Source organism: Rhamphochromis longiceps, linkage group LG7 (genome assembly GCF_057381845.1).
Source record: "Rhamphochromis longiceps isolate RC_006_pf linkage group LG7, R_longiceps_female_GT1.1, whole genome shotgun sequence".
Lineage (NCBI taxonomy): Eukaryota > Metazoa > Chordata > Actinopteri > Cichliformes > Cichlidae > Rhamphochromis > Rhamphochromis longiceps.
The window spans coordinates 17,978,365-18,049,394 of NC_140563.1; the positions used below are offsets into that span (position 1 = coordinate 17,978,365).

Consider the following 71,030-nt stretch of genomic DNA (forward strand, 5'->3'; position numbering starts at 1 on the left):
TCCTCACCTAGTTTCTGTCCAGTTATCGTTTTCCTGGCTGGCAGTGCATTTGGGATGATTGTCGCGCTGAAAAATCAACCAGTTGCTTTGCAAATGGAAATGCATGTTATGTTTCTGCATTTATTATTTCATTAATTTTGCCAAAATCCCCAACAAGCACCACAGGCTGAAATTAATGGTTGTCAAACTGTGTTTTTTCAGTAAATCAGCTAAAATAATCTGAACAGATTCTGTGGTTTAGCATCAGTCTGCTAACTTTCTATTTTGTCTGTGGCAATTAAAAAGCCACGTAAACCAAGGGGTTTACGTGGCTTTCTTCAATGCTTGAATGATTTATTGGTCAATGTTTAGTGGAATACAAAATACATTGCCTTAAATTGCATTGCATCTGAAAAAGATCAGATATGAGGTCTGAACTGAAAATGAGTGAAAAAGCAGCCAATGTCCTAACGTGAGCCTCGTCTTTTCCACAGTCATGTACTTACACCTGAATTAGCTTGTCATATTACAAAAACGAAAAGTTTTCACTGCGATACTTTACACAGTGTGTACTGTGCACTTTTAAATCAACAATAGGCTCTTTCAAATTAAAAATCGCACACCATTAATCTTTGTCACACTGAAAATGTTATGGCATTTTCAATTGAATTCCACCGCAAGCACAGATACTACAAAGACTTTGTCCTCTCTCTAGGTTCTTCTTTTCTCCTTCCTCTTACCCCAAACAGTAACAGCAGTTGGCCACCCTCCCCGAGCCTGGTCCTGCGACAGGCTTCTTCCTGATAAAAGAGAGTGTTTTTTCCCCTCACCATGGTCACCAAGAGCTTGCTCAGTGGGGGCCACTGGATCATTAGGTTTCTATGAGTAATGTGTTTATGAGCACTGTAGTGTTTTGGTTATATATGCCTAAATAAAATGGGGGCACCATTAGGGTGTTATTTATAAAACATTTATTTAGCATACAACTGAGATGCATTTAAAATATTTACTCCAGTTTTGCAGTAAAATGTTCAAACATCTGTTACAATCATTGCTTTCTTAAATCAGCTGTGCGGTTTTTTTTAACATACACATTCATGCCAGCTGGTTTAATTAAAAACAACAGTCCCATATATTGTACCGTAATAAGACAATGTGTCGTTACTTGTAAAGTTAATGAAAAGAAAGATATGCTATGACAATATACAATACACGACGTATTGAAAACTACCATATCAAAGTACATGAAATGACAGACCCCTGTTAAAAACTTAAGACAGACATCAAAATTTCTTCCAGATGCACATATCCAACAAAAATAAATACTGATGAAAATGTTTAAAATATTCTCAATGAGTGCTTTCCTCAGAAGAACATTCTCATCTACAGTAGCGGAAAATAGTACCTGAAAATGACAGCATCCCTTTTCTGTGAAATAAACTGGAGTAGAAATGAATATAAAAATCTAATAAAATACTCTTGATAAGTCTTTTTTTATTCATAAAAATCAGTACAGAAATGAAAAGTGATTGTAGCTTCTAAAATAAAACAAAAATACAAACTGATTGTCTGACATACAGAAAACATTTTTTTCTTTTTGGCCATGAAGTCCAAAAATCTCTGCAGGGCAAAGTGGCATCAGTGCACTGTCCACTACAGTTATACCACATTTAACACCCATTGTGTTCATTTGATGGATATGCACCAACACTGGCTTTAGAATAAAATGACAAAATAAAATAAATACAATCTCAAAACAGGTTACCCTTCTGCATTCCCAGTGTCTTGATAGACTGTTTGTAAACAAATGATGACTCGTTGTTAACCCGAGTCTGTTTTTGATCCAGCTCACTGTCAACAAAGGAAGAGCTAGTCTCACCTAAGAGATGTTAGGCACCGTTTCTTTGATGTTACACCTGCTGACCCCCATCATCACCTTCTTCTCTGTGTGGCGTCTTGTTGAACAGACATGATGCTCTGTTTTAACCTCTTTGTAAGCAAGTGACTTGCTCTGCCGCAGTAGGTGTGGGTGGTTGTCTGCAGCGACGTCTCCAGCGGTCGAAGCAGCGAGGTCTCCAAGTTGTCGCCGAATTGGTACTAGGATCAAAAGTAAACATGTTCAGCTTTCCTACTCCTCATTTCAGACATGAAACAATAAAAACTGCCTTTTAATTGCATTCTTTCCATGCCCACGTCGTTTTCGGCTGCTGCACCAACTTAAAATGCAGCTCTTCTCGTTCTCCTGCCTTTATGCCTTTAAAATAAATAAATAAAAGCAGCACAAGTGTTTGTTTTTAATACCTGTTGTTTCCTGTGACAGCTTAAAGAAAAGAAAAAGCACAATGACAACTACATTCATCTCACATGAATTAAGTGCCACATTTATCACCGTCACTTCCAGACAAAATAACATTCTGTTTTTGATTCGTATCTGTCACTTCAGAGTGTGTTCGAGTGATGAATATCTATTACCCCAACTATTCGCAAATGGGCTTAATAAGACGTGACAGCGTCGGGGAAAACTACAGCTGCTGCATTCCAGATATGCTTCATTATTGTACGCTTTTGTATCGCCAAGTAAACAGCAAAGGGGGGGAGAAAAAAAATTTAAAAAGAAACTTTCAGCCTCCTCTGTGAATGAATATTGGCAGCCAAGGCTTTTGTCACGTACGGTATGCAAATAAGAATGTGTGCCTTTCACTTTTATATTGAGGTGCACCAATCTTTTACTGCTCGAGTAAATAAGGGAAATCACTATTTTACAATGTCTTATTTGACTCGAGTTTGGCAAAGTATTACATTACTCAAAGCGCACTTTCTTTATTATCTTTCATATAGTGCAGAAGGCAATAAAATACCATTAACAGCCTCCTATTGATTTTTATGTGGATGTGGCGGGTGCGTTGTCCACACAGCCATCATGATGTCTCAAACTAGCATCAGCACTAAAAATTTTACAACTCTTCTGTGGGCTTGGCTGGGTAATGGTAGTGCCCTTTATTGCAAGCTCCTCTGCTGGCTGAGAGAGAGCCTGCCTTGGGAACTAGGCTGACTAAGGAGGTCTCGGTTGGATCGAAATTAGAGTTTGTTCGAGAATTGCCTGCGCCGAGCTTTGGGATGATAGCCTCAAAAGACTGGAGTGGGAACAAAGTGGGAGGAGACTGTGGAGCTGAAGCAACTGAACGCTCTGATAAAAAAAAAAGAAAAGAAAACTTGAGCAGAACAGCTAAAGATAAAAACAAAAGGAGAATCATTTTTAAAAGATCTTCAGATCTCTCTTCCAATACAGCCACTGTGAAACACGGCCCTTTATCTTAGAAACATCTTCTCAACTTTTTGCTTACTAACGAGAATCCGCAGCACTCCTCTGCCTCCTAAAACCTTGTGGATATGGTATGTGCTGTATGTGTTTCTGTGCTGTCTGAGAGACTGATGGAAGCATGAGGACCGAGTGCCCCCATAATGAAGCCTGCTCGTTTTCTTAATGGCTGAGAACATTGCCCGCACTGATAGCGGCCTGGCTCGGCCCTGTGGCGGTAATGGATGGAGACCAGCTAATGAAGCTTCCCTTGCTCCCCCCAATAGCTGCCTGCATGTTGACCGGTAAGCTGAAATCAAAATGAGCAGATCGCAGGGGAGCTGCCAGCAAAACAGTGAAAGAGCTCTCAGGCTCTTCTGCTTGCTCACTTATGATACAAGTGCTGCATTTTAGCCTTTCAAGGCCTATAAGCTTAAACACATTTCAAGTTTCCAGGTGCTTTTTTGTTCAGTCTTTATTTCCAGGTGGTGTCCTGTGTCCAGACTTAAAGATGCTATGTTGACACTTTTTACAGGTGTTAAATCAAAATCAGACCTAGCCAGTTGTTTCAAACGGGTAAAAATCACACCTATGTTATTTACATCAAAACGCCCAAAAAATACCAAAAAAACCAAAAACAGACTAATCCTACGAACATTATTAGGCATAACATTATGACCACCTGCCTAATATTTTGCTGCCAGAAAGAGGCCAGACCTATCGAGACACGGAGTCCACTTGACCCCTGAAGGTGTGCTGTGGTATCTAACACCAAGATGTTAGCAACACATCCTTTAAAAGGTGGGTCCTGTATGGATCAGACTTGTTTGTCCAGTACATCCCACAGATGCTCGAATAGATTGAGTTCTGGAGGCCAAGTCAACCCCTAAAGTCATTACGCACCTCAAACTATTCCTGAACCACTTTTGTATTGTGGCAGGGCACATTATCCTGCTGAAAGAAGACACAGCCACCAGGAAATGCCATTTCCATGACGAGCTTACAATGTCTGCTGTATTGCTTAAGTACATGTCAAAGTGACAGTCACTTGGATGGCAGAACCCAAGGTTTCCCAGCAGAACATTGCACAGAGCATCACACTGCCTCTGCTGGCTTGAAAGAAACTGTGTCATTCACTTCACCTGTCAGTGCTCACAGTGTTAAAGCCTGATTGGTGTACACTGTTTGTGTCATCAGTGCCGAACAAAAAAAAAAAAGAAAAAAAAAAAAAATCACACTCTGTGACATGAGTCTTCCATTACATAAAAAACCCCAAACACAGCATAGCCAGAGGAGCTGTAAATCTTCACAACCCTGAAGAAATGATCTAGATGGTTAAAATACATGTTTGTGACCTGTATTTAAAGATATACAGTCAGTCTTAACAAAGTGAAAAATATTGACAGACAATTGGTTTCAGTCCTTTCACCCAATTTGTGGACAAAGTGACAAAAAGCCTTTTTCTGGAAAGCAGCCACATTCAATAGTAGTTAAATAAATTCAGATTTGCGTAGATTTGTCAGGCATTTGTGTTCACAGTGGTATAAAATCTAAGTGAAATGACCTCTTTGTCTAAACTGCATGTGAAAATGTTTGAATAAATGCCTTAAATGTTGAGAAGCAACAACTTTGGCTTGAATTTTTAACCTTGCAGTTAATAGGATACCAAGCAACCGTTTCACTGACTAAAACTGGATGGAGCCGACATGCCTGGTTTGGAAGACCAAAGACAGGATGATGAAAATGTTTAACAGGCTATTGATTAAGCACTCGTGGATGGAAGCATCTATAAGAGAAAAGCACTGACCTGCAGTGCTTATTGATAATGTAATAACTGGCAAATGTTTCTCCAAAATAATCTGGTCTTCCTACAAAACTGCCCTCAAAAAGCAATTTCTCACAAGAATAAACATGTCCCATGATATATTAAATATCTTCTAACTTTTTCCAGTCAGTTATTTCAAGAATGTGTTGTAAACCTTTGGAAGAATAAATGTTTTAATACCTTCAGATATGTGGCTAATTTTCATATTTGATTTTTTAAAATATTTCTTACATTTGAAAACTTCTAAATTAACATGCAAATAAAAATGATTTCATGATCTGTTTATTTTCTATGAATTAAAACTGTGTCTGTTCTTTGAATGATTGCGGTTTAAAGATTCCAAGAAATAAACAGACACTTGTAACGTGTTTCTAAATGATTAAACTTCTGATAAAAACCCCATTAGGTTTACAAGAAACCACTGATCGATCACAATCCACACAACGTTAACGCCCCAAGCCAAAGATGGAAGAGTCGGCAGCATCACTGAACGGGCAAATTTCACTGGCTGACTGCCAGGTCCCACCCCCAGGCGTGTGCGGCTGTCCCGAGCAGGGGGTTTACCCTCGCAGCCGAGAGGTTTCCTTGATGAAGACTCGGGGCAAAATATTTGCTGTTTATTTGGAGTCTGTGCTTCGGAAACCGTTCAATAAATTACATTTCTTGACATAGTTTTGAGGGATATTTGCAAACTGTGAACCACTGAAACACTGACAATAAGTGCAGCTGTTCTTTGTAGCAACATTTCTTAGCTACTTTAGTGTACAGCTTGGATTCTCAATCTGCGTCTTTGGCTGACTTTCTTGCATGCTGTGTCTCATATACTTCACTGAACAGAGTTTTCCGTAAGAAGGAAGGACACTTGAATATTTGTTCCCCTTGTAAGGTAAGGTAGACTTCTGTGAAGATGCCCGTACCTTCTGAATTGCTTCATAGACAGCTCGAAATGCTGGCTGTTTGTCGTCATGATAAACTCCTCTGTTACCATGGAGAATAAAGACACCTTCTTGTTCAGCCTGTTGACAGTTGCTGCCATAGATACAGTGGTCTGGACGGTAGTTCCACTGGCAGGGAAACATATACAGGCTTTCTGTAACACAGTAAGATGAGTGGGTTGACAATGATTCAAAAGAAAACCATTGAAATCCCTGAAATTTGTACTTGACAGTAAACATCCAAAAGAAGAAGCTTCTTTAATTAATCTTTGTCTGCTGGTCTGACTTAACTATCATGACACACAATAACGCCATGTATGTGGTTGCACTAACCTGGGTTATGGTGGAATATGATATTAAGAAGGTCCTGGTCACCCCAGGTGATGTTGAGCTTATACTTCTGGAGAAGGGGCATCAACATTTCCTCCCACTTTAGTGTAACTGTTGTCATGTCATTCTGGAACGACAAAACGCAGAAGGGATGTGTGTCATTTTGATTCTAGAAACCATAAACATGCCATTTTAGCCAATCAATCATTTGGGGAACACTTCCCATCCACGCAAAGGAAAGGGACTGTCTGTCAGCGAGCTCTCTAGGAAGCTTTAGCATTGAATTACAAGAGTGACCTCAGCTGGTCAATTTTAGTGGTGCAGAACAGCTACTTCTAAGGATTTAAGAACATTAGACAGCTCTAGAGGTTTCAGTCAAAATGCAAAACTAACACGGAATTGAGAAAAACATGCCTAATGCAGTCCTTGTTTTAAAAACAGTACTTATTTAGATATTGTATATTAAAGGCCATTTTATTAATCCTTTATTTATCCAGGTAAAAAATCTCATTCAGATTAAAAATCTCATTTCCAAGAGAGAGCTGGCATCATGGCAACAAAAGTCACATACCACATAGGTATATAACATTTAAAACAAATACAAATAAATGTATATCATGACCAAACCCTTTTTAATAGCTGATACACTTTCACATATATCATGACACAATGCGGTATAACCATTAGGCTGGTTAATAAGCAACAGATTTATCTTTACCTTGAAAAATTTTTCCCTGAGGCGTGTCATGTTCATGAGCATGACCCCTGAGTTGATGCCTGTCTTGCCGTAGTAAGGGTGGCGGGCAAAACGATTGTACCAGCCGATACGTGGTTCCTCATGTTCTGGAGCCATGGCAGCTAATTGCCTTGAATTGAACTGAGAAAGCAGAGCCCACATGTCTTCTACTGGCTGCAGAAAAATAATGTCTGTATCTACATAAAGCAAGGAGTCTACCTCCTTCAGAATCAGCTGCAAAAGACATATAGAAAAAAAAAGATTAGTATATTCTGAAAAAGCATTACTGTATTAAGCTATCTGAATGTAAAAAGATACCTACTGGCAGAAAAAGCCTCTGAGAGGCACAGGGTTTGAAGAGTTTCTTCCATTCTCTTGCATTCTCCTTGGGAAAAGTGATAGGGTAGATGCTGGAATTAAACCTTGCCCGAACTCTCCGAGGCCACGATTCCAGCTGAAAAAATAAAAAAAAACCAAACAAAAAACAGAAAAGCACTAATGTTTAATTGCATCTCTTTTTGAGCTCTTTCATTCATTATGCATCTTTGTCTTTAGAACAAAAAGCACCAAAAACTGGGTAAAGACTTTACTTTCTTCCTTACTTAGTCATAACTGGACACTTAATGCTGTTTCTCCTCTGAAAACAATGAATTGTAGAAGACTAGCTCCTTGATACAGTTTGCAAATGTGTGTTTTTAAGCAGCGGCCCCCAACCCCCGGGCCACGGACTGGTACGAGTCTGTGAGTTGTTTGGTACTGGGCTGCGAGAGTTGAGGCTCGGGTGTGAAATTTATGGTTTTCCGCGTTTTTATCATTATGTTTTTTTTATCATTAGCTCTGTTTCCCTGGGTCTTTTCCCATGTGTTATGAATAAATTTTTTTTGGTACTGGTTTTATTTTGTTGTATTTATCCACGACACCTTAAAGGCCACTCAGTGAAAAAATAGTTGGACATAAACAAGTCTGTGGCGCAAAAACGGTTGGGGACTGCTGTTTTAAAGCAGATATCTTGAAAACAGGAACAGAAAGTGACAAAAGTTACCTGCCATGGAAACCTGGTATTTCCACCGGAAAACAAGACCAACCTCAGGTTTCTTTATAGCATTGTAGCTAAGCTGCCAAAAAGCCATAGATCTGTTGAGCCTTGTATTGTTATAGCTCACTAAGGTGACTCTGAATTAATCCTCAGGTATGTTTCTACAGGCCAAGGCTGCTAGGATACCTTTCAAGATACATTTAGTAACGCTAATCCTTTTTGTTTGTTTGTTTTTTACTTGCTGGTTTCCAAGTGTTTTCTCAAACACAATTAAAGATTTCTCTGTACTGTAAAGGGGCCTGAGATGACCATTGTTGTGAAGTTGCACAGCATGAATAAAAAAAACTCCAAAGGAACAGTTGGGCTATGAGTTGAGATGGGTTGAGAAACATAGCAAATGAAACCACATATGCTTACAGTGTTTCTGAAACTCTTGTGAAGTTCATCCTCAGCAAAGATGTAAAAGTGCAGAGGCTTTTTGCTGAAGAGAACAGCAGACTTCAACATGGTGATTGTTTCCTCTAGCCTGGGGCCACAGGCCACAACAGCCAGGTGACTCCTCTCATCCCTGCTTTCTGCCTTCACTGCAGAGTTTGACCGCTCACTAAGAGTCAAGAGAGAGGTGGAAGAAGAAAAAAATTTAGGTGTTTATTTTTACATTAGAATGGATACACTGGCAAGTGCAAAAGAAAAAGTGAGTCTCGGCTGACTGGTACTCAGCCCTGTAGGATTGGAACTGTCATTAGATTTAACAGAGGGACTCAGAAGAGAACAGTCATTCATACTTTTTGCTGCCTTCAAGTGCTTCTTGTGAATTACTGCTTTCACGTTTGGACATAATGAATGTAGCCTGTCATATTCAATCATTTCCATGTATGCACAGAAATGTTTACTGTATGGAAAGCCCATTAACACAAATACAATAAGCAAAATGTTATATTTTATTCAGACCTCAAATTTGAACTGGTTGTTTCCAGCCTTGATTAAATTATACCACAAAAAACCTTTTATTATACATAAAATGAAAGATTTAATGCTTTAATGCTGTGCTAGTAGCAGGAATGCAAAAACTCAAAAACAGTCACACAGAACACTGTGGATGCAGCAGTTATCAAGCATGTACTCTGAACTGTGGATCTACGAAGTAGGTGAAAAGTGTAAAGCTGGAGGCAGTTGATTATTGCAACATGTATCATTCATAGTTTCACAAAATCAGGCATACCTAAAAGATGATTCCAATAAGCAGTTCACTCCACAAACATCAGCAGGCAGTCTCCAATATGGATTCCAGTAAGAAACTGACTGTGACTTACACCTGACAGAATAGAAACATCATCTTTTGGATCCTCAGAATCAAATCTCTCTCTCGGATATCAGTAGTGTTTTGCGATTTTCATTAAGATTTGTTTAACATGTGGCGGTTCTTTAAATCCAGCCTAAAGCTAACCTTAAGCTTATCGGTTATCTAGCAAGCTAACAGGTGGTAGCTAATGGTTGTTTTCAGATTATGTGGTGAAAAACAGCACAACTAAAACACTGAACATTTTTAACTTATCCAAAACACGCCAAATTACTATTTGTTTGGTAGCTGGCTAACGTAAACTAGGTTTTACAATACATGTATCGGCTCGTACACGCTAGCTGAAGCAAGTAAACTAACGTTAAACTGCAGCGATATGCTAAAGGTGCAAATGAAGCTGTAACAAACAGGTAAAGCTAACTTCTACTAATTTTTGTAGTTTAAGTGTAAAATTGGTTGACACAGCTAGCTAAGCTACCTGTCAAGCCCTTCTTCGCGGTCTCGGAGGCCTTCCAGGCCTGGCCTTTTCCTGAGAAGGTGCCCGGTGTCATGACTTTTCCTGCCGGGTATTCCGTGTTCTTTTACTGTCCACCCGTCTCTGTCCTCTAAGGTGGAGGCTAGCTGATTGAACACATACAAAAAGGAAAAGAAGACGAAGATCATGCACAGGAGAAATGTGTGAAGATAGCATCGCATCTTGCGCTTCAGATTTTATAGGTTAAAGAAACATTTTCATGTTAAGCTTAGCTAGCTATCACACGACATATCACCAGCTAGCTACTTTATCGCATTATTAAGTCAGAAAGTAAGCAGACAGGCACAGTTGGTGTTTACAGTTTCAGCCCCACCCACTTCTGTTACACGTGTTTTGTCTTATCAGCCATGTACCCACACTGCGCCACAGTTTACAGTAGTAAGTGGCACATGCAGGGCAGAGGTGGAGTCATTCACAATTACAGCACACATTGTAGAAAAAAAACCAAAAACCCATAACGATTCTACAATCAGTATCATTCCTTCTTGAACGAAATTCAGGGAACGCTCAAAGCGCCAACTGAATACACGAATAATGAAGTTTTAAACTTAAAAGCTTAGACAAAATAGTCTCCTTTATGAAGTGGTGGTACATATTTAAATCTCCTGTAGTTACTGGTGTATAAGCAGTATTTTTAATGCATTAATGCGCCATATTTTATATCCGTGTCAAATGTGCAATACTTCTCTGAAAAGCAGGGAGGCGTGTGTGTGCGTGCGGGTGTGAATAAACAGGTGGAAAGATGAAAGCATCTCAAAATTGCATTTGTGTTCATTAACTGCAGAAATTTATTTAAGTTCTTTTTGATCATTAAAAACAAAAATAGCCAAATATCTACAACTTACTTTATTCAACATCATTTTACAATATAAACCAGTCTATAGATTAGATCATGCTCAACTCTACCAAGTGAAGGAGAAGCATACCGAGAATAGCTCATCAATATTTGTACTAAAAAGTTACACAGTAAACATTTATTGCATTCAACGGGATTAAAAACAATGACAGCCGGATAAGGCCAGAAAAACCAACAGTGTTATGATTTATGATAATGGTAAAATTATAATGCTTTTTTTTTTTTTAAAAAAAACAACAACAAAAAAAACCCAGAAACATTCTCATCAACAAAGGTTGACATTAAGTGCAAAACACAACAATTTTCAGAGGATGAGCTACAATTGTGAGATGAAGACACATTTCTTCCACAATACATCATTTAATCTGTGCTGTAACGACAAACTGAAAGCGATGCTTGTGTGACACTGAGGTGTTAAACGCAAGTTGCCACAGCACGTGGCGCAGTTCCTCTGACGTCCAGGATTTAATGCTACAGTTCCTTTTCTCAGTTCATCATGATAGATTTTGCTGCAACAGGTCTTTGAACCAAGCAGACACCTTACATATTGACTCCTGAATTGTTTTACTATTGGAAGGCACTGGGGAAAAAAAGTGAATGCTATCATAGTGGCATATATAGTATTATTAAAATAATGTGCATTTTGAAGTTTAATCTCTGACTGAGGTTGTTGAGAGTGCAGGAGAATGGGTTGTGCTGACCAGGGCTGTGGATGTTAGTGAGTCTCTCCGTTAACTGACGAGCTTTCCCCACGGGGCGAAGAGCATCTGGAGACACCTCGTTCAGTATTATCAGAACTTGAGCCGCTCAGATTGTGTTGGTCTCCTGAGGCAGTGGTTACTGGAGTGGATGTGGGTTTGGCTTTCTCCTTAAAGTCTGTGATTATTACAGTCAAGTCTCCAACTGTGACCTCCAGATGCTGGGCGCTGCTCCTGTCTATGTTTTTTAACCTTGGCCTGTTGAAGCAACCCAAAACAAATGGGGTCTAAGTACAGCTTAAAGGGTAAAAAAACATTTCAGTAGCAAAAGAAAAGGAAAAGCAAAAAAGAAAATAAATCAAGGATTACTAAATAGAGTGACCCATTCATTGATTTCTTTGGAAAACAAATTCTTTACCTCATCTTTTTATAGCCCTTCTTTTTCAGTGTAGGTTCTTTATCACTTTTGTCTTTCTCTGATTTTTCTTTCTTCTCCTTTTTGGGATGTGTTGGTGGGGGAAACTGCTGATTTACTTGCTGTGCAACCAGCTGAGAAACAGGCCGGGGTTTTCTAAAAAAACAAAACAAAACAACAAAAAAAAACAAAACTTGGAGTTATATCAATTATTAATCTCTGCCTCTCTTCCACAGTGTCACTAATGCCCTGTCTTCCTCCCCTGACCCCCCAACCTGTCGACGGAGATGTCTGCCCCTCTCTGAGCCTTGTTCTGTCTGAGATTTCTTCCTATTAAAACTGAGTTTTTCCTTTCCTACTGTTGCCAAGTGCTTGCTCCTGGAGGATTACCTAATTGTTGGGATTTTCTCTGTATTATTGTAGGGTCTTTACCTTGTAATATTCTTATGCTTTGAGGTGACTGTTGTTGTGATTTGGTACAACATAAATAAAATTAAACTGAATATTTAGATCACTCAACCAGTAAGTCGGGTGAGTGAGAGGTTTAGACTGCTTGACTGTGTGTATTAGGTAATTAAAACAAATTTGTGTTAAACTCTTGTCATCAGTGTGTTAAAATGGGCTCCACAAGTTGATGTTATCCAAGCAAGTAGAATCATTCAAAGGTTTAATCTTAAACTGCTGAAGCTTAACTGGAGCATTGGAACAAAAAGATAGAATATTACATAAACGACAGTGATTGAATTCACAGATTCATATACATTTCTGATAAACTCTGCAATGTATTTTACAGAGCAACAACTGTAGACCCTCCTTCTCCACCAAGAACCTTTCAGTCTACATCAGCTGGGAAAACGTGTAAAGAGTTTTGCTCTCATGGTACAGCCACGTTTTAGTTTTACTATAATGACACAGACAGCCGCACGCTTGCACCCTATCAGGTGGACTTCTAAGAAGTATAATAGAAATGACGACTTGTCTGTTCACGCCCACAACAGAATTTAATCTCTGAAAATTTAGCGACTTTTTGCTGTTCTCTCACTACTTCTTCAAATTGCCATGGCTTCATTTGGCAGTGAAAAAGGCACTTGTTACAATTCTAATACACTGTGGAATTTGTTTTGTGACAATTCTCAATCTAATTTTGCCATGATGTCTTTAGACTTCTATGTAACCTTCAGTAATGGATTGACCTGACTCTTGGTCCAAGCAAATACATTTACAGTCTCACCTTTGCAATTAATTTTCTTCCTCTGTAGTCTTTCCCACAAGGAACAAACCCTATGCTTTATGTTTACACCTGCAGACACATGGCCAGTGTAGAAACTGGAAAGTACTATGAAGCAAGTTCAACATACCCATGGTATCCATCCGTTACCTAATTTCAGTTATCCTAACAATGGTGATCAAGATAAGTGGTCACAGGAAACTGATTATCAACTTGCTAAATTTAGTCCAAGGTTTCCTGATTTAGGTATAAGCGTGCTTACATGAAAGAGGTGGCATTGTGATCTGGCAGTCACACTTCAACTGAGCGGTTGATGTACAAAAGGAAGAGTAGACTATAATTTTAGAAAAAAATCAGCGATGTGAGATAAAAAAATAACTGTAGACTACCAGACACAATAGGTAAGATTTCAAATGCTTTGGTCAAAAAGACTGGAACAAAAAGGACTAATAAAATTTAGCCTATTTAAAGCTACCCAACCCCCCCCAATAAATTGAAATCCTGCTTCCTCATACGGGCCTATGACATTGACATATTATACTATATGTCATATAGTATATGACATAGTCTGACAATGTGTTAAATATTGATCTGATTGGAGAGTGGTTGGCTTTATTCTGATTTAAGTATTTTGGAAGGTTATGTAAGGCTGTAGAGCTGTACCATAATGAGAGATAATTAAAATTTGGTGTGTCCTCTGTACTATGAATGAGGTGGACACAATATTACAACTACAAATTAAAGTATAATTCAATTGAATGTAATAAAACAAAACAAAGGGAAATACTAAGGTCGTAAGCCCAGCCACCAATAAAAACGCCTAAATAAAGTTGTCACGCGTCAACATCACAAATGTAAAAAAGAAAAAAATTGGGGAAAAAAGGAAAGAATGAAAAGCGACTACGTGAATGAGGTTTCGCACAGCTGTGGGTAATTAAAGCAGTTATGGGGTAGGTCCAGTTTTTCTTACCGAGTTGACGTGCCTTTTCTGACATCACACATCATGCACTTGAACGCCTCAGCGCTGTTCCTGAATGTGCACACGCTGCAGTCCCAGTAACCATCGTCGGAGGAGGGCTTCGATTGCCGCTTTGGCCTTCAGACAGAAACAAAACAAAAACAGAGGGACAGTGGCAGTTTTACAGCGGGAATGGTGATTTCACCAACTACGTGTGCGACTAAGGTTACCGCTGGTGGAAATTAACCCTTCGAGGAAGTAGTTTCTGCTCAGAAGGCAGTCAGTGAAGCAAAGCGAGTCTTCACTTGACACAGGCAGTTGCCCCGTATTAAACCAGCAGCCAGCCGCCATGAACACTTCAGTAAAACGGCTTCATCCATTCACGGTGCTTTGCCTTCACGAATTGTCCGTTTAAGTCTAAATTCAAACACACTAGTGAAAGTTTTACCTCGTGGGACTCTTCTTGTCTCCCATTTTTTGAGAATCGCGGTCTTACAGGACTTGAAAAGGATCGATGTTACAGGTGAAAAGACGCATTTAGCTGCTGCTCAGCTGTCGGAGAAACTCCTGTCGAAGGGCGGTCACGTGCTGCGGGTTTACCCAATCACTTTAAATGTAATCACAAGCGCTATAAATGTGATTAAAAGTCTTATTACTGCAGTAAACCGCATGGAAATGCATAAATGCTATGGTATATTCAATATAGTACGAGACAGGATTTTAAGTAAGAATAGAATCTTTTAGAGTAGGACTAAAAAAATATTTAGGCGTAATTCACTTTAATGTTAATATTTTATGAGATAAAACTCAACCAAAAAGCCTGTCGATCTGTTTTGCTATACCCCCCCCCCCCCCACAAACTACAAAATACACACGGCGGGGAAATGTGTACTTTACCACAGCTCAGGTACAGATAGCAGAAGAATAAAAAGAGTAAACCAAGAATGTAAAGTCAAGAAATACAAAATAAATAAGATAATACAATATACAATGCAATACAATATATACAACGGTAGCTGAGGTTCTATGTACACGCATACACAGTATGTATTATGGATACAGGGTTGTGGAAATATGCAAGTAATACATTTCAACTATTCTACTACTATGTAAGTAATAGATATCTATAAGTATAGACATGTACTTGAGCACATACGTACAAATACACATACATCACATTATTTATTATTGGTTGATTTTTTTCTAGAAGTAAATGATCTCTTAAAATCACTCACACACACACAAACCCTAGTAAAATATGATCTCCATCGTCTATGATGATTTATGTTGGCAAAATAAGTGTGCATTTTCGTAAATGGCTGTTTTACTTATCTATTTAGTGTATTTGTGAATGTTTATGTTACTGTACTCTGTGATTTTGTTTCATTTTTCACACGTCCAGTCTGCAAAGTCAATGCACACAACTAATAAAAAAAACATTTTAAAAAAAAGGCAAAATGAAAGCAGCTGCATCGAAGTCAAGTAATACATCTCGTATTTTGTTTCCTGCAGCAACACAATAATAAACATTATTTCAGATGTACATCTCAGTAGTTTCTTCAAAACTCAACACTTAAAAAAGTGATTATAATAACAACTGAGGGGAGACCTCCATTGTCCCCTCTTTCAGAGTTAAAAAAACAACAACCCAAAAGTTGTTTTCTTGAGAACATTAGAACTTATCCACATTTACACTTACAACCCTTTTCAAAAAACAATGAAACGAAAATGAAATGAAAATGAAGAGTTAATTGAAAGTAGGGTCCTGAAGGTTATATTTGCAACAACAAATATAAGAGTTTGGTAAGGATGAGATTTTGGAGGTTACTGTAAGAAGAGGAGCTGTTTTAAACTCAAGGAAGGGTAGTATCATTTTAAGTAAACACTCTTTAGTCACAAGTTTGGTTTAGTCTTATTTTAGTCAAAAATATAGCTTAAATTATTTTTCTTATTAAACATTGCAGAGAGTTTAAGAATAAAACAAATCAATGACCATTAAAGACGGTTATCATGTAGGACTAGGCTTATTATACTGTATATAACGTAAATTGTATTCTGATTTGTATACTCCGGCGCGCTAGGTGGCGCTATGAGATGGCATGAACGTTGTTATTAAATTTGTTCAAAATAGAAAACAAGAATCAGTGCAGGGTGGTGCTTTGCAGTGTTGCTGGGGTTGTTTTGGTTTTACTTTTGAATAGTTTGGACTTTCGTATAATTTGTATCTATTTATGGGAGCCTTTTTGCGATAGGAGGATTCTATAATGTGGACGTCGCGGTGAGAGACATAGAAATCACTACTTGGTGAGTTTCTGAAGACCTCGCCTCATGTGTTAGCTTAGCTAGTTAGCATTGGTAATAACATAGATAAAACAGCTATGTCCTTGATTTAGAGCAGCATAATACAAAAAACTGGCAGAGTCACGTATTTAGTATTTAACAGAAATGGCCTTATGATGTGGTCTCGCATGGTTTGCTTTCCCCAAATACTTTTTTCTTTCTTACAGGTTCATCATTCGCAACTGAAACATCTTGAAAATACCAGACGGAGAACCAAAAACATTCTTTTGGTAGTAAGTAAATATACTAACTTTTCGGTGCGTTACTGGTACATTATAATACAGATCTGAGCTCATAAGGGAACGTTTTTGGCTCTTCTACTGTGTTCAGTGCCCTGAGCAAGTTCATTTGAGACTGCGATATATTGTTATGCGTTTCTCAATCTCTTAAGTTTCCAAGGATGGATTCATTTGTCTCTGTCTGTGTAGACCCTCATCCGTTTTCTTAAACTCTTATCAAACCCTTGACCAATTCACTGGTGGGTGGAGCCTGTCCCAGCTGACAGAGGATGAGAGGCAGGGGAGACTCTGAACAGGTCACCAGGCATAATAGGAGTAACACAGATTTACAGATAACAAAACACTCTAAGATCCACATTTACTAATCTCCAACTAACTCAACAGATGACTTGACTGTGGCAGGATACCGGTGTAAAGGGGGAGCAGGCAAACTCCACACACAAAAGGCTCGAGCTGAGCTTGGGGTTTTATCCCAGAGTACTTACAGTGCCACCCTGTGTTAACTTACATGCCTTTGTTATTTCCTCTAGTTTGATGAGATGGGATTTTGCCAAACATCAAGTAGTGATTTAAAGCCATCAGAACTCTGGATTTAAGCACTCTAGTCTTTAAAAAAAAAAGACAAGAGAGAAGACAAGAGAGACACTTGTGCATGGCAGCTGCAGGCTTCAGCACAAATTCTCATTATGTGATAAGTCATCCCTTTGGCCATCAAAACCATAAAATCTAATCCATAAGCAATGAACATTTGCATGAATCAGTATAGACTTTAAAGCCTATTTTCACCAATGTTTTGATTAGCAGAAGACTCGCTCTGCCTCCTGAGCTATAACTACCCTAAATGTTTACATGTGTGGTTTTCAGACATATATTGTAGAGTAGAGCAGGGCGATATGGCCAAAAATATTTATCACGATATATATTTGAAAATTTGCGATAACGATATAACCGACGATATAATTGATGCGAGACAAAATACAACTCCACAACATTACTAGCGCAAAAAGACAACCTTCCATTTATTTTCACTTAAACAAGAAGCTGGTTTTTATGTACATTAAAGCTTTATAAAAATGTAACAGTGCAAATGCAAATTCCTTGCTGAAAGTTTAACCAAAAGGCATTTCCAGTAGAAATGGGCTGACATATCCTGAGCATAACCATGTATAATATCCACTGAAGTTAAAAAGAGGTGCTTTGCAACATTAAACTGCAGTGTGCAGTACGCATTTTTCGGACCATAAGGTGCACGGGATTATAAGGCACATTAAGCGAAACAAAGCAGTCAGATAAATCAAACTTTATTAAACTCATTCTTCTTGCTTCCTCCACTTCTGTACCATTGATTCATTAATGTTGAATTCTCTGGCAGCTGCTCTATTCCCATGTTGTTGCAGTCTATTAATGACTAACCTTCTATTGTGGATGGATTATCTCAGTTGTTCTCCTGACTGAAGTTTGGTCCGTTTACAGCATCCTGCCATGCGATTGCATTTGTCTCTAACCATGAAGAACCTTCACGTTAACTTTTATAAGTGGAAAAGTGTTAGTGTTCGTCCTCCAGCTTCACTGTTTATGTTATGCTAACATAGCTGTGTCGCTAGCGATCACGTAGCACATCATTATATACCAGCTAGCCCAACTTCAGTAACCCTACAAACGTCACTGCTGTTTAGTTTCCTGTCTTCATTTATGTTGGAAGTGATAGCAGAGCTGTACGTTTGAATTTTTTCAGAAATCTCTCAGTCAGAACATGCTATATCATGCTTAGGTAACTAGCGAAACTAGCGAGCTAACTTCCGCTAGCTTCCTGCTAACGTCTAACTCCGTTAAATGTAATAACTTTAGTTTTCATGGATGCCTGGAAGTTAAACTTCATAGTTACACCTGGTAAAGCAGCAATGCTGATCGTTTTATTAAAGATGAAAGAATTTAGACAGTTTTTAACTCTAAGTGATGCTGCAGTGTTGTTTGACCTGAAGCATACAGAGTTTAGGACCCAGATTACTCCCAGATTTAAGAGCATCTTAGTCCGACAAATATGACAATAACAACGGCCGCTTGCATGTTCTGCAAAAAAATGTGCTTTGTCGTGTATCTGACGGACAAACACCAAACCAGTTCCACATCACGGAAGTTGCACCATTTTTACAAACCAATTCTGGTTCATCTGTTTCACTCAACAATCGGCCATGTGCGTATGAAAACAAAGGCACTGCGCATGCGCGTTTTACTCCCATTCTATCGCGATATTTCATTTTCCTATCGTTGCCTAACATTATACCGGTATTACCGTGAACGGTATAATATGGCCCAGCCCTATTGTAGAGTCTGCTTGAAATGATGTCTGTGCCAAGAACATCACTTTTGAGAACTCACAAAACACCATGAAGTGAAGTTTTTGTTCTAGTCTAGTTTTTCTAGCTAGAATAGTTTGAGAGATCATCAGGCATCCATTTCAGTTTTCTTTTTTTTTCTATCAAAAGTCTTTTTATTAGACAAAGGTTTGAATGCAAAGCATACAATAATGCAAAATGCAGAGAAAAAAACAAAACAAAAAACAACAACAAACAGACTCATAAAAAAAAAAAATTAAGGGGGGGGGGAATGCACTAGCATCCTCTGCTGCGCCAGCATTAGCACAACTCTCGGCAGTAAGGTTTTTCTCAGTTTGTCTCCTTCCCTTGGACATCCTTCCAATGTCACACACATAAATGACCCGAAAAGTTCGTGTCTAACAGCAAAACGGGGCTCAGAAAGTAAAATTTAAAATTTTAGTTTTCTATATCCTGTTCATATCACACTACCTGATAAGGGTTGTCTACAGGCTGGGTTCCCTGAGTTTAAGAGGAGTGGTGAAAGAATCGTGTGTGTAATCATCAAACCTTTTTTCCCCTGCCTTACATAAAGAGTAGAATATCTCTGATCAGAATCAGAATCAGAAAGGGTTTTATTGCCAAATGTTGAGCGGGTTTACAACATTAGGAAATTGCTGCGGTGCTTCAGTGCAAACATACTGTTATAAATACTGTTATAAATTAAGCTTAAATAGACATGAAAATAAAAATGAGAATAAGAATTAAAAGTGCTAAGTAGATAGATAGATATATACATGATATATACATGAGTGCAGGTGGTGATCAGTGCCAAACATGGAATGATGCAGTGAACACAGCGTAGGGTCATGTGTTAGTGGTGGGAACAGTCATACGGTTACTGTTCATGTGTCACAGCAGAGGGGAAGAAACTGTTCTTGTGGCGAGAGGTTCTGGTGCGAATGGACCGGAGCCTCCTGCCTGAGGGGAGCAGGTCAAACAGACTGTGTCCAGGGTGAGAAGGGTCAGCTGAGATCCGAGCTGCACGCCCCAGTGTCCTGGAGGTGTACAGGTCCTGCAGAGATGGGAGTCTGCAGCCAATCACCTTCTCAGCAGAGCGCACAACACGCTGCAGTCTCTGTTTGTCCCTGATAGTGGCTCCAGCGTACCACACGGTGATGGAGGAGGTGAGGATGGACTCGATGATTGCAGTGTAGAACTGCATCATCGTCCGTGTTGGCAGGTTGAATTTCTTCAGCTGCCTCAGGAAGTACATCCTCTGCTGGGCTTTCTTAATGACGGAGGTGATGGTGGGCTCCCACTTCAGGTCCTGGGTGATGGTGGTACCCAGGAAGTGGAATGAGTCCACAGAGGTGATGGGGGTGTCAGTCAGGATGATGGGGGGGGGGGTGGGGGGGGTGGAGCTGTGTGCTTCCTGAAGTCCACAATAATCTCCACTGTCTTCTGGGCATTCAGCACCAGGTTGTTGTGGCTGCACCAGGACACCAGACGTTCAACCTCCCTCCTGTAGGCAGACTCATCCCCGTCCGAGATGAGTCCAATAACGGTGGTGTCATCTGCAAACTTGATTAGCTTGACAGACTGGTGGGTGGAGGTGCAGCAGTTAGTATACAGGGAGAAGAGCAGGGGAGAAAGAACACAACCCTGAGGGGAGCTGGTGCTGATGGTCCGGGAGTCCGAGACATTCTTTCCCAGCCTCACATGCTGTTTCCTGTCCGTCAGGAAGTCAGTGATCCACCGGCAGATGGGATCAGGCACATTCATCTGGGAAAGCTTGCCTCGGAGATGGTCTGGAAGGATGGTATTGAAGGCAGAGCTGAAGTCCACAAACAGGATCCTGGCGTAGGTTCCTGGGGAGTCCAGATGCTGCAGGATGAAGTGTAGGGCCATGTTGATGGCGTCGTCTACAGACCTGTTGGCTCTGTATGCAAACTGCAGGGGGTCCAGGAGGGGGGCCGTGAGGGCCGTGATGACGAGAGATCATTGATGTATTAAGATCATTCTTTAAAACGTTGTCTTTATTTTGGCTGACTGTAGATATATAGTGTCTATATTGATAAACAGCTATTTAATCCCCTTTTTTAAAATGTTTTTTTTTGTTGTTGTTTTTTTGCAGTGGCATATCGACATGGCCGAAAATCATTTATTAGAGAAGCATATGAAGAACACTTCTTACCAGTGGATGGAAGAGAGGTGAGAGAATGTGCTTTTCATGACTAATTCATTTGTATTTAGTGAAAAGAATTTTATTAGTAGGAATCTCTGGTGTTATGATGTTATCATTACTATAGTCTTGTAGACAGAGTATGTATGTGTTGATGAGTATTTGACCACTTTTTAGGAGGTCAGTGTTCTTTCCAAGTCTTTTGACACTCAGAAATTTTAGACATGTTTCTCTTATTCTATTTGATGCTGCATTAAGGATAGTATGCTCTGAAATATCAAATGTGTTGTGCTGTTATTTCAGGTGACAGTTCAGCGGGTTGTAAATATTGTCGAAAAGAGGTCCCACATGCCACGGCCGGGAGTGGAATTAGACAGAAGATTTAATGATGATCCATGGTATGGAAGTCCTCGTGATTACCATGATGGAAGAGGCTATTCTGAGGACGGCAGTTATCCAGCGAACAATCAACGAGGCTTTGATGAAAATCTCAACTTGGGCAATTTCCGTAGAAATTCCTCTCCCCACCAAAGTGTACGATAAACTTGATTTGCAAGTGTGGTTCAGAAACCTGAATCTGTGTTGTGTTAAATCTGCATTTGTGGCCTTTCGCCATTAAAGTTACTGAAATTGTGATTTTTTTTCTTTTTTTCAGGAGGCACCGTATTCTCAGCAGTGTTATAGCAAAGATGATTTGAGGCATCAGTTAAGCTCAAGGTAGTATGTTCATTCTTTTTGTTTTTTTTAAGGTATTCAATTTGTCAACAATTTTTGCTTTTTATATTTCGTCTTCATTACTTTGTGTCAGATCTCAACTCTGATGAATTCTTTGTGTAATCCATTCTATTGACCACTAGATGGTGGCAGAGTTCTGTCTTTTAAAAAGTAAGCTCAATCAAAAGTTTGAACACACCTTCTCATTTCATGGTTTTTCTTTATTTACATGACTGTTTACTTTGGAGATTCTAACTGAAGGGATCAAAACTATGAATGAACACATATGGAATTATGCAGTAAACAAAAAGTTTGAAAAACATCAAAAAAGTTTCTTGAAAATAGCCACCCTTTGCGTTGATTTCTGCTTTGCACACCCTTGGCATTCTCTCGATGAGCTTCATGAGGCAGTCATCTGAAATGGTTTTCGAAGAGTCTTGAAGGAGTTCCCAGAGACGCTGAGCACTTGTTGGCCCTTTTGCCTTCACTTTGCGGTCCATCTCATCCCAAACCATCTTGATGGGGTTTAGGTCAGGTGACTGTGAAGGCCAGCACATCTGGTGCAATACTCCATCACTTTCCTACTTGGTCAAACAGCCCTACACAGCTTGGAGGTGTGTTTGGGGTCATTGTCCTGTTGAAAAATAAATGATGGCCCAACTAAACGTAAACCGGATGGGATGGCATATTACTGCAGGATCCTGTAGTAGCCGTGCTGGTTCAGTGTACCTTCAGTTTTGAATAAATCCCCATCAGTGTCGTCAGCAAAGTACCCCCACACCATCACACCTCCTCTTCCATATTTCATGGTGGAAACCATGCATGTAGAGACCATCCCTTCACCTTTTCTGCGTCACACAAAGACACAGTGGGTAGAGCTAAAGATTTCAAATTTGGACTTATAAGATTAAAGCACAGATTTCCCCTGGTCTAATGTCCTTTCTTTGTGTTTCTTGGCCCAAACAAATCTCTCCTGCTTATTGCTTTTCCTTAAAAGTGGTTTCTTAGCAGCTACATCAGCAGACACTCTTTTCTCGTTGGCCACTTCGACATACCACCAGTTTATAGGCCCAAGCCTCACTTTCAAGGAGTCATACCAGGCTACAGAAGGGGACAAAGGCCACTAGTGTCTACTCACTAAGTCAGACAACCCCACCCTGAGAGGAAAAACAGCTGGACACTCTGTCCACAGTTAAACACCCACCCACCCACACAAACACACACCCATATACACATACATGTCTCTGACACTCTGAGCAGCAGGTCTTATTTAATTTCTGGCCTTATTTTCCTAAAGTTCCTAATATTCCTAAATGAATATTAGATAATTTCAGGTTGTCATTTAATCTTGAATATGTATGATGCAGTAATTCTGTTAGGTGCATATTATTTAAAGCTTGTGAAGGAATGCCTGGCATTAAAAAAGCATTTTGCCAGCTTAAATTGTAAGCTCATATATCACATTTTTAAATTTGCCCCTTCTGTTTTTTTCATGCTGACACTGCTGGATTGCCACGTTAGATTTATCATAATTTGTAAAATGCTGACAGTGACATTGTAGATGAACTTTAAAATGAGGCATTTTGGTAAAATTGTAAAAACCCAGAATGCACAGAGTGGTCATACAGTATGTAGTACAACCTGCCTTCTGTGTAATTCTAAACTAAATCTATAGTTTTTGTTTAATGAAAAAATACTTTAAAATCAAGTGAATATTTTCACAGTTAATTACCAGATTCCCCACTTATATCAGTCTCACCCACTGCACAACAACTAAAGAAGGAATTCTGTACTGTTTAACTGTAAAATTACGAAGACGCCCATTTAATTTGACTTGCTTGTGTAATTACTGAGCCTTTATGTGAACTTTGGATCTGTCAGGTGTTTCTGTGAGTAGAAAAGGAGGGTATTTTAAACAAAGATTGCAATGACTAAAAATTTCAGTATTGATCCTATTTGTGTCACAATGCATAGCCAAGAGTTCTGTCAGTTCCTCAGCAGCACTGGTGTAATATTGCTCCACAATCAGAACTGTGTAAATGAAGTGTTTAGTTTAGAGAAAGTTTATGCTTCTGGTTGTTCTGCCAAGGTACAGCTCATTTTTTTTGAGTCATTTCATCATTACCAGTCAGCTTGGCCATTACCAACGAGGCCAAGCTGACAAATGTAAAATTACTCTTACAATCCCAGCACAAGATATAAACTCTAGGTACTCTTTGCTCCGTAAGACCGAGCAGGACTCATGCAGACGGGGAATAAAGACACAGCTCAGGCACTAATTAGTCGCTCTCTAAATTAAAAGTTGCCTGCGTGGATAAATATACAAATTACTATTATTACTTACTGGAAATTATACATTTAACTCTTGACTATAAGAATGAAGAGCACTCATGTGCAGACATGAACCTTTGAATGTATGTCATTTGTCTGTGAACGCATGTCTGATAAACGCTTTACTCTCTTTTGTTGTTTTCTGACTTCTAAATAAGATACACAAGCTTTTTTCTACCTTTAATGTTTGTTTTGGACGGCATAAAATGACAGTGTTTGGCAAATGGCATGCTAAGTCTGCTACTTCAAACAGGCCATGAGTCGTAAAAGTTTGAGCCCTTGTTAGACCTGCTTTTTGTTTGAGATGAGGATTGGGTTCAAGCAGAGGTCGTGACAGCCAGGTGCCTTTAAATTGTTCTGGAGGTTATTTGAACACAAGCTTTGAGTTTGGAGAATTGTGAAGTCGATGTGTAAGGAACTATGGTGATTTAATTATGCTGGGGCTATCAAATGTTGCAAAAATGCTCCGAAATTGTATTTAATGGTAAATAAAGAACAGATTTAGTGTCAGTGCGTTCTTACCGTAGCTACAGGCTGCATGAAATTGAGGACAGATCATAGTGAGGGAAGACCATAATCAGTCCATTTTCCAGCCAACAGTTGCTTTTGCCAAAGTGGAAGATTGCCTTAGTTCCAGAAATTTATCAGTACCCCACGGAGTCTTTCAAGTCTTTTTCATTAGTTTTCCTGCTTCCATCACCAATCTGACGGAGTCACTGATGCATAACCTGCACATTTGTTTTTAATACCAGCAATCGTAACTAAAACAGCATTTTGAACTCAACTTTCATAGATTACGTTAAATGTGCTTCTAACTAAACTGCTTCATTTGCTAGTGCTTAAATCTGCCTTTTTTCCTGTTGTGTTCTGTCTTAGAAAGAGTGGTCGAGGACACCCTTTTCGCAACAGAGGTCGGGGAGGCCCTACTCAAAGGTCAGTGCGCGACAGAAAAGCCAAGTCAGTGCCCTCACGTGCATTTCTGGGTGTTGACATCCTCTTAACTGTTTGCAAACAAAGCTTGAATTTGGAATATGAATTACGATCCAGTCTTGATGCATGTTCAGTTATTCAGATAAGGAAACCACAGAAAGTCGATTCTGTTCATCTGGATGTAACATTGTCAGTGGGAAAAACATTTTGTCACTCTTCCAAGTGGCTTCTTTTTTGTTATCCAAGTGCTACTTCCAGATGAACACAATCTGGGATATCTTTGTGGGATACATTACAATCAGTTATATAAAGAGAAATCCAGTTTGCCTTTTGTGTAATCCTTTTCTATGCATACAGTAAGCAGTTTGTTTGGTCACCAGTATTTATGGCATTAGTTTGCTCTCCATAGAAAGGACCATGATGAGTACAGGAACCCTCAGCCTACAGTTATTGTGCGAGATCGCTCTCCTGGAAGAAGGGAAGGCCAGCCGCCTCTTCGTTCCGGATCAAACATCAAAAACTTCTCACCTGATGGGGACAAAAGCTACACATATCAGCAGGGACAGCAAAAGCGTAAGTGTAAAATCCTCTGAGGATGCCAAATAGCTCATTTTAATGATTTTGATAATGCCCGCATACCGATTCACAGCGGGATTAGCTAAAAGATGCCAAAGGAAGTGTGTGTAGAGAGAACTGGGGCCCGTTCTTCGTACGTCGCTTACTACATCCAAGATCAAATGACACATCCAAGATCAAATCATCGCGCTAACCGTGAGCTCGCTAATCCGGTTCCCCGAACACACCTGCTGTTGACGATTAGTACAGCTGGACGCAGTAATGTGACATCACTGGGTGTCGTAAAAGGGGCCACGCATCGATAGTAGAAACATTGATCGGCAACCCTCTGATTGGTCGGCGAAAATGTCGACGGACCGCGCTCGGCTCGGTATTTTTCGGCAGCAGAGCAAGAACTCTTGAGTGAGGGATTTCAGGAGTTTCAGAGTTTAATCAGAACGCAAGGGAACACTGCAAAGGCTGCAAAAGCAAGGAGCGAGGGCTGGCAGAAAGTTGCTGACAAATTAAACTCGTAAGTAATTTAATAATAACAATAATAATGGAGTGGATTGATATAGCGCTTTTCAAGGCACCCAAAGCGCATGACAATGCCACTATTCAGTCACTCTCACATTCACACACTGGTGGAGGCAGCTACAGTTGTAGCCACAGCTGCCCTGGGGCAGACTGACAGAAGCCAGGCTGCCATATCGCGCCATCGGCCCCTCTGGCCAACACCAGTAGGCGGTAGGGTAGATTTATTATATTACACTATATTATCCAATATTATATTACATTATATTATAATATGTTATATTTTATCCTCTTTCACATTAGAGCCACGACAGGACCCACTAGAACATGGGAATAAGTAAAAGTGAAATATAAGAATATTCTACAGACTGGTAATATTTATCACTTATATTGCTTTTAGTCTCTTGGAAAGAGACCCTGGAATAATCTGTTTGTTTATAACAGCAACCAAGAAAAGGGCAGAGGAAAAAAAGACAGGTGGTGGTCCTGCACCCCCTCGTCAACAAGTTGGTTAAGTGAATAATACCCTCACGGGAAAATCGATATCTCTCTATGAGCACACTGTCGCGCTGAGCTAAAGGATCCTGTCTATCCCGCAATATACGCTGAATTCTGAGGACTCTCCTTATCAATCTTGCACCTTCCGCAATGGGTGGCTCGCGTATACGGACAGGACATGGCTGCGACAGGCTTCCCAAATCCACCTTCGCTTTTATAGCCGTGGTCTCTCATCTTGATTACACGAAGTAATTTACAATTACTACTCTGAAATATGAATTAAATCTGTAATAATCACATACATGTAATAGAATGTTAATAGTACATTTCCCTTTTTTAGGAAATGACCTGTGTGAAATCAATAAATGGATCAGGTGCTGCATTGTCTTTAGTTACATTGATGTTATTTATTTATGGTGAAACAGTGGTGGAATATCGCTGTTGCTTTCGTATGATGACGCGGACATACCTGCGTGGCCGCGATCTAATCCTGTTTACATAAAGTAAACCTGCTCCCGAGCAGGTTTACGCTTACGGCTCTGTTGCTATGACAGCAAGTCCCGGATGAGCTTCGGGGAACCGACTGATCCAGGATCACGCGAAATCGTCAACAATCTAATCCGGCTAACCTACTTAGCGAGGTACGAAGAACGGGCCCCTGGTCACCAAGGGTCAGTCTATGAAAACAATACCTTGATATTCACATGGATGATCACCGGTTGTTCAACGTCACATTTGCATTTGAACTCTTTCTCATAGTCCACTTTATGTGTATAGTCCAACATCAATTCTTCTCCTCAACCTATAAGTTGAACTTGCTCGTGTGACCCGGTGTGGCAGCAGATAGTAGGACATCTAATAACAAAGCACATTCTTTGATTTTGCATGAGAAAAACCTAAAAGCCCATTGATAGGTTGAGAGTTGTGAAGTTGCCTTACCTAATACAGCACTTTTTGTGCAACTGTTATATCCTTTGAAGTGAAACTAGAAATCACTCCCAATTTTACAAAGATAATTAAAATGTCTAAACAAATTAAGCCGCTTCAGGTGAAACATCTGTTTTTCAGAGGTGGTGTGTAATGTGTGGGGTCAGGGTGTGCTGAAAAATGTTAGGGTGGTAATTAGGCTAACACCAAACACACTTTCAGAGGCTGGGAAAAGGGTACCCTTAGCTTGGGGTGGTTTGGCTTTGGCTCTACCCTGACCTCTTTTTTTAGTCAGAATGTATTAAATACACTAGCTTAAAACTGTCTTCAGAATCACACTGGGTGTGTCATTTTACTCAGTTTCACTTTTGTGACTTTTATAGGCTTCAGAAATATCATTTTCAGTGCTGAGCCAGTGAAATTTATGAATGTTTTAAAGAGATCTGACACAAGCAGAGTTATTAATTTAAAGCAAGAAGTGTGGACAATAATTTCTCCACTTCTTTGATTTCTGAGAGGCTTAAATGTATTTATGTGTTAAAAGCTGAGCTTCATGTTCTACAGCCCTTTGAAAATGTAATAAAACAGTGAGAAAACAGATGCACCTCCCTGCTCCACTACCATCTGGGATGTTAATTAGAGCAGCACAGCAAAGTACTCAAAAAGTGTGTTTGATTATAGGGCACACTGGGCTTTGTCATGAACACAAAAGGTTTAGTTCAAGTACATTTTTACAGTCAATTGTTGTCAGGTACATATAACAAATTTTCTCACATTCTGAAATAAGCAATACAAGTACACTTACTTTATGTAGCATTTGGCTGTGAGTCTAAAACTGAGAACTATTCTGCATTAAACTACTTCCATTACATGAATGTTTGTGCTGTGTTTTTATATGAGCAGTTATAACATTAAACTGCATATGGATTATGGCAGACTGGCGCTCATGTAAGAGTGTGTAATAGCCCACAATAGCTTTAGGCTGTTATAACTAGCTCTGCACTTAACATGGTTCATTATTATTATAAGTGCTTGACTTTCACACTGTAGTTTTTCTGTTTGCTCTGAGCAACATTATCGCAGTATCTAACCTTTTTGCGGCGAAAGTTGGTGCCATCTGGAGACTCCATAGTCCCACAGCAAAACACCAATTAGCTTTCATCTCAGATCAATTAAATCAAAATGAGAAGTATCCTTCATTAAAATAAACAGCTAGCTTCTATTTGTTTTTTTGTTTGTTTTTTTTCTAGACACACTGGAGCCAAAGACGGCAATATTTCAGTTTAGGCACAGCTGAACTCCATGACCACTATTGTGTAGGAGGCTCCAACAAGGGAGTATTAAAAAAACTGTGACTTATACTTTTCAGCTGCTTCATAAGGCTGTGGTAAATTGTTCACTGTGATAAGTGAGGTACTGTCTCATGTCTCACTGTAAAAACAAATTTTCCTCCAGGATATCTTTTAAAAATATTTTGTGGTGTTTTACCATTATTGGGCATTATAGTAGGGAGAGTTTGGTGTCTTTAGAAAAAGAAGACTAAACAACAACAAAAACCAGATTTTAAATCATGTATTTATGGGTACTAACGTGTATTTTTTGGGTCCCTCTGTGTAACATTAGTCAGATGTATGATAGTTATCTCAGGATGCTTATCTGCTTATTTTCTTACTCTAATTTTACTTTTCTCTGCAGATAAACCCAATCTGGTGACAAGCCACACTCCCAGCAGCTCTGTGGAAGGGTCCCCTCACAGTTCAGCCTCTTCAAAGGTAAAAGAAACATTTTTGAGAAGATTCAAATAGTTGTGCTCTTAAACTGAATGCACTGACAAATGTGGTAACAGCTGGAAAAAGTGCAGGTAACGCAAGCTATGAGAAGATGTTACAGAATATCACTTGTACTATTGCATTGCAAATACAGAAGAGGAAAATATTTGCATTCGGGGCTGTAATCCTTCACTATTTATATCCATTACGATCTACATATTCTTTTGGTTTATCTTGGACATTGAGCCAAATAAAAGTTCTGTGAATGCGTTAATGAAACCTATCAATCTTAAGGATGCATTACTCAGATAAGGAGGATAAAGAATATATAAATGATGATTTTAGTAATAGATTTCAATTCAGTTAACAGAAAACTCAAAAAGTGTGCATCTGGATTATTATGGGTGAAACATATTGTGCAAAAATCTGGCAGCTCCATCAGCATGTTACTGTAAAAATAATAAGCAAAATTTGCTCTTTGGTTCACGGACATTAAGGTTGGGTTTCCTTTAGGTTATCTCTGTAATCAGAGCGATATACCCTGTCTGGTAACCTCATTTCTGTTTACTGTTGACATGTGGCATGCATAATTAGACACACACGAAAACAAGAACTCAACACCTGTAAGAGAGCAAAGTTGTCTCCATTTGAAAGACTTTGAAATCAGAGCCAGTTTCTAAACGCGGTGCCCTCGGCTCTAACCCCTTAACCTTTGGCCCGCCAGGAAAAAACTTCAGCATCTGCAGCGGAGTCGGAAGAGGCGGCGGCTGCCAGCATGGAGCCAAAGCTGACACCAGAGCAGGACATCAAGGCTCGCCGGTTGGAGGCCATTAAGGCGAAGGCTCTGGAAATTGAGACGGTAGTAATTTCCTCCATGAAACTGTCTACCTTCTGTGAATTCACTTTACTTTATATGTTGCTTTGGATAATGTAACTAAGGGTAACCACAACTACCTATATGGCTCTTTGCTCAGGCTGACCCTTCATTATTCATTCATCATATCACTGGGTCTTTAATACGACATCAACTAAAATCTTTTTGACCTTAAAAGGGTGAGATTATATTTCTGAGATTTTACAGGAAATAGAGAAATTAGCTTAATTGCGTATTGTTTCAGGGTACTGAACCGCCTGTTGGCCAGTGAAACCTTCAGACTCGCCTCACTGTAACTCGTTTCTCTCACTTTTTTTAAGGCCAACTCATGACTGACTTATACACCACTCAGATCAGCCAGTTACAGAGGACATAGGCACAGGTTCAGGAAAGAAACTAAGCTGATGTCTTAAGTTATTAAATACCAAACGTATTGAACCACTTTTTTTAGCTGGGACATGCTAATAGGTTCACCTCAATGTGTGGTGGCCTGTTGCTGTACATGTTTGAGTGACTTTATGGTTGACTTCATGTATCACTGTAAGTCATGGAGCAATAAGTACAAGCTATGCCTCGGCTTGTTGTAGCTTATATGTGAGAATCATATTTTTCTTGTAGAAAAAGAGGATGAGTAAGCAGAAAAATGCTTAGCACCTCAGTTTGCGATGCCTCTCGCGGCCTGCTATTTGGAGTTGCACTTTTTCCATCCCCTTCATCACTTTACACTACAGTACTACTTATCTATTCCAGTTAAAGCAGTGCAGGAATTGCCCTGCAGGATGCAGGCGGCCCACACACAGTGTGGTACATCTCTTGGCATTAGCACACACATGCTTACCCTGCCATTTAAAGACGTGGTGAGAGGCAGCAACCTCAACTGCGCCTTTACTGTAACATCTGCCACAGGCGCAGTCAAAACCACATAGTGCTCGGTCACTCTGAAGGAATGCCGAAATGAGCCGATCAGGTAGCAAGCAGAGACGGGCCACTGAGTCAATACACTGGTTAAAAAAATGTGTTCTTTTTATAAAAATGTTTGTCGTTTCAAAATGAGCTTTTTTTCCTACAAGTTTTAATCATTTGTGGACATCCCTGCATGAGGCTCATTCAGTCACAGACAGATTTAATGCAGTGACTCATTGCATCCCATAACATACTGTCTGAAGCCATCATAGGGAGGCGATGGCCTGGGAGGTAGAGTGGGTAATGTGCTTCTCAGAAGGTTGGTGGTTCGAACCCTGGATTCTCCAACCTGCATGTCGAAGTATCCTTGAGCAAAATACTGGACACCAAGTTGCATCCATCAGAGTCTGAGTGTGTGAACATTAAGTTAAAAGTGCATAACTCCTTCTCTTTTTTTTCTGTTGCAACGGATGGGCAGAGGATCAGTTTATTATTCTTTAAAGTGACCACAGAACAAGTCTGAACATGTAAAATAACAACAACAGAGTAGAAACTTAGAAAACATCCATATTTCAATATCACACCAAAGCTAAGTGCCTGGGAGTGATTTTCCCTAGAAGTACATTCATCATCTCAATCAGCCCAAATGAAACCTATCCATTTCAACTATTAGCCCCTCCATTGAGAGGTCCGGTTTGCAGCTTGAGTGATTAAAATGGCTCTTTTAATATCCCCTAATGTGTACCAGCCCTCAAGTCATTACCCTACTTCCCTTATTATGCAGGACCCCTGCCTGCATCAGTGCTCATTTGAACAGAGCCTCACTAAACATCCATGTGAGAGCCGTATGTATAATTTCACTCAAAGCCTTTACTTCCCAGCCCCCACACACTATTCCACTGCACACTCCTGTCTGTATGTTCACAATCTGGACCTCCACAAACATCCGATTTGGGCAGAAGCCTGCTTTTTAAGGCTCCTCCTTAAGGCCCCTAGTGTTGCCATTTCTCCTGGGGCTCCGGTCCGTCCTGTGTGGGCCCGTAGTATCAGGCTTAAAAATCAGCCCATAGCGCCCACTCCAGAGAAGGAACTTAGGCAGAACCTCACCGCAACCTTTACTCACAACATTAAGAGCATGCTGAGGTCAGAAACACACTTCCTATTAGTTCATGCGAAATAGAAACATTTCTTATAGAAATAATAGTCTCCCCACAGTTGTTCAGTATGTTGTACATATACATCGGTTGTTAATCCTTCAGAAAAATGAAGCAAATGAAGCATTCTCAAGTCTGTTTTGATTCTTTCAAGCATGAAAACAGTGTCTGTGGGATATAATGAAGTGAAAATGTAATTACTGCCACGAAAGGCTGTAACTTGGGAAGAGCTCAGACATGGCTTTGTTTTGAAAGATGGCAAACAAAATCAATCCGAAGGCGATTAAAGGGGTGGGATTGGTGCGTTGGGCATTATACCACATGTTTGTGTCTCACTTAGCCCATGTTTCCTTTCACATTTGGACCAGGCTTTTTTTCTAAATGATTTTTACTTTGTGCAAATGTTCAAGGAGGACAGATCTTTTCTTAGGAGATAAATTTGTTAGTAGAAAATAGTTGCAACTGTTAGAAGGACAAATGGTTTTGTAGGTCGACAGAGAAAAGGGGCCCACGCGTTGCTGTATGAAGCTGACCCTCAGCTTAGTGGCCACACGTGTCGTGAGTCGCTCACTTCCTTGTGGTCGGGTTGAAGTCTATCATTATGTGGGGTTGCAAATTTCACATGACATGATCTGCAGACATTAAGACATCCGCCGCAGTCCAAACATCTCCCACAGTCTGGGATATTTCTGTCAGATTCATTCTAAACAGCCTTCCCTTTGTGTGTATGTGTACAATGCATATTGAAATACAGTGATAATAACCTATATTGCATCAACATTCATTCATAATAGTTATTTACTCACCTAATATTTGATTAATTTTTCCTTTAACCTTGTTTCAAATGGTCTAAAGCGAAGAAGGTGTGTTAAAGATGCGAGAATGAACAAATAAGCGAGAATTAGGCATCTGAACATGCTGTGGCTGGTTCAGCTGTGAAGTGAGAGAGGAATGATATAAAAAGGATAACTAAAGAGGCTGTAGGCAGTTTTTTTTTAACTTAATTGTAATTATCAAGAACAGCATACAATGAAGACCGTTCATTTTCACTCTCCAAGTTTTGTGTGTAATTTTCACATAACGTTTTAACCAGACCCAGCGCCTGGGATTTTTTCCCCTCTCTAACAGGTTCGCTCAGTAGCCTCTTTTGCTTGAAAACACAGTAAATGGCTCCCATGTGGTGATCTGTTTCCATCCATATTGTTCAGGAGTGAATGTTATTCTTGTTTCTTTGACCTTTTCCGCGTGTTTAAAGCCCCACCTGGCTCAACTCCCTCTCAGATTTTGACTGTGGTAAATTTATATTTTTTAAATATTCTAGATTTACAATAATGACAGTTAAACGATTTAGCAAATTACATATTGGAGACACATAACTTTCTCAGCGGGTAAGGTTAGGTTATGGCAGTAAATTTCTAAATGCTTCAGACTGATGGATACACAATTTTGAGTTAGCCTGACATTACATGATATGTATCTAGGCAAAGAAACAGCAGCTGTGGTTTTTAATTTCCCCAGCACTGACTGAACCCTGGAATATAGTGTTTAACCGGTTAACCTCACTTTCTGTTTAAGCACGGACACTGATTTAAGTTGACAGGCAGCATTTTTTCTTTTCAAAGTTAGCAAAGCTGATGGTGTGTGTTTTATTGTATTTTAACAGACTGATAATAGTAGATGAGATACAGTTGGCTAATTTTAGTTCAGCAACTAATGCCTGCACACCCCACAGTCCTAAAATGGCTTTGTGGTCTGAACATGACACAGATAAGTAGTACTTCTAACATAAGGATGCTGAGACTGTTTAATTAAGTCATTACTTTAAAGAGGTCACGTCTCCAGACATGTGCAAAACTGAGCAAGGACTGTCTTCTGTTTGATCAAGTTGTTATCAATAGTTGAGATAACCAAAAAAAATTGAAAACTAGCTGGAAATGATATAATTTTTTTTTTTTTTTTTTTGCACTGGCTGTATTTTGATATATATTTGCTGCTTGATCACCTGCAGAGTGGCTGTTTCAAGTTCTCCAGTGACCGTGATTGTAGATGTGATTGCGGCTGAACTCTGGAAGACTCTGATGTCCCATAGTCCTCCTTAACAGGCTGGTGTAGCCCTAAACCTCTGTGCAGAGTCAGTGAAGGGCCTTGCATTTTGCCATTTTCCCTCAGGTGATAAAGATGTTGTCAGCGTGCACCTGGGACTCCAATAAAGAACTTAATAGCTTTTGGGTTGGCAGTAAAATCTCTATGGGACATGAGAGCTTGTTGCAATGTGGTGTGAAAGAATGCTGCTGCTTAGTTCTCATTGATTTCATTGTGTAACTACACATCCAAACGACATCCTTTGCTTTTCTTGTAATTTGAAAAAAAAAAAAGATCCGTTGCTTTTAAAGCCAAAAGACTCAAGATTTTATTTTGAAGAGGCAACGAGAAAAAAAAGAATCAAAGACTATAATATTCTTTTTTTTACTACTCACCACAGCAAAAAACTGTCTCAATCTCATTCTATTGCTAGCATCCTCTTCTGTCACATCAACCCTTCCACATGTCCTCCTTCATTACATCTATAAACCTTCCTCTTTTCCTCCTTCTTGGCAACTCCATATTCAACATCCTTTGCACAATATATCCACTATGCCTCCTCCTCACTTGCTCAAACCAGACTTGTGCCTCTATTTTGTCTCCAAGCTGCTCGACCTGAGCTGTCCCTCTGATATTTCTAATCCTGTCCATCCTGGTCTCTCTCAGTATAAACCTGAGCATCTTCAACTCTACCACCTCAGCTCAGCTTCCTTCTTAGTGCCACTGTTTCAGATCAGAACAGGATTCACTTCTGCCTTTTAGACTTTCTTTTCATTCTTGCAGCTATCCTTCTCACAAATCAGCCCTTTAAGATAAGGGCACAGTTATAACATTCAAATAGAACAATTTATTATGTCTTTATAATGTGGCTTTGATTTTGTTTTGTTTTTTATTCGTTGTGTTATGATATTGCATACATAATGACATTCTTGATGTGATTGTTTTGTTTACAGCATTACAGACAGGACTGTGAGACGTTTCGCACGGTGGTGAATATGCTGGTGGAAAAAGAGCCCAGCTTGGATAAAATGCTGCAAGCGCCACTAGACAAAAACCTGCTGGAGATCAAACAGCGTTGCCTAGATGCTCTTAGGAACTTTGTGAAGGAGCTGGATGAAGTAATAGAGCAGCCGGACACCAAAGCGTAAGCCGCACATCACTAAAACAAAGAGGAGATAGAATAGAGTTTCAACACTTTCCATTTGAAAAAAGTGGAAAAATGTTCCATGTGCAAAGTTTATCTAAAGTGTTTAACTATTTTATATTTTTACAGTGTTCTTCAAAGAACAGTACTGGCAATTTATTTACACAAAACACTCATGTACAGTATTATGTGCAAACAGGATCATTGTGATAGAAAGGGGTATGTTTAAAACTAGACTGAATGACTGAAATGCCTATTGCATTTTGGGTCAAAATCAAGTTTGTGAACTGACATAGTGCTTTTTTTTTTTTTTTACCATGAATTGTGTTGTCAGAAACATAAAATGTTATTGCATTTATAATTGATGTAAAGCTAAACATGTCATCATTTACACCAGCTGGAAGCTTGGTTAACATTACTGCTAAAATCTTCTGATAAGGAAATTTAAAAAAAATAAGAAATCATGAAATGTAGCACATAGAATGATTTTTACCTTTAGCTATGGCTACAAGTGCAGCTAAGACCAACACAAAAACAAGCATTATCCACCAGTTATCAAAGGGTCCAAGTTCATGATGTGTTTTACTGGTGCAGGAGAGTGCATTTTTTAGGATATGCATTTATTTTCTTTTTTTCTGCTTGTGAATATCTTTTTGCTTTGCAGTTAAAACTTTTGCAAATAAAATGTGAGACCTGTAAATAAATGATGTCTCGTATTTCCTTGTTTACATCAATTACAGTACATCAATTAAATGTGTTTTCAGAAAATGGTCACAAAAAAATCAACACCAAACACAATCAAATCATGATATATAGAGATTTTTATTGCAATTAATACCTATTTTAGCCTTATATTCCAGTTTATACATTTATACAGATTGCAATGATTTTCTTACAGTACAGTGACCCATAAATAGATTGTTCCAACAGGCTAATTATTAATACACAGTGCTTTTATGTTGGTGCTGCACAAACCTGGAAAAAACATCTGCAGAGCCTGGGTCATGTCAGTTTGTCTTTAAATTTCTGACACCCATATTTAAAAATGACTCTGTACCAACAGCCAATTGTTTAATTTTAATGCCATTTGGTATAAAGAATGACAAAGGTAGAAAAATATTACTTTAAAAAATTTCTACAATATATACAATATATCTGCACTGTTAAATAAACACAGTTTAGATTATATTTTATAAATATGTATTATACTTTACCATCAGTTTGTAATGCTATACAAGTGTACACACCTATAATAATCCAAATATGGACTTGTGTCTTACACAACCACCTTGGTAAATTGAGTGCTGTGAAGCATTTAATAGCAAGCAAACTGTTTATATTTTAAATGATGAACAAAGGGGCATCGGTGAGTGGCAAATCGTTGCCCAATGCTCAGCAGAGTAAAGCCTATGAAATTATACAGTTTTTCCCTTTGTGGCCTTTTTTCTTTTTGGATTTAGTCCATTGGCCATAAGGAGCAGAGGACATGCCTGCTACAGAGCTTGGCAAGTCATCAGTGTAATAGTGTCTGTGCGGCCTGGGCTGAGGGATGGGCTGACCCAGGAAAAAACCTTCCTCCTCAGAATCAGAGGAGGAAGATGAGCATGTAGAACACCAGTCATCATCATCATCATATAGACCCAAGAACCTTCCCATTGCTTGGCCCTGTAACCTGTAGTCGGACATGGCAGCAGAATGGGGGTGACTGTGGAATGGTTGGTGCCCCTTGGAACCGAGGGCATTCCCTCTGCGGTCCGCTTTGTTGCACATCTGGGGCCTTTCCTTAGGCAAAAGGTTTAAAGCATTGTCAGACCGGGATTTGCGGCTGCGACGCCTCCTATGGTGGTGCTGTTGGCGACCAGAGTGAAGGTCCTGGCCTTGTTCTTCAAAGTGGTACACTCTCCTCCGAGTCCGTTCACTCATAGGTGGCTGCCGCACTTGAATGTCACCATAATAACCATTGTCCACAACATCATCCGAGAATTTGACTTGCTGCGGCCTAGACTGTGAACGTGTCCTTCTGAGGGCAGGGACATGAGGTTTGGGTCTGTCCTCCTGGGGTGCTTCTGCTAGAACATTCTCCACCTCCTCCTGCTCAGATGCAAGACTTTTTAGGGAATTTGCACTTCTGTGTAACATAGAAGAGTTGAGCGTTCCCATATTACTGGTTTTCTCACAGTCTTCTGTTTCCAGTTCATGGAAACCTTGCAGGGAATATACCATAGACCTTTCTTTATTATCACCATCTACTGAGGTTCCTAGAAAGGAAAAGAAAATTTATTACATTTCTGCACTAAAATACATCAAAATCCAACTACTGACATAGCATAAAATCATGTTATTTTCCATATCTGATTTTTAGAGTTCCATCTACTCACCAGTAATATTGGAAAGAGCAAGTGAGTCCATAGAGTCTCGGACATTCTGGTCTGTCTTCTTAAATTCATCGGTGATACACTCCAAAGAGTCGGTGTACCATTGTGGCTCCTCTCCCTGAAAACCTCCTCCAGCCCCATGATCCAGCTCCAACTCCTGGATTTTTCTGCTGCTTGCTGGACCTGGATGGCTACCATAGGCAGAATCTCCTAGCCCATCCTGTGATTGTGCCCAGTACATGTCAGCTTGGTACTTCTTGCTGGCAAGGCTTCCCCTTCCTCCCCCACCATTACTCCCAGCTTTTGAGGATACCTGCTTTGACTTGGTGTCCTTTTCTGCAATCCAGAAATCTGTAGGTCTAGAGTCGCTGGCTTGCTGGAAAACCCCTTGTTCCCCAAACTTTAACAATAGCTGAGTCATGTAGTCTTCGTGCTCAGCCCACTCTTCCTCCTGGTCGTCAGGTGCCTCATTCTCATCACCGCGGCCTCTCCAGAAGTGTTCATCTGATAAGTTCATATGGGCAAGCTTGTTGGTCAGGGTGTCATCAGCATTCCCACTCAAGCCAGGGAACTTATAGTTAACAGAGGGTGAGAACAGGAGTGACTGCCGGCACTGGTCAGCTGAACGACTGCTTTTGCCGATGCGCACACTCCGGCGGGATTCACGTGAGCGCGCCGACTGGAAGGCAGAGTCAGAGGAATCGGAAGCATGCACATCTTCCCCGAGACTGCAGGCTTTGGAGCAGTAAATACGACCCTGGTATGGCAGAAAAGGACTACCCAGTAGCGAGGTCTTACAGTGGGCACAGCTAAAGCAGCTCTCAGTGGCATGCCAGTGGAGCCCATCATAGGTCATCTGAGCATGATCAACACCTGTTAAAGGGGGAGAGCAAGTTAACATTTCTCTGTTGCTTGAAATAGTATTTTAACTCCAGAAGATCACTGTCTTACCAATGTGTTCTCCACAAGCCTCACAGTACTCTGCATAGAGAGACTCAAAGCAGCCACAACAGTACGGTCTGCCGTCCTTCATGATATAACGCTGACCTCCGAGAATTGTCTCACATTCAAAACAGGAGAAGTGTTTCATGTGCCAGTGGCGCCCCTCCGCCTCAGTACACTCATCAGCAAAGATAATCTGTGGACAAAGATGTGCATTAGTTGAGACAAAATGGTCATCAACCTTTAGAAGCTTCAGATGCAATATCTATCTTTGCAACACTGTTTTTTTCTCCTTAGTACTACCTCATCACAGGCTGAGCATCGTGGTTTCAGCAGCTCAGCATGGTGCCTCCCGCAGTGGATCTTTCCATCATGGTAGAAGTAGATCAAATCCACGAGGAGTTCCCTACATGTGGAGCAGACAAAGCAGGATGGGTGCCAGCACAGCCCAGCGCTCGCCCTTGAAGCAAACACGGCCATTTCTCCACCGTTGATGTTTTCGCCGCACTGTAATTGAAAGCGCTAATTATCAACTTTTAAAAACAACACAAGTCACATTAAGACTGAACAATTGTCATACTTTTGTAATAATGTTTGAGTCCTACATGGGCATGGATTTAGCTTCACACAAAGTCTGAGTCTGGCTACAAAAAAACATGCCTTCCATCAGCACCTGGAATCCCACTAGGTTGTTCTCAGATTAGCAGAACATATTTTATGTCTGTCCTTCTGACTGACAAGAACAGGAGTGGGTGGTAGAGGTCATTTAAAAGGAGAAAGAAAAGGAAAAACAGCAGTCTCAGAGATTCATCAGTTTATGGGCACCCACTTGGCTGCTCACTGGTTATTGTTTAAAAAAAAGAACTTTATACTGAGCCTTTCCAGCCCAGACAGCAAACACTTTTTAGTCCATGACAGCATTTCTCTCGTTTCCAGCTTTCTTTCTGATCTAGATTAGCTAAATAGCCAAAAATGAGATGCAAATAGGAAACGTAGCAAACCCTTGTTTAATACCATTCATGGATAATTATTTTTATATAAGAATACTGTTTATATCCTTAGTTCCACAAAAACTCTAGACTACTGTCTATTTCTCAGTCATCATCGTGTTATAAACAATACATGGGCTGCATGCAACGTACATGATCACAAATGCTGTTCAGAAAATTGCGAGGCAGCAGTTTTACTGTGCCCCTCCCCAATGCTTCCTTCTTCCTCTGAACACTGAACATGTGCAGCTCCTTCTTCTCCTCCTCACTCAGGGACTGGCAATAACGCACCTGGGAAAGAAGGGAATTGGTTAGGAATATGATGGCTAGTTTCACAACCACAGGTTTTTATATCTATATATAGATATAGATATAAGAATTGGGATGATTAATGCTTCCTGAAAATCTGCTACTGAGAATAGTATATATAAGTGACCTTTTTGGATTGAGGGCGAAGTGCTTATCAGAGCAGTTTGAACAAAAGGAACTCTTGACCCCAGCTTTCCCTTCCTACACCACCCAACATATCTCCACCCACAGTCCCCGATTGAGAACCTGTTTTTTTTTTTTAGTTTTTTTTTTTTTTTACAACAGTCCTTAACAAGGGGGAAAGCAGACGTTTACACAAACAAGGCCTGTGTTTAGAGTGTAATCAAGACAGTGGGCAACAAAGGAAGACAGACAGCCGAGGCGAACTGTGGTGCCACTGCAGTGGTGGCATCACATAAAGCCTCTTTCAACCAGCCTCCCTCTCACTCTCTCTCTCGCTGAGCGGTCCTCATAAAAACCACTGCTATGGCAGGAATCCTGCTGGTGGGGGCTCACGGCAAACATCATAAAATTATCAAGTCAAAAGTAACATTGTACCCACTCTGGACGTCTACAAGCTTGCGGAACAAAAATCCCCCAGTGTGATGTCAATGGAGACGCTATGGGCGCACATTAGTGGGATAGCAATGGAGATGGTGAGGCTTGAGCACTGCAGGATGAGTGAGCAGCATCAAATGCAGCTACTCAAACACAATTGTTTTTTTGTTTTTGCTGCAATTTTGGTGCAAATGTGAGGGCTGAATTTTTACGAGACACGCATTTGCACACACAGGCACCAAAAATTCTCACCTCATTATCATGTGGTGGGAGTTGGTAGAGGAGCTGCTTGATTCTGAACTTCTCTCCTGGGCTGTTGACATATGGGATCTTGTCCTCAGGCAGACACGAAAAATATAGCTGGACCTGGGGGAAATATTAGGTTAAACACATGATGTTTTTGGTTGAATAAAAAGGGTTAGGGTTGGACAACTAAATGCATTCCAACTAATATAACAACTGAGCAATGGCTCAGAATTATTATTTGCAGGAGCAGAGAGTTGGTTTTGGTCCGCCCCAAAAGTAATTTTAAACCCAAATTTTCACCCGTCTTATTGCAGCCATATATTATCATTATTGCCTCGGATTCAATATGCCAATATTAACACAAATTCTTTTCCAAGAAACTAGAGAACAAGCACATTAATTTGTGATGAGACACATTCTGGGATAGCGCTATGTAGAATGTATGGAAGAATGACTTTGTGGAATCAAAGACTTTTCCCTAATCCCCAAATCAGCTTTAATTCAAAAGTGCAACACACAGCAGTGATCCTCTTTGACGATGAAAAACGCAGGAATCATCGTCTACATAAATCTGTGCTGAACAAGCCAAGACAGGTCAACAGGTCAAATCAGTTTAAGGGTTATATTTTTCAGTGATATGGTTGTCTCTACACGGACAGGACAAAGCAGGCTGTAATTGTAGCACCCTGACCCTTGGGGCCGACTGCTAAAGACTAAACTTTATGAGGGAGGGCCCATCACAGTTAGCTAGATAAAGAGATGGGATGCCGTAGTCCTGTGTGTTAGGGGACTTCCAGCAGCTTTGACTGTCTAGAGGAGGGGTAACAGCACAGCAATTTACCCTGGCAATCACCCTCAGACCCCAACAACCACCTCTACCATCATAAATTATGCACATCACGATGCTGCTACGACCCCTTATCCAGCTCACTAGGCCCGAGGAACAGCTAGCAAGCACCCAAGCTCTAGGTGTTTCAACCCTGTAGTAGTGACCTGTAATACATAGCCCATTTAGGGAATTGGCAGCAGTAAAGGCATTACAGTTGATCTATGTGGTTCCTAAAACAAGAGACCCTGCATGTTAAGGCTTTTGCTGCATTCGCTTCCCTTCTTGCCCATCACCCACTCATTGCTTCCATGTGTGTTGTTGATCAAGGGCAATGGGACGGCTACAGACTGAGTGAGAGAGAGAAAAGAACACCAAGCAGTGGTGAGAGCAGAGTTTAAAAATTCTGAGGATCTGGGAAAGTGCCATATCTCACCGACTGCTCAACGGACACGGCTAACAGCTCTGCCTGTGGTTGTGGAGGCGAAGACTCCGATTCCTAGCTCGACCCACTAAGTCCTGCTTCTAACTCTGCGGTATACTCATGCTGCCCTTTAGTGGCAACCTCATAGAGTCTGAGAAATCTGCCACAAGCAGTGAGAACAAGGAAGCTTAATGAAATATGTTGTCCTTCCCATAGGTGCCATTTTCCAGAGACTTGGTGTGTTATTCAGTATAACACACAGTGAATAGCGTTTATCTGGGCCAGGCAAATGGGCTATAAGGGAGTTAAAATCAGGTCAGGGCTGTTTTTATTCGCTGTCTGGAGGATACACCATTATTCGTGGTGTTGATTTAGGGAGGAAATGATTTGCGAACCAATGAAATTGATACCACAGTTATAGAGAACAGTGTCCCGGTATCCAAACGGAGCAGGCTTGATTAATCTTAGCTCAGAGCGTCTTGAACTGGTGCATTTGTAAGCCACATTGTGCTTACCTGTTCAGGTCTCAGGCCAGGTGGCACCCACGCATACTCCTCCAGTGCACAGCCTGAGTCGTCATCAGAGGTTGAGCTCCGCTGGAAGCCAGATGTCAGTTTACTGATTTTCTGCTCCATCATGAAATCTCGCTTGCGTGCCCCACCCTGGAAGCCAGCCACCAGCCCCGCTGCACTCACCAGGCTCATCGGGCTCTCTTTTTACTAGACAGGTGAGATGAAAGGATAGCAAGATGGGAAGTACCGGGATTTGAGAGAGGACAGAAGGGGGAAGAGGATAGAAATATAAAGGAAAAAAAAATAGAAATGTTTGTCATCAAGCCATGACATCAGTTCCTACGTCCTCACATCTTAATCCAGCTCTCTCATGTCAGTGCTGTTCCGCTGATTGTTAACCGCTTGCTGAGTCACACCATTGCCACCTCTTTCATGAGGCTCACAGCACCCCTCAAAAACCCATAATGGTATTTAAGCAAGCTTTTTTGGTTTACTTTTAGTGATGAGTCTACTACATAAAGGCACTCATAAAGACAACTCCATCCTTTCACCGCTATTATGGTAGCAGTTAAACACGTGCCTTCCTCATGTGGTTTTTGGGGGTGCAGAGATTGTTAGGAAATTCCCAAAGCTTCATGAGGTGATGTTCTATCTCATTATAGTGACAATAACAAACTATTCAGAATTATAAACTATTTGAAGTTGCTTATAACTGTGACCATTTCTTATTAATCTTCTGCAGGTTTAAAATAATTTGTTAGGTTTATGTCTGTATGAGTCATCATTTTACTTTACTGAGAAGCTGATGATGCTATGCCCCAAGGGAGGGGGGTGGAGTTCAACACATGGGATTTGATCCTAGCTTGATCAGTTGAGCCCGAGGTCTGTATAAACACAAGCCTGGCTTTAAGACGAGGCCACCATATGGGAAGCGTCCACAAGCCTGCTCTCTTCCTTCATCTCTTCTTTTTCTTTGGATTGCAGCAGGTTGGAAAACAAACAGTGAGCGCCTGATCGTTCTTTCATCTTTTAGATGGACAGTGAGCGCAGTGCCAGACAGGTGAAGCAGCTGGATGAATGCAGATGAATAGAGGCTGACATGGATGGATAGGACTAACTGATACTGACACTATAACCTGAGGCAACAAACAGAGCAGGGAGATAAAAGACTCGAACTGTACTGACCTCTATATATGTGGTGTCTGCAGTTACTAATGTCTTACGGAAAATCCAAACTTTTGCAGACGTGACTGTTGTGATGAGGCAGAAACAAACTAAATCTGTGCAAAGCTGGATAAAATTAAAGAAATAGCGAATAAATAAAATCACTTAATTTATTTATTAATTTGTCTTTAATGTTCAGAATATACCCGGACGGAAGGAGGGAGGGAGTGATGTCCAGAGTAACTTTAAAGTGATTATTTGACATGTAAATTCCAAGCAAACCAATTTTTGGAATAATCATTAGGCAACCCCATCTGCCCTGATCTTTATTCATCCCTCTCCAGTCATCCCATAACTTTATTTCCTGGACTCCTGTAAGCATTTAGGACCACGAAAACACAGTCATAATGAATGCTTGTGCAGTTGTGGTAATTTCTCACTAGCCAAGAGCTCTAACTGAGATCAAATGGGAGCCCAGCCAGCATCCAGCAGCCTGGCCCTTGCACCACTTCCCCCCTACCCAAGCCTTGAACCCCTATGGACAGCAAAGGTACAGAGAGCCACAGAGAGACAGCTGAGAAAACCAAATACACTCGAGGGCAAGCCTTTGAACATAGAGATGACAGCATAGGGGCCTTAAAATCTGCTTTCTGCTCAAATGATAAATAGATCGACCACCAGTGCCACCACAACAGGTTTGAGACTGATTCTGGGAGACTTTGGAACTCTAACGGATGGATGGAAAAGCAGTCTTTCCAAGATATTTTGTTTGTTTTGATGATGATGTAAAAGAGCACCGTCTAACAATTCAAATTTCCCGTAGGTGCTGGCTGACCTCAAAAGCCATATCATTTTTATAGTCCATCAAACCACTCAATGATCCGTCCTGAGGCTGGAAGCACTGTCATCGCAGAAGAGACCACTCCCATCACGACAGAAATGTTTCGTCATAGTACAAAAGATGATCAGAACCTCTTTGAAAAACGTTGCTCTCTGTTGTAAAAAAGTAGACCCAGGTCATTCCAGCAGGTACTTCAAGCTTTTTATATAATTTTATGTTGCTTAACCTCTGTAAGGAATATGCAGACACAGGCTACTCTACACACAAATACATAGAATACAGAAATAACTATCAATACCTTGTCAAAATCAGGTGCTCGTGTCGATTCACTCTGTTAGTGAAGACTGATATATTAGCATGTCAGACCTTTCTCTGATGATTAACAGATCCACGAGACATGCAGGTTCAGGCAGCTACTGGCTGTTCATATCAGCTCATCTTTCTCAAAGACAAGTCAGCCACTGTGGCATCGCTACTACTAATGACTGACAAGCCCCCCCCCTTAAGCTTATCCAGTCATAGACTATCAGTGTTAGGTGTGATGATAATGGTGTTAAAGGATTCCTGGGCTTTTGGGAGGGTTAATTTAGGCTGCCTTGTACCATAAAGTGTCAGGTCAGGCGGATTGGCTTATAACATATCCCGTTAAAATGCCTCTGATGCCCTAAACAATGGTGCCTTTGTCAAGTCACTGAAGGTTTTATCCATCAAGAGTCTGTTTATCCCTTTGCAAGTATTTTTTTTCCTGAAGATGCCACGTTTTATCTTGTCACATATGACAGTCGAAGCCCTCGAACCCAGATAACCTGTCTTCAGATGAGAGAGCTAGGGATGGAATAAGGCACTCTGTTGTTCTATTCATATCTATTGACTTGCAAATGAGACCAAAATAACCTACAAAAATGTGCCCTTGTTTGAGAACAGCTTGGGTTTCACGTGGGAGATAGCTAACTATAGGCAGGTTCAGTCAGGAGGCAAGAGGCTCACTTCAGAGCCACACATTTTAATCAGGCACAAAATCACTCATGTGCTACATTTGCTGGAATTCTTGCTTTCACATGTTGGCTGGGTATCTGCAAGGATGTCTCACACAGCCAAACCTGACTCACAGGAATGTCAGGCTTGAACTTTAGCCAGGCTCTCGAAAGCAATACGGCGTTCACGCAGCTCTGTGTTAAGCAAAAAAAAAAGTTTCTCATACATCTACAGCTGGTTGCATGCTAATTTTTCCTTTATCTGTCATGCAGTTCATTTCCTCTGGCTTTACCCGAAACAATTCCTTAACATTTTGAATGACAGAAGCACTGAGCCAGCTAACTTCACCGTGCTCATACTGACTGACTCATCACTCAGGCTGGCTTTTATAGTTTTTTCCTCTAACAAGGGATCTATGGTTTGTGAGATTAGTTTTAACCCTCTGCCCCCCTTCCCTTTTCACCCTCCACCCCACCCCCCAAGCCCCTGCCCTGCCCTCCTCCCACACTAGCCAGACCCCTGCAGTCCCGAATGTTTAACAGCCCCTCACTCCTTTGTAAAGGTGCTTGTTAACATGGCTTTGGGAGCTGCAGGTCTGCATATCTGACTGATCTACCCACAGAAGGTAGTGGGGGTGCTATTAGACTGAGGATAAAATGGGGTGACTGACATGTATGAAAATGTTAATGTCCTTTTTCCACAAAGGAGAGGGAAGTTAAGTCATGCCAGGAGAAAGAGGGAAATCTTTAACAGACGCGCTTGCTTTGAAATGTTTTCAGTGATTGCTGATTTGAGAACATCCCACGACTTACTGAAGGAGGGAAGAGCCCCGTGTTCTACGGAAAGCGGACAATGGAGCTTACATTCCCACAAATGCTGCATAACAGGACCTCGGTGACTGTGTGGGTTCAGACGTGTTTCATTAAAGAACAAAACAACCACTTATTTGAGTTCACCCTGAAGAACGTCCTGTCTGACTGTAATGCCCGACAGCAGTGGTGCGCCTAACTACAGTGCAATGCATTATTTATCGCTTTGTTGAATACAGAACTCTTGAAGGACCCCATGCAGCGACTGACCAATAAATACAATCAACAGTGACATTTTTAAATAGTGTTCGACAACACTTAAACCATAGTCCCCCCCCCCCTCCAAAAAAAATCCAGACACTGGAGCTTTGGATTAACAGCCCTTGAGAGAGTGCACAGGAAAAATAAGCAACTTCTGGTCTGAATTACTGTCTATTTCTTTAGGAAGTGGATGATGGACAGGCACACAACCCAACACAGTGTTCTCTGTCAGTTTAGGCTGGCCCTACTTGTTTAACTTGGCTTCTGCTAGCTGGGTAATGCAGGATAGGCTGTAGTTGGGAGAGAAAAACAAGAATTTCTGTTCACTGTCCCTGCATACTTAAGCTTGAAGTCAGACAAACTCAGTTTATTTTTCATGTCCAACAAGATTGAAAAATATGCAGCATATTATTTATCTCCCTGCACACACGCAAATATTTAAAAATCACTGCCTGTCAGCCTTTGGCCGTTAATGTAGTGTCAAAAAAAAGAAGCAAAAAAACCAACCTCTGGGCCAGATGAAGTTCATTAGAAAAATGACACCCCTGTGCTAAACTAGAAGCCTCGTGCCTATAAAATAAATAAATAAATCACATTTTAAAAAGCTGAACTTGTAATTGAGTAGTATTTATGATTCAAAAATGAATAAAACTACACAGCATCATCAAATCAAAACCCGGAAAAGCGACTCAAAATTTGATACCAGTCAGATTAGAAAAAGTCAAGGTCAAAATGCTACTGAAAAAAGAGCTCGACGGGAGGATAAGTTACGCAATGCAAAGGTGCTATAAGGAGTTGGAGTTTGGTCAGCTTATGGAGGCCTCTGTTTGTGGCCGGGGAGTGTTTTTTCAAGACCAAATGGATGGGAGTGACATCCCCACAGAGATATACACTACTGTGCTGGCCAGCATGGACTAAGATTCAACACACAGCAGCAGACTTCAAATGCACTAACTCGTGCATGAGACCTAAAATCAAGTCTGATTCGTATATAAGAGACAACTTCCACAAAGACCAGAAATTGCCTGTATTTGGGATGTGCTACATGTTTTACAGGCGAAACATGCATTTGCAATCAAGCCATCCACACATTCATTCAAATACATTTAATCAAGGAGTTACGGTGCAACTTTTCCATTTTCTTTCAGCCTCACTACAACCAAAGCAAAGCTCTCAGAGGAACCGGTTTACATCTCATTCATTTTCCTGCAGGTCTTACCTCAGTGTAGGCCAACTCTCCTGACGTGAATAGAGAAAACGGATCTTGTCGCCACTATATCCAGTCCTAAATTGTTCTGCACTCCATATCTATGTAAGCTCCTCTAAACTCTAAATCCAGGACAGCAGCAGCCAGGCTTCTCTACCGGAGCTGTCAGCACAGTAACAGCCCATATCAAAGCTAAGACTGTATAAAGTCAGAGAGTGAGCGAGGTGTGTGTGTGCATGTGCGTGTACACGGAGGAGCCCAACCAGATGGTCATCCCACCCTCCTCTCTGTCAAACACTCCTCCTCCTCCTCCCCTCCTCTTTCTTCCAACCCGGCCCTCTTAACCTCAGCCCGGCCCTTAAACTCAGAGGCAGCGAGTCATGGCTGGGTATGGCAGAGCGAGGCGTCTCTTGCTTCAGTCAGCCCCCCCCTCTCGTACTTCAAACACATGCTCCCAAATGAGAATCGCTGGTAGAGCTCGCAGAAACCGTGCTTTAAAGCAGCACATCAGTGATGGCAGAGCTTGTTTTGCCAGGCTAACCGCCCCGTATCCACAACAGCTTTCACATGACGCTCTTCTTTCTTCTTCCCTATCAACGGCTGAAAGATGTGGGGACGGCGGTGAATGTTGAGTCAGGATTTGGTTTATTTGGTGGTTTGACATTTCCTTTGTGCCTACATGTAAAGTTAAAGAGAGCTGTCTGCTAACAAAAGTTTTGATTGTAGGCTTATTGTTAGATCAAATGATATATATATGTATTTTAATTCTATAGAAAGATTGGTTTCAAGCATCACAATAACTTTTTCTACTACCTGAATGTGATGTCAGCATTTCTGTATGAGACCAGTCATCCGGTTGTGAATCAAAACGAGTCCTCCATGCAAGTTACTCCAACCACAAAGCCTCACACTGTCTAAACTAAACACACACATGTAACCAAAGTTATCTCCAAGATGAAACGATTAGGTCACTATTTGATAAACAGAATTAACTGGTCTTAATAGTTGCTCAAAATTAAGATATTATATATTAGCAATATAATATGTATTGTCAGTGAAAACAATCATTACCCTAATGTTTACTCCGTTATCACAAATGAGAAGGAATTAAAATGACAGATATCTATAAAGCCCAAACGTACAGATCCACCCACGCAGTGAAACTCCCTGGAGAGGACACTGTTGACCTCTGCCTCTCCTTCACCTCTGCTGGAATGCCAGAATGTGATCCTCTTCCTCTTGCCTCAGAAAATAAAAGTTGCTGGTTCAGGTCAAACTCTGGACAGTTGCACCTTTTGCATCCTTTTGTGGTTGTTTAATTGCAATATCAAAGTGTTACTTGTTTACGGTGGACATAACTTCCAGAGCACTAGAAGTTCTTCCTCGTCAGAGAGGTTTTGCTGTCGAGTATAAAAACACTTAGACTGTAAAACAAAGCAGTAAGGCATTTTACTAGGAAGCAAGGAATCTATTAAACTGGTCAGATTGCTTTCTTTCTAAACATTTTAGAAGCTGTTTGTTCTTAGGAGATGCAATGTTGGGACCTAACTCTGTGAATGGTGTTTTTCTTTGAGGATTAATATAGAAAACGTTTTATGTAATGCATTGAACTTAATCAAGCGGAGAATCATTGTCTACATGCGAAATACTCAGTTGGCCTTTTAAAAAGAAAGTTGTTTAAAAAAATAAATCATATATTAAAAAAAGGCTAACAACTCATTTCTAGCACATGATGGACACCATCTGAGTAGCACTTTTTCCATCCTCCACACGCCTACATACTTTACACCATTATGTGCCAGAATATCACAGCTTGGGTGGTGAATGATGGCTGTCATTTCAATGGAAAAAAATGGAGCTTATATCTGTAAATATTCTGTTTATAAAGTACGGGATTTAACCCCTGCCAGTGCTCTTGCAGTCGAGCACTGGGACAAAGCCATTGTTGCAGTCAAGGCCGGGGAGGAGAGGAGCCCTTTCACAGCAAACTTCAGGCCTTTGTGTTAATCCAAAGACCTAAGCACCATGCTCCATTAGCAAGTCTTTTAGGAGAGGAACAACACAATGTACCCCCGTCCCCCAAAAGGAGGATTCATGAAATGCAAAGCTAAGATGGTTCCTCTAGTGTGGGCAAAACACCAGACCTGGATTGTTTTTCATTTCCTCAACATACAGGAATTAATAACCTGCTTATTTCCCACAAGAGAGAAACTCAGATATGAATGTGCAGACATCTCATCAAAGACATCTACCCAGGAACGTGCAGAGTGGCGAGTATCGATTTATGATTACACCACTCTAAAGTTAGAAGTAGCCGGCTGCACAGTTCAAGGTTCGCCGCAGATAGCTGAAAAATATAAAGTCGGACAAGTCACGGATCCCCGACCCTTGACCTGTGAGAACATCAGATGACCCATAAATCTATGGCCCTAGGGATTTACAGCCCTTTCCTCTGTCATATTTACAATGACCTGAACAGCATCTCACACCTGGTCTGTATCTTCTCACTGCTGTAAAAGAAGAAGAACAAAACAAGAAAAGCATCCTGTGCTACTGGCAAAGTAGTTCTGAACTAGCACGCCCTGACAATGACAGGACAGGGAAGATGATCATCAGAACCATCACCTGTGATAAATCTGCATTCTTAACACAATCCCAAAGCAGGGAACACACAAAACTAAGAATCTGGTCAAACATTATTGCTATATCTACCACTAGTGATTCTTATAGTGGAATTAGCACAAATTAACATTATTAACTGTTTGTATTAGTCAAGTTTTGGACTACCAGCGAAGGAGGCAAATGGAAGGTCAGTCTCTAACTCACAGCTATTGCTGAACTATTGTTGAGAGTTGCTCTCGCTAGTGTGTGAGCCACCTTATAAAAAGTAGGCATTCAAGGTTTAAATGACTTGCCAAGGGGTATTAGCAGGACACAGGCCCAACAAAAGCTTCAGTTATAAAGACCAATAAAAGCCTATCACCCTACAGTAACAACAATCCTTTTTACGCCTTGAAAGAGGGAGGAAAAGGTCAACTGGTGGAGCAGTCAGCGCATTGATATTGACTTAGCTAGATTGGCGCTGACAAACTCAGGTCAGACTGTGGGCTTGTTAGCCCTATAACCCTCACATAACCCCTTTTTACTGTTTCAGTCTGACACATTGGAGGCAGCTGAGGGCAAAGCTTAGATCTAAGCTTCGTTTCTGACAGGAGACATTTGTAAAAATTAAAGAGATATATCTGCTCATTTGATACTTGACCCCATAAGATCCCGTGTTTCTCAAGGGTGCTGAATTGGAAAACATTTATTGGACTCTATTGCTAATGAGCTACAACTACATGTGAACATTTCCACTTCAGCTGAAATTCTAATTTCCTCATCAACCAAATACAAACACAAAAGTTAACGATGCTTAAAAAATGTCGATAATAGAGGCCACCTGGTTTTATTTATTAGATTACTGTAATGCTATTGTCTAAAACCAATAATATAATAGTGATGAAACAGATGATCTATGAATGGGCCTGGCTGCATGGAACCAATCTATGAACAAACACTATTTCTTTACTCATTAATTTCTGCTTTATTCAATTTGCCACACTGGTGTTGTGTCATGTATGATGTAATGCAACACGTTCTCAAGTTGCAATAAGCAGTACGCGGCATGCTGCATCAGCCCATTGTTTCTCCGCTTTATCGTTAGTGCTTTGCCAAACATTGCAGACGCGCACGATCGGGACGCCTTGTTTTTCACCCTCAATTTGACACCCTCTCACACAGTTGTAAAAGCCGGACCTCATTGGGAACAATGGAAAGTGGAGCGACAGAGCTCCTGGGGCTGTTAAAGAGAGGAAGCCCCTTTATTTGAGGATGCTATAACTCAACAAAAGCCTGTGGCTGTCTACACACAGAGCAGGCTAAGGATGAATGGGCTGCTCTTAGACTACACACTTGTGCTAACAAAAGCGGTGGATCAGCAAAGGGCAAAGCCACTCATGTGTGGTCTCCATGGGCAAACTGTGACGAGTATATACATAAAATAGCTAAACAGTCCTATTAACACCTCAAACCAGCATGTTCGGCCAAAAAATCTCTGCTTTAACACCGTCTTGTTTCTTCAGCTGAGCTTTGATATGATCTTGGTGACCTTAAAAGCTGTTAATTTATATGACACGTGATAAGGTTTAATTACTCCTCTTAAAACAGCACCCAATTTCAAAAAGGTTTAATTTATGACCTCAATTTTTCAGAGAATCTAACACACGTGCACGCACCACGGCCCCTCACACTTGATGGGCTTTTCTCCTTAACTCTCCTCAAAGTTCAATAGTATATCCTTCCTCTGGAAATGGAACTATTTCCTGTCTTCCCAACTTCCCACCAGTTCAAACTGTCACCTGAATGAACACGGGCAACACTTTAAAATGAAGCGCTTTCGTGTATAAGGAGACGACGCGGTCCAGCAAAGAAGAAGTGGCTGACAACTCCCACACGTGGAAGCATTTTCCTGAGCCTGGCTTCAAAAGGCAAACCGTGGAATCCAACAATACTCTGAAACAGTTAAGAGCTGCTCAGTCAGGATCCCACTAATGATTAACATTCCTGAAGAAACGCTCTGTTACAGTCTTTTTAGAGCGTTCTAATTAAACACATGCTCCAGTGCCACAGCACAGAGGGAACTTGCAACTGCAAGCGGGGATGCTTCTTTCCAACTCGGCTTAATTGGACACAATTTAAGTCATTAAGGTGGTAGTAAAACAGCAGAAAGAGCAAAGGAGAGGCCCAATGATCTCCCCTGTAAGGCTCCCCGTTGCTCTGATGTTGTTGACCCTTTCACCTTCTCATGTGACTCACATTAAAAAAGAGGGGTGGAAAAAATGTACAGCTGAAGTTAAATCCAGTCCAGAAAGACCCATACTGGCTTGTTAGTTAAGCATGTATAATGTAGTTGCAAAACTGAAGTAGACCATGAGGTTATACACGTTTGGAGGTCCTGTATCCTATGAGGCAAAGTTGTACACGAGTATCTTTGCATGTGTTTGCCACATTGGGCTGCTTTTATTAGTATTCCGCTTGTTGTGCATTATTGATCATTGTGTTTCTACCTGATCTTGCTTGTTGACATAATCTATACCGGCTTTCTATACATACGCTGTCTTAAAGCATGAAAGATGCTCTTTTCCATAAAGATGATCACTCGACTATACAGATCTTTTTCAGTCTACGAGACAAGAAAATTGCATTTTTGAGGCAGAAAAGGAGGAGAGAAACAATGAGCATGAAACTTTTAAAGACTTCTTTCCAGCCATGTATCCAGGTTAAGCTTTCTGCTGTTACTGTATACTCGTCCCAAACCAATACTCTAATTTTTAAGAATCATAAAACCTTAATTATACCATCTCAATATGTGCTTTTTACATTTCTATTTTCCTCTTAATGTGAGTCAGGAATTGACTACTTCTTTATAGAAATGTGATGTAATGTCTATGTCAAGTGTGAAGCGGTGTTGAGGATAGTGGCTGATATTTTGCTGGTGCATCATGACCCATTGAAAAAATTGCCATTGGTTGCTTTCCATTATAAAAAGACTCTCACTGATTAAATCCCTGAATTAAATCAATTCTTATTCTTTACACCCATTTTTGGTCGCCATGTCTTTAGGGTCAGGCTGACATCTGTGGTTTGAATTAGTTGTTAGAGTATTAGAGCAAGTATAACTTTTCAGTAGTTAATGACCTGTCCAGCTTACCAACAAATGAGTTGGAGCGTGTGAATGTTTCACTGTAAACATGGAGAGGTCCAATCTGAAGCCCTCTGGGAGCCTCGGTCAGTTTATCAGCTATACAGACCAGACATTAGTGGCTGGGATCAGCTTGTGTGTGTGTGTATGTGTGTGTGTGTGTGTGTTGGCAAAATGTGTGGAATGGAAAAAGGGACGAAACTGGCTGCATTATCACCCTCCAAATTACAGATCCCAATCCTCTAGGGCAAATCCCATTCCTAGAAACCTTGCATGTAATGTGTCTGTTACTGTCAGCATCAGCGTGTTATTTTTGGAGCTGCTAATACTGAGGTCACTAATGACACCAAACCATCTTCAGCGATGGAACACATGAAGGAATTTAATAATATCTGTTATGTTTCTTTTCCAGATCCAAAAATGTCCAACGAGCTCTCTGAAGTGTGCTTCTGTACAAACAGGTCACATACAAAGATGCGCACATCTGCTGAGCCCCTGCTTTCTGTTTTCTTTGGGAGCCCAGCCCCTAACAGGAAGACAGCGTGAGCACAGCAAACAAAAACCCGGCTCTTTGAACTGGCCTCTCACTAGGAGCTGCCATCGGGTTGTTGTGGCCAAATGAAATGAAATGTTTCTGCGTCAGCTCGGTGAAGCCACTGCGGGCCTCAGGCTGCTCCTCTGCAACACATGTCCTCAGCTGGCCTTTGCCAATATTAACCCATTTGTATGTTACCCACATTTACTCACCTTTACTGTGATGCATTTTCTCAGTGTGAACAGATTACTGAAAATTATTCGGGTAGCACATATTATGCATAAATCGAATTTTCGTAAATGACAGCTGTCAGATGGCGGTCAGACTCAAAATAAAGAGGATGATGAGTACATCAGGCAATTCTTGCTCTTACTCTTTAACAAATATAAAATAAATGTGGTTTTGGTTACAATGTCTGGCTAAACAACTTGAAGTTTGATTTAACTTTGAATATGGCATTTTTTTCTCCCTTAAAGCTACACAGCTTAACTATACTGGATCTTTTTCTTCATTTTAATACAATGTTTCAACTGAATTCAGTTCTTACTGAACAAAAATTAATCAGAGTATTAATATCAGCATTGTCTGCATGTTCTGCAGAGAAATTATGGGTCCTGGATTCTATATCCATGCTACATCGACACTAATTGCACATTGTTTCAATGGCACAATGCGAGGGATATGCCAGAAATAGCTTAGAGGATCCACCCCTGCAACACATAAGACCCAAAGCTTCCACTGCCATACAGCACAGGGCCCCCACCCAGAGGTCTTGCATCCAAGCCCAGACATGTTTGCTTGCTAGGGGAAGATTTATACACAATATTGGGCAGGTTTAATGTTGCACTTGATTGGCCAATACATTAGGTGACCTTTTGCCCTTGCAAGTATTGATTGCTGTGACACTTGTATCTTATGTTGTACCCAACCTCAAATCCACTTATGTTTCTATCAAATATTGTATGGTGCATTGAATCTAGCATAGCAATGTAATTGGGTTTCTACCATATTCAAACCTTACATGTTTATTTGACAAAGAACTTTCAGTTATTAAACATTTAGTATTGGCTTTGATTAGGAATTGGCTACCATGTATATCCCTAACCCTGACACCCTGAAGTATAGTGTTGCTTGAAACTACAGTAAATGGACGATCGGCTTTGAAGCCAAAAATATGTAAAACTTTAAGTGAAACAGGCCTAAAGCTGGAATGGGGTAGTGCATTGACATACTGCTTTTTGTCCCTTTTAATCTTTGTATGATATATTGTAAGAAATGTTTTAAATGAGTTATTATAGTCAACTTCAGCACTATGCAATTTGGGAATACATCACTCTGCATGCATTTATTTTCCAACCTAATTACTGGTAGAGGAAAATATGGCAACTTTTATTAACTAAACCTTCTTAGAGGAATATTCTGGCAGATTGTCCCTACTGTAACCTTTCTGGGGGGGGGGGGGGGGGGGGGGGGGGGAATTCCCCGGAAATACCTTTGTTGTCAGCTGAAAAATCTCTTGCCCAGCCCTGCAGCGTCCATTTTTAAACCCTGCTGACCTTTTCCATATCATCCACGCTCACTGACTACACCCCTGTGACAATGCCAACAGGAGGAACAAGAGCCACAGGAAGGGGCTGAGTTGGGGGAGTGTGTTTTGCATATTTTCAGCCGGGGGTCCGGAAAGCTTTAACTGAATCCCCCGTTGTGTGCTGGGGAAGTGAGCTGGGCTTTTTAATGACAACTCTGCGTAATATGTTTTCTTTTGCTTCTAGTCCTGCGATGCTTTGATTGCTTGGATGGATCCCTATAGATGTGGAGGACAAAGAGAAATCACACCATTCTGCAAGCATTCCCGTCTGGCGCAGATGAATTTCCAGAGCCACAAAAGTTGCTGACATTTGGTATCTTTACATCTGTTATTCCACCTTCAGGCATGTTGATGATAATCAGCTTCTTAGCAATGCACCATGATTATCATGCAGTATACATCCAAAGCCGATCATCATGCCTATACATGGTGATGATAAAGAAACGTGTGTGTGTGTGGAGTATGACTTTCATCATCTTGGTGGTCTGATGGTTGGTCGCACAATTATGCTGTGTGGTTGCAAAAGATCTGTTGGGGCATTAAACTCCTGTCTGCGAGCCAAACCCGTTTTCCTCTAACATCATCCTGCAGCTCCCAATAAACAGAGTTGTGCCTGGAAGCGCTAAATCACTAACTACCTCTAATCACTTTAGAATAATGCTTAACATGTGGATCCAATGTGCGCCACCGCTTCGGGCACATTTCCCACTCTTATACATGATGCCGTTTGAAAATTACACAAGGGGAACTGTACCGTATAGCAAGCACAAAGTTATATTCTGTCCTACAGGAAGCAGGATCCACAATAGTTATCCCAAACACCACAATCACACTGTCACAGGGCCCTAAACTTGACCATCTGAGCCACCGTCCAATTCAGCCAGGCCCAGTGACCACAGCTTCAGGGACCACCGGCGTTTAAACAAGCCATATTTCTTCCAATCTCCTGCCAACCTACCACAAACAGTTTACAGTCAGTAGACTCTGCTCTCTGGAGTTTGTCTATGGCAACTCGACTCCAGTGCCACATCTCCCCATCCAGAGCCGTGAAAGACTGGCCTCCTCTGACAGATCCTCACAACACACGGCCCCTGTCCTGCTCTGCTTTTAGCCCCGCTGCGGTGAGCTGGACCACGTCTGGGGGATAAAAGGCTGCCAGAGTGTTTGGCTTGCAGGCAATTTACGCGGACGCAAAGGTGATTCATTCTAGCTTCGCACAAACAGGCCTCTGTGTAAATTTCACTAGTGCTGGGCTTTTAAATCAACATTTGGAAACGTATACATATGGGCACCAGGACTTAAATTCTGCCCCTTCGCACTTAGCTCTGCAGACTCTAGCGCTCTCCAACACCTACTTACAATCTCTCTCTCTCCTAAAAACCATCACCTTTTCTTAGCAATGCATTGTAGTACTAAAATAAACCATCAACATAATCTACTGTTATGAAGCAAGTGCACATAAACATCAAGCTTGCTGTGAAGGATCAAATCTGTTCCCATTCCTGAGTCCAAAAATGATGATGAGGCCAACTACACCCCCCACCCCTTATGTTCACACACAATCCTGCACAAAGCACTTTAAAAGTCTTCTGATTCTATTAATGGCACCTTTGAAGCACCTCGAGGCTTTGCAAATGAGACGTGAACAAGCATGGTGTGGCATGTGGTGCTGGTCCAAAAGCACCACTTTGTAAATCATTTAGTCCATAAATAAACCTAATATTCTGAGAGACTTCTTACCTTTAGCAGATCATTCAAAGTATAAGCTCACATGCCCCCTTTTCATTCTCAATCAAGTAAACACTGATGCCTGCAGTACGGTAAAGTAAGAGATTTTAGTGGCTATGCAGCATTATTTGACACATTAAGTACCATGTGCAGTGAAATACAATGTAAATCATTAATGTGAAAGTATGAAAATATGTATTAGCTACTGGATCCTGAATTTCTTTAAACGTGGGCTGTGGTGACACTGATATGTCTTTGTTATGTGCTGAGCACTAAAGTGCTAATAAACTTTTATTTATATGTAAATTCAAAAGATTGTTTGCCTTATTTGGTTAACTCTTGACTCCAAGGCAGTGAAGCCGTCAACCTGCAATCTGGCCACTAGGTGACACCACCACCTTAACTCTCTGTGCTGCCGTTTCTATTCCTACTTATATCTGTTCTCTCTCAAACTACTTCTTTGTTTGATGTTTTTCTGGACTGGCGAGCGAAAAAAAAATATTTAAAGTGCGGTAATAATGGCTGGGTGGGGTTATATCTGAAAACAGTTTCTGGTACAATTATAGCAGGAAATGACCTTGGAAATCATACTGTGATGATACTGTCCAGAGTCTGGAGTAAACATACCTGCTTTGTGTTGTCAAAGTGCTCCATTCTTTTAAATCCAGTCTTACTTAAATTGCCATGCAACGTCTCAAATCACGTCCACAAACCAACAATTTAGTGTCCAAATAAAGACCACACCACTCTCTTCCACCTAGCTCTCCATGACTAACTGCCCCGAGCTCAGCAGTGCTTTGTTTTCATCCGCTGTGCTCAGTGACAGATTTCAGGTTTGAGTCTTGCTTTTACACTTAGTCGAAAGTGGGTCTCCTCAAAAAGACACGCTCAGGGTTTAATGGCTTCCCCCCCTGGTCCATTGAGGACAAATTATTATTTCAGGCAGCCTTGGTTAAATATAAACAGTATGTGCTCTCCTGTGTCTCGTAGGTTTAGCTCTTTGTATCACAGCTGAGGATGGAAATATGTGAAACTTGAGGGTGTGTCATTTTTCTCCAAAGGAAGGGCTTTATTGCATGTTTATCTCTGTGAGAGGTCCATTAGGAGTGATGAATTCACTCAAGAAGGTTGGAGTCCTTTCCCCCTTTTTTAAGTTCAAGCTTTTTTTTAATCGATATTTTAGGCTCTGTTTTAAACCCACACAGAGCAAAACAAAGTATATCAGATCAAAACAAGCTATCAAGAATAAGTTTCCAGATGTTTTCATGTAGCTATTTAAATACAGTTAAAATACCCTAAATGTTGACGTTCTCACCTCATACATCATGGTAAAGAAGAGGGGGGAGTTTAAAAAAAAGTGGGACTAACTTCTCATGTGTGACTAAGTTCTGGTTCACTCAACAACAGTCGTGACAGCTATGCGAAGCCTGTGGCGGCGGACAGGCAGCGGTCACGGTGCGCCGACCAGTTGTCACCGAAGTGACAGGCGACAGCTGAATCTATACATCTGGAGGCCCAAGGGACGCCACGTCCGAGTGTCTCTGGTCAAGTTTTTTCAGCGTCAGAGAAACGAGGTTACTGTGACTGTACGCGCAGGGAAAGTGAAACGTGTCTCTTTGGAGATGTCGCTGCGTAAAAGCCCCCAAAACTGCGCAGGGAAATTAAAACAGGTTTGCTGACTTTATGTGGATGACACTAGTGGCATATAGTCTCTGCAGAGTATGTGCGTGTGTTTCACAAATGCTTAAAAGTTGTTGGAGTTTTTGTTTGTTTGTTTGAAATTAAAGTATCGTCAGCTTTTCCACCGATGCATTTAGAGTAATTAGCGTAAAACTGCAAAAATAACACAGCCATCATAAAAAACAAAACAAAAACAAAAAAACAAGCAGAGTGGGTGGGATTGTTTACAAACTAGGTAGACCTGAGTTAAACGCTCTAAATGACTTGGTCTGCTCACCTCCAAAATTGCTCAGTCGCAGTGAACCAAGTATCCACAACCAATATTCCCGAAGTTAGAAAAGCTGCGTCTCATTGGTATTAGATGCACAGTCCAGAGAGGATGTCCCGGAAAGCTGAACCGAGAGCTGCGCAGAGCGATAAGCTTAAACCCCAGATACTGAATGCATTGGAGAGGAGCGCTGAGAGAGCTTGGTCTTGACTTCTCTGTCACCACATCCCAGTCGTTTCAGCGGCGCGCGGTGCGCTGCGGTGCTCCTCTCAGCGGTCACAGTAAAATGACATTAGCGTTGCTTGCTGCTTATTGGCTTAAACGAGCAGCCCCCACCATTCCAGCAGAGACGGGCTAGTCCCTCCAGCATGGTGGACAAATGCTCCTGGGAGTTTAACTCTTACCTTAACTCTTAGTTTAGGGGGTGAAACCTACTGAATAAGATTTGTCGACTTTACCTAAAGTTTACTTTGGTCTTTATTTTAAGTAATCAAGAAAGCTCACCTTTAAATTTCTCTACTTCTGTGCTGCACATAATTAAGTAAGTCAACTCAAAAGTACAAGCTTTAAGTTGGTGTAGATACAAACTCGTTTGTCCTTCTCGCCACAAAGACTTATGGAAGGTAAGTCTATCAGCCTAATAACCCCAAAAAGCTGTTGCTTAGCCATCCAACCATGCACAGGTGCTTGGACACGCATGAAACAACAGTAAATAATTCAGGCTTGTGCTGCTCAAAGTATGCAAAAAGGTTGATCACTGTAATAATAATTTTAAGTATACTTATGTTTCACACATGTTAATGCATGAACTATGACATGGTTTTTAACTGATGAGTCCTAAAAAAGATTTGAATCTTAAAAGTGCTCATATTTTAGAGAGGCTTTGGAAACATGACACACAAATGCAACAGCTTGTATCAATTTAATTCCATGCCCTATCACCTTTATGGCTCATGCTCTTATTCAAATTGACACTATATATTTGGCTAACCAGGGTTATGGCCCAGTGACCAGCACGTAGCTCTGACAGTTGACAGCATCTAAAGTAAGAACAGGTTTAGGGAGCTCAAAGCGGGTCAACCTTTCTTCTCACAACACAGTGAGCTCAAGTGGATCACACTCATGTCACCCTTTTCCACAGTCGCTTGTCTGTCCATCAGAGCTGCATGTGTTTTCATATTATAGATTGAAGCTTATCTAAATGAGGTATCACATGATCTCACTCTAGCCAATTAGTCCCTATACAAAAGAAACCTTAAAATACTTTTCTTTCTTATCTTTATTTGTGATGTGTCTCATTTTAGCATCAGTGCTCATTTTAAGAGTTTTAGATGTATTTAGAGATATTTGATCTATTTCTGGTCCATATTTTCCTCCCTCATTTAAAACTGATTTGAAAATAGGACAGAATAGGCCAAAAAGCGAAGGAAAAAATAGCAAGAAAGCACAAGTTACAGCACAACACGTGAGAGGAAGACAGCGTGCATGTTTCCACTGTTAGCCCGGCACCAGAGCCGATCGATAGAATTTCAGCCAACTAATTGTTTTTGAAGTGCCTTTTTGCCTGAGTTCAAAAATGTTGGACTGGCTAGACCTGAATGTTCAAGCCTGTTTTAGTCACATATCTCTTTGCATTTAGAGGATAATGAGATATTTATGGTGGTGTTGTAAAAAAAAAAAATTAAAACAAAACACTTTAGGGAGCATTACTTTATTAAGTGGATCATAAAGATGCCTGTCATACTTTCCAGGTACTATCTCAGATGATGTGACATTTGACTTTTTCGTAATGTAAAACCTTTTTTGGGTGATGGAGGAGCAGTTCATGTGTCGATAGGATCAGCAAGTTTAGGAACTAAAGAAACTGAAGCCCTCAGATCTTTCATACTGTTCATGTTGTTAATATGCAGCCACTTATATTTTGTTTTTCTTTACTTTCAGTTCAGTGGACAAATAATAACTGAACATGTCGCAAAGTCAAGCCACAGATCCAGCTCTATATGCTTGCAGGAATTCTGTGTTTGGCTGCAGTGAATCCCACTTGCATGCATAGTTTTTTTGAGGGGTAAATGCATTTGGATGAGCAGTAAACAGTGGCATACTTTCAAGAGCATAAAACTAGATTTATTTGATTTTTGGTCTGAAATTACAGTAATTAAGTTTCTGAAAAAGTACAAGTTTTTATTTAGAGCGACCACAAGTCAACAGCATTATAGTTGTTGTGCGGTTGCAAGAATGGCTGAGGAGAGGATTTGCTGTAGTGTAAGCACGGTCTTAATCAAGTGGCTCACGTTTTCATGTTTTGTCTATTTTATGCAAAATTATTTTGCAGAGATGCAAGTTATGACTTCCTGCAACCTACTGGGATGTTTACATATTAGAATACATGAGAATAAGAGACAGAGAAGGAAACTGTGTGCCCCATAAACATATCGCATGCAGATATTCCCCTCAACTTCAATTTGAGATATCTTTTAATCACTTATTCCTGGTACATTATTCAAACATATGGAGAGAGAAAAAATCACAATAAGATGCATTCAAACACCTTGGAAGGGGAATTCTTTTTTTTTTTTTTTTTTTGCAAAGAGATCTAGTTTCCTTGAGTTTACACGGGAAATCTGCGGTCCAAACAAAGGCAGGAAAAACAAACAAATAAACAGTTGACCAGAACAAAAGCTGATGGCTGAAGGCAAAGGTGGGACTAGAAGACAGAGAAGCTACTCCTTGACCAGTTTCCATGGCTGCTCAAAAAGTGGTAATCAAATATGAGACAAAAAGATGATGGCCCAAAAAGCCACCAAAATGGACTTGAATTGGTTTTTGCACAGCGTATCACAGCCTGACAAAGTGGATCCACGTGGATCCCTTTTTAAACTAATAAGCTATAGTTCCTGAAAGCTATTCAGATACCAATTGCCTGTCTTGACCCATAGAGAAGCAGCAATAGACTGCTACAGTAGCTACAGATTATTGGAATTCTGGTTGGTGTCATGACAGTTCACTTGTTTATCGCATCCTGTTAATACCAGAGTGTTGTAAATGGCATGCTGCACTTTGTAGTCAAAGCCTCTATAGTCTCTAATTTGCTCACAGTCTCCCAAAATAACCATCAACAGAAATGAGACAAGGCTTGTTTGCTGTCAACCTGTTAATTATGGAACTGTTACATGAGCAGAAGTAATGACGAACTTCTCATAGAGGTGGGATGATTTCCACTAAACTCAAGACTAGCTGTTGTGGCTTCATCATGTTTTTATTGATTTTATTTTGAAAATTGAGATGAAATATTATATTTTGCCTCAAGTACAGATTCCTTCATCTCTGATGATTAGAGATTACATGAAGATATAGCTAATCAAAAGTTGTAGTGACCCATTGCCCACCAGGCTCTTCAACTGCAGATGTTTTCAGCAGATTCTGTGCTTTCTCCGTACTTGTGTAATTATTGCCACCAAGCCACAGTCACACGTTTAAAAACTTTGGAAGTCTTTTGTAATCTCAGGCCTTATCCACACGTCGGCCTGAGACTGAGGCTTGGGACATTTTAGTCGGTTGCTCCCACTTCACATGAGGCTGCAGGCAGTCTGTTTGTTTTTCATTGACAACTTTAATCTTATCTTGGAAAAAGCTTCCTTTTTTTTTTTTTTTTTAAGCAAAGGTGTATCCCCCCCAGCTCTCATGGCCCACATGCACTGTCAGGAAACAGGCTGTGGGTAGTTACTACAGCCTCTAGTCACTAACTGCCTCTTGCTCCATAATGGCGCAGGTCTACAGTTGGTAGTTACTGATTGCTCCACTTTGTCCTCTGTGACCTCTGCACTTCCTGTTTGTATCACTAGCATCCCCCATTAACCAAATAATTCTTGTGACAATAAATAAACTAGTTAATTAGATTTGTGGTCAAACTGTCGTTTATAGCTGCATGCATCTAAAACTTCCACAGTTTTGAAGATTTTTAAATCCACTCTACCTTTCTTGGTTCACTTCAAATTTCCAAATACACCCCAAACTATATTTCTAACTTTCAGGATTTTAAGAATAGAAAATGTTTATGTAATAAAGCCCATCTTCTTGCCCGAAGTTGCTTTAAGCAGTGATCTCCACTAAGAATAGTAACATATAGTTACAAAGTACAAGTAGTTTTGATCGATAAGAAAGCTTTTAAACACCATTCAGCCGAAGCGGTGAGCAAACAGAGATGCAATTTTCTTGTTATAATAATAAATCACGTTTTCCTCTGTGTTCTGGAAGATTGCTGACTGAAGCAACTTCATAGGCTAAACTGACAGTGGGCCCTTATTTATTTATGCTTGCTGATTAAAGTTGTATTATAATAAAAATACTCAGTTAATTGAAATACATTAATGGTGGTAGTGATTTTAATGATTTGGGGAAATCTAGTTTAACTTTAAGTATTATGCAAAAATTTTGAGTCACCTACATTTCTTTGTATTTGGATGGAAAATCGGATTTAAAAAAAAAAACATGTGAAAACATATATGTTAATACAGTATCTTGTATTGTTCTTTAAATAGTCTCCAGGAATAGTTCTCCAGGCTTCTTGAATGACATTCAAAGCTCTTCTTTGGAGGTTGACTGCCTTCTGTTCTGTTCTCTGTCAAAATGGTCCCACACTGCTTCAATGTTGAGGTCCAGGCTCTGGGAATCCAATTCACAACTGATTGTGTTACATTAGGAGTTTTTCTATCCTGCTTTGTTTTCATTGCATTGTGTTTAGAGTCACTGTCATGCTGAGAAATGAAGCTATCCTTACCAATCAGATGCTTTCCAGATGTTTTTGTACGGTGAATCAAAGTACTTTTTGTACTTTTCTGTGTTCATAACTTAGTCAGTTTTGCCAAGATCCCCGACGCCACAATGCAGCTAAAACCCAAAACCATGACACAGCCCCCACCGTGTTTTACAGATTTCTGTTGACACTTATTGTTGTATCTCTCTTCTGACTTTTTCTATACATATTGATGATGATTTGAATCAGAAAGACCTGTTATCACTAATTTTCAGTCCATTTCTTGTATTATTTGTCATAACTCAACTTTTTATCATTCATTTCTGACGAGGCTTCAGTGAACAATAGATGGAACAACTGAAGGACCAGATGTATCTCTCAGGCCTATCTGGATTTTTCCAGTTTCTGAAGGAAACTTTGTAACAGTTGCTATCGTAATGCAGTGTATCACCACATGGCGGCGCCTCCTGTCTCACGACTGGTGTCACCCCCTTTTTTGTTCTTCTTCGCACTCCTCCTGTAATGGATGCTCCCGTGTGTACGCGGACTAGTGTGCTCTTCAGTAATGTGTGGTAGAGGTAGCACTTATTTTTGATATTGTAAATAAATGAGTACTTTTTGGAAAGTCAGAAGCTGTTGCTCATTCGCTATCCACCTGCACACCTCCGCGGCTGGCTTCATCTCCACCGCACGTTACAACTGGCGCCCGAACTTTTTCCCCTTGGACTTCAGACGATTTTTGCATCCCGCCGAGGATTCTTCTCTTCTAGCACGTGAACTGTCTCGGAAATCCCCCAAGTTTTGCGGACGCTCGGACGTTTTCTCCAGCCATGGCCGCAGCCTCAGCTCAGGTGGGACCCGACTAATTTCTGGATACCGCGGTGTGCCGCTGCTCTGCTTGGGAGAAAGAAAAAGAGAGAAGCTGACTCCGCGACGCGAATGGACTCCGTGGATTTGTTATTTGGACGTGCTGTTGGTTTCGTCTTCTAAGGATGAATTCTTCTGTGGAGAGCCTGGACATGAACATTTCTGCTGGCTTTCCATTCCCCTTTCCCTCTGCTGAGACTGACTGTAGCACATGTAAGTGAGAACTTGGCCGACTACAACCGTTGGTGCTGGTCTTCGGCTCAGTATAACGAAACGATTTAAAATTAATCTTTGCATTTTTGTCTTTCTAGTCTGATCTGACTCTTTTACTACTATATCAATAACTACACTGTGCCCTGGAGCGGCTTAATTTTTTTGAAATCACAATGGCACACTGCCCAGACGACTCTGACTCAGACATGGAACTTACCTCGTTACCTATGCGCCAGATAGTTGAAAATGTGACTCCTAGCCTTAGCCAACAAGTGGTGGAGTTAAGAACTGAGGTGAATAAGCTTAGTGATTGTTTACGTGACTCACTGAACATACAGCAGAGTTTACTAAGGCAGTGGGACCAACTCACAATGGGGAGCTCTCCCCCTCCTGCAGTCCCACAGTCTCCTGTTTTCCCAATGGCCACATCGACACCTCATGTTCCTGCGAGAGACAAAACTGAACCCACCAACAGTACCAATCCGTTCCTGCCCAGCAACCCATTTCAACCTACAAATCCTTTTCTCCCATCTCACTCACTTGAGCTCAGCAGCACTTCCAGAGTGATTGCGGCAGCTTTACATCACGCAAAACTGGAGCCTCCTGTGTATGCTGGGGACGGCAAAGTGCAACCTGAGGACTGGTTAAATGCAGTTGGCACATACAAAGCCTCATTGAACCTAACCGATGGGCAATTGCTAAACGAACTGCCACACTTTCTTGCAAAAGAGCCCGGGAAATGGTTCAAGGCATTGAGCTCCCACATCACATCATGGGCTCAATTCTGTCAACTATTTAAGACAGTTTTTCTGCCCTCCGACAACCAAGAACGCATCCTGAGAGGAATTTTGGATCGTGTTCAGGCTCAGGACGAACCACTCCCAACCTTTGTTGCCCACATGTTGAGTGAGTTTGACAAACTGAAGAGTCCTCCACCTGAAAAAGACAGAATCGACCTAATTAGTAAACATGCTCTTGAAAAATACAGAGTTGCCCTGTATGGCGCTAATGTCACTTCTGTAATGGACCTGCTGCTACGTGCTCATGAGCTTCACTCAGTGCTTGGACCACAAAGACCACAGCCTGCTTTATGTAGCAAAGACAACTATAAGCCTGAACCTTACTGCTTCAAATGCTCTCAGCCAGGGTTCACCACACGCACCTGCCCAAACTGTAACACCCAACCTCATTTGCCACAACGAGCCTCGAACACCGCTAGGCATGGCCCAGTCCAGCCATTGCCGGCACCTGGCCCCTCTGACCCTGGCCATGAAAAGGTGGAATTAAGCAGCACCACATCCCAGCCACAATACAGGCAGTCGGGAAACTACAGGGGGGGGAGGACATTTCACAGAGGCCAACCTTCCCCCAGTTACTAACGGAGCCTCACACGCCCGATTCACTACAGGGTGGACACAGTCTTGGACACTTGGAAGACAATTTTTCACAAGTCCACTGGAATACCCCACTAAGAACGAAAGTGAACTTCAATGCTTCATCTGTGGATGCTACCCTCGACACGGGTGCTTCCCTCTCGGCTGTACGAACAGATCTCATTCAAGTAAATGACTCTCACCCTAGAAACACAAGTGAGTGGAATGGTCCTGCAGTTAACCTTGCCAATAATGCTCCCTGTATCCCTGACGGTGTTATTTGGCTCAATATTGGATTCATGAACAAGAACTTTTACCAGCGTTTTGCAATAATACCAGATTTGTCCTCTCCTTTCATTCTGGGAATGGATTTTATGGCAAGAGCTTCTGTTTCTATTCACATTCCCACTAGAACCGTCTACATTGAGGACATCCCCTGCCCACTCGCAGACGATGAAGAGGACCTTCAAAATGATTACTCACATTCACCTGGAACACTGATGTCTTTGGACTTGGTTCGCTCAGACTTAACAGCCAAACTGTATGAAGCAAGTCTCTCAGAGAACAACAAGGATGCTTTACTCAATCTGCTCAGCAAGTTTAGCTCCTTGTTTGATGGTCAACTTGGTCGAACGGCTCTCACTGAGCACGCCATAGAGACTGGCAATGCAACACCTGTCAATCTCCCACCCTATCGCACGTCACCTGCTAAGAAACGTGTGATTGAAGAACAAGTACAACAAATGTTGAAGGACAACATCATTGAACCTTCCACAAGCCCTTGGGCAGCTCCTGTAGTCATTGTAAATAGAGCGGCCACGGAACCAAGGTTTTGTGTGGACTTTCGAGGGCTCAACCAAGTTACCCGAAAAGACTCTTATCCCCTGCCTCGTGTAGATGAGTCTTTGGACTTTCTGGCAAGAGGAAAGTTTGTCTCGACATTGGACTTAGCGCGAGGCTATTGGCAGGTTGCTGTAGCAGAGGACTCGAAGCCTAAAACTGCCTTCATCTCTCACTGCGGTCTCTTCCAGTTTCGGGTGCTGCCCTTTGGGCTCTGCAACGCACCTGCAACTTTTCAGAGACTCATGAACTCTGTGCTTGCTGGCCTCATTTACAAAACGTGCGCAGTCTACCTGGATGACATTGTTATCGCCTCACCTACCTTTGAACAGCACTTAGTGGATCTTGAGGAGGTGCTGGGCAGACTCCAGGCTGCTGGCTTGTCATTGAAGCTCAAAAAGTGCCAATTCTGCCTCGATGAATTCACCTTTCTCGGGTACCGCATCACATCATCAGGTGTTAAGCCCGATCCAGACAAAGTAAAGGCGGTTAAGGAGTTTGATACCCCAACCTCAGTGAAACACGTCCGTCAGTTTCTTGGCTTGACTGGCTATTATCGACGCTTCATTCAGAATTATGCCCGCCATGCCGAACCTCTTCACGCCATCACCAGAAAGGACAATGCTTTCCACTGGGACGACAGCTGTCGAAGGGCCATGGACACTTTGAAGGATCATGTCACATCAGCCCCGATCCTGTCATTTCCAGACTTCAACCGTCCCTTTTCCATTCACGCCGATGCATGTGACATTGGTCTTGGGGCAGTGTTAATGCAAAAGGATGACAAGGGTCGTGAGTACGTTGTGGCTTTTGCTAGTCGCTCCCTTCACAAAGCTGAACTCCCCTACTGCACTTCAGAGAAGGAGTGCCTCGCTGTGATATGGGCTCTGGAACACTTCCGCCCGTATGTTGAAGGTGTTCATGTTACTATCTTCACTGACCACAACAGTCTCAGGTGGCTCATGTCTCGTCAAAACCCAACGGGCCGACTCGCCCGCTGGTCACTTCGTTTGCAGGACTTTGATTTCACAATAGTGCACAAACCTGGTGCACAGAACAAAGTTCCCGACGCACTGTCACGCAACCCTTTGCCTCTGACCTGTGACAGGCCGACTGATCTTTTACCAGATCATGCTGTTATGGGCAGCCTGGACATTCGTACTCTGCCCCCCGTCATTCTGGCTGACCGTTCACAATTGAGACAGCTGCAGTTAGACGATCATGTCACAGGTCCACTCCTCAGAGACATTGAAGCAGACTCTCTGAACAGCTTGGACAATGCCACCTTGTTACAGTATGTTGTGTATGACTCTCTTTTGTATCACAGAGAACCCAAGTCCACATGTGCTTTGCACCCTTTGAAAGAGCTGAAACTGTTTGCCCCTACTTCCATTAGAGGCACCTTGCTGGACTATTACCACGACCACCCCACAGCAGGTCACTTGGGTGTTTCTAAGACATTGGCTAGACTGCGTTTTAGGTTTTTCTGGCCCAAAATGGCAGCTGATGTGAAACACTATGTGATTTCATGCTCAGTGTGCCAACTCACCAAGCCAAGTCAAAAAAAAGCAGCCGGTCTTATGGTTCCCATTGTCCCCCAGAAACCCTGGGAGTATGTGGGTGTGGATTTTGTTGGGCCACTTCCCCGCACCCCCACTGGTAATGCTTATTTGATCGTGTTTGTTGACTATTTGACTAAATGGGTTGAAGCCAGTGCTGTCAAAGAAGCTACATCTCAGGTAGCAGCTGGTAAATTCGTCACTGACATTTTTGCTAGACATGGTACACCCACTTACCTGATTTCTGACAGAGGGTCTCCTTTTGTGAGTGAGCTTTTTGAACATGTTGTTTCTGCATTAGGCTCGGTGCACAGACTCACTACGGCATATCACCCTCAGACAAATGCTACTGAACGCGTCAACCGGACTCTGAAAACTGCAATCCGCGCTTATGTAGGTGATAAGCACACATCATGGGACAAGTTTCTCCCTCAGATTTGCTTTGCTCTGCGCACCGCCCCTCATGACAGTACAGGTTTGACTCCTGCCATGATGCTTTATGGTCGTGAGTTAGACACCCCGCTTGACCTTATCACTCAGCCTTCTACAGCAGGTGTTGATGAACCGGGTGTGCCTTACCCTGAGACTCTGAGAGCCTCCCTGCAGGAAGCTCACGACCACGCCAAAGCAGCTTTGGACTATAGCCATGACAGACAAAAACGTTACTATGACTTGAGACATCGACATGCCACGTTTCGTGTTGGTGACCTTGTGAGAGTTAAGACACACCCCAGGTCAGATGCTCAGTCTAACTTTACTGCTAAACTTGCACCACTGTTTCAGGGACCATTGTGTGTATCTCAGAGACTCAGTGATGTTAATTACAGGCTCACTTGGGTGGACTCCGGTGTGGATGCAGGTGTTTATCATGTTGTGAACATGCAACCGTTCCATACCTGGGACTCTCTCACTTCCAAAGAACATTCTGTTTCATCGCCTGCCGAGAGAGAGACCGCAGAGGGTCTGAACTCTGACTCTCAGGCCCACCCTGGCCCCCCTGCAGACACTGACATTGGCTCTGAGCCATTCCCCTTTGATTTACCGGACATTGACTCTTCTTCTGGTGTGGGCGCTGTTCCAGAGAGTGTTTCACCCAGATCTGTCCAGCACCCAGCTGCTGGTGGACATTACAATCTCAGGCTCAGACGTTGCCCCAGAGTTACGTCTGGCTGGAGCAACAAAAGATGGACTAATGATTTTCACACAACCAGGCTTGATCTGAAGTGAAATGTTCTGGTTAAACCTGTTTGATGCTGTCTTGTTGCATTGCTACTTTGAGTCATGATATGTAGATGTTTCTGTTTGCTCTACTTAATCCAGTTTTATGGCTCTTTAGTGCGTTAAGGTTCATTCTTAGCATTTACTTTAAAAACAAAAAAAAGGAAAAAGTGAAAAAACTAAGAAGACTGATTTTCCACTGTACATGTTCGTCTTATTTTCACCAATTTCATTTTTAAATGGTCTTTTGCCCTGTGTGTGCACTAATCTTAGCTGTAACCTCTATGTATAGGGTACTGTTAGGTGTGGTGTGTGCTTTTCCAGCTGTGTATGGCTGAGGACAGCCTTTTTCTCACCAGGGGGGACTATGTAACAGTTGCTATCGTAATGCAGTGTATCACCACATGGCGGCGCCTCCTGTCTCACGACTGGTGTCACCCCCTTTTTTGTTCTTCTTCGCACTCCTCCTGTAATGGATGCTCCCGTGTGTACGCGGACTAGTGTGCTCTTCAGTAATGTGTGGTAGAGGTAGCACTTATTTTTGATATTGTAAATAAATGAGTACTTTTTGGAAAGTCAGAAGCTGTTGCTCATTCGCTATCCA

General features: G+C 41.2%; 4 protein-coding genes across 6 annotated transcripts; 1 reads left to right on the top strand and 3 right to left on the bottom strand.

Annotated features, from left to right (window-relative positions):
* Window positions 1–936: 936 nt before the first annotated feature.
* gxylt1a (glucoside xylosyltransferase 1a) lies at window positions 937–10,321 on the bottom strand. 2 transcript variants are annotated; one of them, XM_085412673.1, is made up of 8 exons: window positions 9,918–10,320; window positions 9,362–9,454; window positions 8,557–8,743; window positions 7,426–7,557; window positions 7,086–7,337; window positions 6,371–6,494; window positions 6,020–6,192; window positions 937–2,076 (listed from the first exon to the last, which is right to left on the bottom strand). In XM_085412673.1, the coding sequence occupies exons 1-8, from the start codon at window positions 10,133–10,135 to the stop codon at window positions 1,912–1,914; spliced, it is 1,344 nt and encodes a 447-aa protein (XP_085268799.1). In that variant the 5' UTR covers window positions 10,136–10,320; the 3' UTR covers window positions 937–1,911. The 2 variants fall into 2 exon arrangements, with proteins under 2 accessions (XP_085268799.1, XP_085268800.1); XM_085412674.1 differs by lacking the exon at window positions 9,362–9,454 and having other exon boundaries at window positions 9,918–10,321.
* A 486-nt stretch (window positions 10,322–10,807) lies between these two features.
* LOC146665154 (YY1-associated factor 2-like) lies at window positions 10,808–14,731 on the bottom strand. The gene is made up of 4 exons (XM_085412676.1): window positions 14,578–14,731; window positions 14,142–14,267; window positions 11,947–12,099; window positions 10,808–11,786 (listed from the first exon to the last, which is right to left on the bottom strand). The coding sequence occupies exons 1-4, from the start codon at window positions 14,601–14,603 to the stop codon at window positions 11,546–11,548; spliced, it is 546 nt and encodes a 181-aa protein (XP_085268802.1). The 5' UTR covers window positions 14,604–14,731; the 3' UTR covers window positions 10,808–11,545.
* A 1,515-nt stretch (window positions 14,732–16,246) lies between these two features.
* Window positions 16,247–36,327, top strand: LOC146665155 (uncharacterized). The gene is made up of 10 exons (XM_085412675.1): window positions 16,247–16,433; window positions 16,637–16,702; window positions 21,161–21,237; window positions 21,512–21,742; window positions 21,864–21,925; window positions 25,130–25,186; window positions 25,593–25,756; window positions 29,393–29,469; window positions 30,191–30,325; window positions 35,433–36,327. Coding segments are annotated over exons 2-10 (999 nt in total). The 5' UTR covers window positions 16,247–16,433; window positions 16,637–16,701; the 3' UTR covers window positions 35,628–36,327.
* Window positions 36,328–36,426: 99 nt separating this feature from the next.
* On the bottom strand, window positions 36,427–59,875 carry prickle1a (prickle homolog 1a). 2 transcript variants are annotated; one of them, XM_085412672.1, is made up of 8 exons: window positions 59,613–59,875; window positions 42,808–43,011; window positions 41,049–41,162; window positions 40,083–40,220; window positions 39,244–39,447; window positions 38,950–39,136; window positions 38,002–38,871; window positions 36,427–37,881 (listed from the first exon to the last, which is right to left on the bottom strand). In XM_085412672.1, exons 2-8 carry the CDS (start codon window positions 42,994–42,996, stop codon window positions 37,031–37,033), a joined length of 2,553 nt encoding a protein of 850 aa, XP_085268798.1. In that variant the 5' UTR covers window positions 42,997–43,011; window positions 59,613–59,875; the 3' UTR covers window positions 36,427–37,030. The 2 variants fall into 2 exon arrangements, with proteins under 2 accessions (XP_085268798.1, XP_085268797.1); XM_085412671.1 differs by lacking the exon at window positions 59,613–59,875 and adding an exon at window positions 48,074–48,350.
* Between the last annotated feature and the right edge of the window lie 11,155 nt (window positions 59,876–71,030).

What these genes read in the sequence shown, in the direction of transcription:
- LOC146665155 (XM_085412675.1), top strand. An exon ending in CGGGGAGGCCCTACTCAAAG is followed by an intron (nt 25,187 to 25,592) that starts GTCAGTGCGCGA and finishes TGCTCTCCATAG; the next exon opens with AAAGGACCATGATGAGTACA. An exon ending in AGGCTCTGGAAATTGAGACG is followed by an intron (nt 30,326 to 35,432) that starts GTAGTAATTTCC and finishes TTTTGTTTACAG; the next exon opens with CATTACAGACAGGACTGTGA.
- gxylt1a (XM_085412673.1), bottom strand. Translation starts at nt 10,135, where the DNA reads ATGCGATGCTATCTTCACACATTTCTCCTGTGCATGATCTTCGTCTTC. An exon ending in CGCGAAGAAGGGCTTGACAG is followed by an intron (nt 9,455 to 9,917) that starts GTAGCTTAGCTA and finishes CTATTCTGTCAG; the next exon opens with GTGTAAGTCACAGTCAGTTT. An exon ending in CTCAGAGGCTTTTTCTGCCA is followed by an intron (nt 7,338 to 7,425) that starts GTAGGTATCTTT and finishes TGTCTTTTGCAG; the next exon opens with CTGATTCTGAAGGAGGTAGA.
- LOC146665154 (XM_085412676.1), bottom strand. Translation starts at nt 14,603, where the DNA reads ATGGGAGACAAGAAGAGTCCCACGAG. An exon ending in AGAAAAGGCACGTCAACTCG is followed by an intron (nt 12,100 to 14,141) that starts GTAAGAAAAACT and finishes TTGTTTTTTTAG; the next exon opens with AAAACCCCGGCCTGTTTCTC. An exon ending in AAGGGCTATAAAAAGATGAG is followed by an intron (nt 11,787 to 11,946) that starts GTAAAGAATTTG and finishes TTGCTTCAACAG; the next exon opens with GCCAAGGTTAAAAAACATAG.
- prickle1a (XM_085412672.1), bottom strand. Translation starts at nt 42,996, where the DNA reads ATGAGCCTGGTGAGTGCAGCGGGGCTGGTGGCTGGCTTCCAGGGTGGG. An exon ending in GGCTTGTGGAGAACACATTG is followed by an intron (nt 38,872 to 38,949) that starts GTAAGACAGTGA and finishes CCCCTTTAACAG; the next exon opens with GTGTTGATCATGCTCAGATG. An exon ending in TGCTCTTTCCAATATTACTG is followed by an intron (nt 37,882 to 38,001) that starts GTGAGTAGATGG and finishes TTTCCTTTCTAG; the next exon opens with GAACCTCAGTAGATGGTGAT.